A 72,089-nucleotide genomic window follows, 5' to 3' on the forward strand; every position below is an offset into this window, starting at 1 on the left:
TGCTCCTGGAACCCATTCCTGGTTTTGTACACAAATTCTAGAAACCGGATGTTGTCTAGTTTGCTAGATAAAGTTCCATCTTGGAAACCTGACTGGCTGAGAGCCCTGCATTGCATGGCCCACTTCTCTGACATTTGTAACTGCTCCCCTTCTTGGCCCTCTGAATTTCACGTGTCCCTCTGCTCCTATAAATTAGGATTGTTAGGTTAACTGACACCCAAATACATGGCATTGACAAATCAGAGGTTTATTCCCTCACATAAAAGAGAGCTTGGAGGTAAGCAGTCCAGGACTGCTGTGGTAGTTTCATGGAGTCATCAGGGACCCAGACTCCTTCTATCTTTCAGTCTGACTTGCTTTAGGGTAATGCTTATATCTTTAGCATTATAAAATGACTGCAAGAATCCAGCTATTATATCCATATTATAAGAAGTAAGGAGAAGACAAGTGACTATAGAAGACTTTCCCAGAAATCCTATTTGATGATTACTACTTACATCTCCTTTGTCCATAGCTAACTGCAAGAGTGTCTGGAAAGCAGACTCTCACCTGGGCACATTGCTGCACTGACTAGCATTAGTGTTCAGCTAAGGAGGAAAGGAGATCAGATGCTACTTAAGCAGCCAGCAGGTCCTGTGGCTTCTTACTATTCTTTCATTGAGATGAAGTTTGTTTTAGTTTGCTAAATGCTACTGGGAGCAATATACCAGATATGGGTTGGCTTTTACAATGTGAATTTTTTAGGTTAAAAATTTACAGTTCAGAGACTGAAAATGTCTAAATCAAGGCATCATCAGAGATGCTTCTCACCATAGGTTGGCTGCTGGCAAATGCTGAACTCCTGCCAAATGGCAAGGCACAATGGCGGCTCTGCCAGTCTCTGCCTTCTCCTCTAGGCTCACTTTCTTCCCAAGCTCAGCTGGGGGTGATCAGTCACAGGCAGAGCACAATGCTGGTCCTCTTGTTCTCCCTGTCTTCTGGACTGTTCTGTCTGTGGCTTTTCTGTTCTGGTGTTCTTCTCTGAGGTCTTGGATTCCTTCTCTCTACCTCTGTGACTTTGTCTGTGTCTGTCACTTTTATTCCTCTTTCTATAAGGACTCCAGTAAAAGGATTAAGAACCACCCTGGGTCATGCCTTACTGAAATGATGTAATCAAAAGGAAGTTCTCTTAGCTAAATCTAATCAAAAGGTCTCCTCTACAATAAGTTTACATGCACAGGAATGGATTAGTTCTAAGGACATGATCTTCTGGGGCCAACCCAGCCTCAAACTGTCACAATGCTGATGGTTACCTGGAGTGCTACCTGTGCTCTCCTGCTGCACCCCAGACCCTGTGCTGGCCTACCTTTTTTCTAGTTGTTTATGGGTCCCTTTGAGGCTGCCCCACAGCAATGAGATCTAGTTCCAGAGTCCAATCCTCTCCTAAATTATGCTCTTCAATAACAGTGCATTGGGCTAGCCCCAGGTGTGACCTGCAATAACTATTTGAGCAAGACAGAGCTTTTAGCATCTCTGGCCTTAATGACACCTGGTTCTGTGTGAATGGCAGCAGGAGGTTTTTTCCAGGTGTATTCATGGGAATGACATTGAACGCTGCACAGTATGGCCTAGAGACTCCATTTCACTAGGAATGACAAGTGCATTTTTCAATCTTTATGCTCCAGAAAAGAATTATATAAAAGGTTTTAAATGACAAAAACTCCTCACGTGGACTAAATTATAAAAGTAAAATCATTGAATGAAGCCATCTTTGCTGTTGAGGCTATCAGTGTTTACTGACACCTGCCACGTGGCCCAGTCTGATCTGGGTGCCAGAAAACATAAGAAAAGCATAAGGCACAACCCCTATTCCCACAGTCCCTATTCTTGATTTTAACCATCAAATATTAATAATATTTTAAGGTTCTTTTAGAGAAAATGATCATGTTTTCAATAAGCTGCTGATGCTTTGATTTTTCCTCTATGATCAAGACTCCTGATTGAGATTGTTTTCACAAACTTTCCAAAATGTATATTATATCATTGGACTGGGAAATGTGGACTTGCATCAAAGAAAACAAGTTAACTGTCTAACTACCTATGTAAAATTTTCTTTCTGGCTATCCAGAGTCCCAAACTTCCAGTTGTGTGGGGCCTCACTTCTGTTGGAGGAAAGTTCAGGTGCCTTTCTTCTCTCTCCCCATTTCCTAGGAATCAGATGCTCTCATCTGGAGCTCTGAATTTTGAGGAGGCAAATCGAAGACATATTGGGAGTTGAAACATGAGTTGTGGTGGCAGGAGTCCAGTGGTGTCTACTCACTGAGAGGCCAACAGTGGTGTGTTGAGTGTCGCCTGGGACTGGTGAAGGTGGTGACTTCAAAGGAGAAGATTCTGGGATGCACATGCTTCTTGCTCTCTAGCTCCCAGCCCATTTTTCAAGCCCTATTCTCTTGTTTTTCCCAGAGATTCTATGAACTACTTTGTTTTGGGCCATATCAAGTCCCTCACAAAGACACACTAAATTCCTCACCTCTTGTAGGTATGGACTCATTTGTAAATAGGATATTTGAAGATTGTTTAGGCTCAATCATGGTGGGCTTTAAGCCAATATGACTAGAGTCCTTGTAAGCAGAGGAAATTTGAAAACAGTGGCAATAGAAGACAAGAGACATGGCCATGTGATGAAGGTAGAGTTTGAGTTCTATATTGCTGACAAGCCACCAACATATTTCTACCGACTTGGGAGAAAGCATGGTTCTGTCAACACCTTGATTGTGGACTTCCACCCTCCAGAACCGTGAGACAGTAAATTCCTATTGTTTAAACCAACCCATATATGGTATTTGTTATAGCAGCCCTGGCAAACTAAGACATACCTGATGGCCTTATATTAAATTCCTTGACAACTTAAAAGTTAACAAGAAGGGGAGTCAGTTGCTTGCAACCAAGAGCAGTCATGGCCCTATTTCACATACCTGTGATCAGATATCACATTTTCCCTCAGCTGCTTTTCACCATGTGTTTTAGGCTGCCAAAATGCAATATGCCAGAAATGGGTTGGCTTTTACAATGGGGATTTATTAGCTTATAGGCTTTCAGTTCTGTAGCCATGAAAATGCCCCAATATGTTATGTCATGATGCTGAAGTGGGTTCTGATGTACTGACCACATAGAATGGTAGATTTCTTAACTGCTTGTGGATGGCTCATAGCTGAGAGGCAGAGTCAATATGATGGGTGGCATGTATAGGGGCCATGTTAGCCAGGAGAAGGAAGAGCTCTTTCATGGCTTTGAGTTTGACACCATGGAACTGGTCCCTAACAAGTTCTGAGATTCCTGCTACTCACAGTGTTTTTGGCTAGGCTGGACATCCAACCTGTCTGTCATGGATGCAAAGCTATTCCGGAAGAAGGATGGGTTTGACTTCAAAGGTCAATTTCATTTCTATAAGTCTGTGAGTCAATGAAATAAGAAGCCATCAAGATTTTTAAAAATTTAACCTAACACCATTTACGTATGATAAAAGTAACTTTGCGCAAAACAGCATATATATTTTGTAAGAATAGATATGCATTAGATGAAATAGAATGACTCTATATGGAATAGGGAACTAAAAGTTGAGTGTGGGAATAAAAGAGAATACATAAATTAATTAGTTGAGAGGGGGGAAAAAAGTGAAAAACAGATACAGATTTTTTGGTACACTTTTATATAGAACATGAATAGTTGCATGCCAGTTTCTGATTTGGTTGGTAGAATAAATGCTTTAGTCGTCAGCAGTGGGAAATTTATTTTTAAGCTCTCACTGTTTTGAGTAATACTAGACTTGGGTTGTAAATGTTTCCTTTATACTGTGACACTCATTTATTAAAGTAATCAATAGGAGCATTGCTTCTGTTACTGCCATGTCCCCACTGGATCTCTACCTGGGAACATCATAACAAATCACTATAGTCAAAGTTTGTATTAATTTTCTATTCATGATAATATTGGAGAGAAAATCCAGTTGATCTTAAATTTTTGTTTGAGTATATTTTTCTGGAACAATTTTCACAAGTGATTTTTCCTAATTACCCATATGTCATCATGGAAATGTAATAACCCCTAAAAGACTGTGCATTATTATACAATGTGTTTAATTTTAAAAAGGAGAGAAAATTTCTTTTTTGGAACAATATACCCTCTTTTCTGCCGCATAGGATAATCTGGGCTCCAAAGCTGCTTTAATGAGTCACATCAGCTAATTCAGTTCACTTAATTTAAAAGGAGATGTGAAATTGCTCTAGTGTCAAACTTGACATTCAGATTCCTTGCTAGTGTGTCCTTAAGAAAAGCAGTTACTTTCTTTGTTCTTTATTCTTTCTGGATCACTCTCCTTCCACTTAATGTGCATCTTTTAGAATTGTGCCTCTTGCAGTGTGGTCCATGGACTAGGTGCTAGTCTACAAACAGCTAGTTAGCAACTCCCTGCAAGGTAAATACAGAAAGTGAGAATCTAAACCTTTAACATCCATTTGACATCGTTGAACTATCCGAGTGCATGATCAGTGTACTTGACTTGTTGAACAGGATATGAACTAAAGGTACAGGTCCATGATAGATTGGAAGTTAAAACACTATATACAAGAACAAACACCTGATTCTTTACCGCAGAGAGTTGAGAAATAGTGCTTTAGAATTTCCTTTAGTGAAGGTCTGCTAGTAACAAGGTCTTAGTTCTTGTTTTAATCACATTCTTGGGAGATTTTTGCATCTATATTGGCAGGAATTTTCTTCAGGCCCTGCAAGATATTCTCCCATCATCTTCCACCTTTTAGCTTTACTTTTGAGAAGTCAGCTACTAGTCTGTGCTCTCTTTTCTTTCCTCCTACTGTTTTCCGGTTTTATCATATTTAATTTTCCGTGTCACTATGGTGTAGTTCATTAATTATGGCCCATTTAATAGAATTTGTGGACATATTTTATTTCAGTCTTAGAAAATATTTTAAACATACGTGAGGATTTCCATGCATATTTTCAAAAAACACCTTATTTTCTTTAGAAGAAACTGTGGAGGGTTACTCGAGTCTTATCTCCTAGACAGAGATTGTGGACTGGAATTGCAAGCTGCATGGCCAGTTCATTTGAAATTCCAGGACTGGCTCCCTGAGCAAACAAATCTGCCTCAAATGAGGGTGGTCAAATCTCTATATTACATAACCACTGGAACTCTACAGCAGTTCATCTCAAAGTTTAGTGCCTATATGAATCATGTGGTGAGTTTGTTAAAACGCAGATGCCAAATCCAGTAGGGGGCTGAGGTGGGGCCAGAGATTTTGCTTTTGTAACAAGCTCCCAGGTGATCCCCTGCTGCTGGTCCCCAAACCACACTTTGAGTAGCAAGGTTCTACAGCAGAGGAAAACATTTCACATTGAACCTGGCTCTGTTTTCTTTCCCACACCAGGCTTTCCCGCAGATGGAAAACCTTTTTGGATTTAATAAAAACTGGAATGTCAAGAGAGGAGTCATCTCAATTGGCAAGGTAATTAAGTGTTTACAGCTGCACCGCAGGTCCATCTCCCCACAACTGGGATTACCTCCTTGGGGCCCCAAAATGTGGGTGAAGCAGAATGCCTCCTGAGTGTTCCCTCCGTAAGCAGGAACCCAAACCAACGTCAGTCAGCAGTTTCGCCTTTCACTCTTCCATTGACCATACTCTGAACAGTTGTTTGACATTTTCTTTTCTTTTTCTTTTCGCAGATCAATCATTTTGTGTTTAATTTCATCAACTCCCTCCATCTTCATCCTTGCTTCTACTAAGGAAACACTTTATTTGAAAAGCTTCATCTTTTAGTTAGGTAAATGGTTCGAGGTGGGGAGGAGAATGAGGGGTGAGGTGGAAAAGGAGGTTCCTTCCTGTACAAAGTCAGATCCTTCTCAGGGCTAAACAAGCAGCTCTCTGCAAGTCAGTGATATCCAGGGAGCAGAGATGATACAGGAGATCTTCTGGAATAACAGAGGCCAGCAGTCTTAGGTGAGGACTATTCTAAATTGGGGACAGACACTTCCTACCTCAGAGCAGATCAGCTGGGTTGAGAAGTAAGGCAAGTCAGCAAGTTTGTACCAGTGAAGAAATTCCAAAAGTAAGATTTTAGTTCATCTAAGCTGCAAATCTGCTGCTGCTCAAAGACTCTCCATCCTCCAGCAGCATAAGATTTGAGCAACCCTGGATGGGTGGGGAGAAAAGACTTTGGAAGTGCTGCTGCTGGGCATGACGCAGCATCTTTCTGGGCATATCATGCAAGGTTGGAAGGCACTATGTATAGACTAAGGACTCCAGGAACCAGTGTACCTTTCTCCTCCAGGCACCTCGGTTTCATCACTCTGTTCTTTAGCACCACACCTGCCCCCTAACATGCTTGGGAACCACTTCTGAATGAGGGAGTGCTGACTTTGCAGATGCATGATCACTACCCAGGACCAAGAGCCAAAATGTGGTCCATGAACTGGCAACATCCACATCATGGGCGACTTACCTATATCCTTAGGAATGTAGGTTCTCAGCCTGCACCCCAGACTCCTGAAACAAAATCTGAATTTTAACAAGACCCCCAGGTATTTTCGTATGTATGTTAATTTTGGAGAGTTGCCAACCTAGAAAGCAGATAAGTTGCTCTAAGCAAAGGTGCCCTTCCTCCAACTTTGGTAACTGACCCTGTGGCCTGGCCAGGCAAGCAGCTGAGAAATGGAAAGAAGAACCCTTCCTTAAGACAGAAGGACCTTTCAAGGTAACCAAGGCTCTGGCTCAACAATGTTTATGTAGATTCATTTTCATATTCCAACTTGTGAATGTGGAATTGCCTGAGTGTTTGACTCTGCTATAATGAGATAAATATATGATCTTGGAATCTCTTCCTCTCTCTTCCAGAAACAGTCATCCACAAACCTTAGGGGTATTGAGATGAAAATTTTTGGAACATGAAGTTTTGATCCAAGTGGGATTTTTGCTGGTGTTACTAATTAAGATTCTCTTCCAAACGAGGCTAGTCCCATGTTATCCAGTTGGCAGTGTGTTTAGAATCCCTTTGTAAACACACAGTGGCTAGTGCAAATAGGGAGGCTTTATTTTCCCATCATAAACAGGGCCTGAAATAAATCCCAGACAACTCTAGATGTTTGTCTTTGCCATAAAAATAGTGGAATTCATTGAGAGCTGCCTCACTACATCCAGAGAAGATACAGGCTCAATGGCCGTGGGAACCAGCTAGTGGTGGGTTTCACTTCATTTGGATTGCAGAAGGAAGAACAATCTTAGCTTTGCTTTTCAGGATGTAGAAAGCTTTACATTTAGGTGGTTTTAGTAACCAGACAGAGTAAACCAGATGACCTACTTTTCATTTAATAGTCCTGTATAGCTCTTCTGTTAGTTGCTGTTCATGAAAATACTCCCCAATGCTTTATACATCTAGTATCACAGCACCCCTCTGTGCAATAGAATTCCTGATCTGCAACTCCTGACTTCTGTATGGTTGGTTGAGTGCAAGCAAGATGAGAGTTTCACACTTTTTTCTTTTACATTCACAGGAGTAGATGACCATGGGTGGTCCCAAAGGCTAGACAAAACCTAAGTCGCAAGATGGAGATGGGGTTGAAAGGGGGAAAAGTGAGTGACTTGAATCATCTCTGTGCAAATGACCATTTGTTGAGTGATGGGCAATCGATTAACCGTAAGGACAGGGTTTTTGTTTGTCGTGTTCACTTCTATGTACTCAGAGCCTAGACCAGTACTTGATGTTCATCAGGTTTCAATCAGTACTTGTTGAATGTATGACTGGATTGTACCATTCACCTTTGGGAGGTAATTGTTGAAGCTGACTTCATTTTGCATTGCTTAACTTTTTGCAAGTCTGCCCATTTTACACTACCTTAAAAACCCCAGTATTTCTACCTCCTCCTTACTTTATAGGGTCTTCTAAAACCTGATCTAAGTAGCATTCTTTGTGTTCAGAGTAATTGCTTGTCTATAAAATCAGAGCATAAGGATAAGGGCTAAAATCTAGCTGTATCCAGTTTACATTCTTCTTTTAAACAATAGCTATAGGGATTGTCATTTGAATACTAGCTAAGAGCTAATGTACGAATAAGTACCTCTCATAAACTGCAAGCAAGTTAACCTAGCAGTTCAGCACTGCTCAGGAGCTAGATAAAGATCATGTTTGCTGAGGCTTGCGAACGGCCGTCTGGTTGGATCGAGAAGCCTTTTGAGGTGAGATCCTTACCTTTTGCTTACTCTGAAACCCTGGCAGTGACTGAGGCCCATCGTGGGAGTCAGGGAGAAGGGATGGTACATCTAGTTTGGCCAAGAGCAGAGCTATCCAACATCCTCCCACCTCCTGTATGGGACCCGGTATACCTCTTCCCATGGAACATAGGCTAGGAGCCAGACAGGGCTCACGCTCCCACCCAGTTGTGTGGAGCTCGTAGCTATGCTGCTCTTCCCAGCCACATTCTTGACAGAGAAAGTGGATGATTTTTTTGTGATCTATGTATCTTCAAAAAAATACAGTAAAAAATTAAAATTAAAATTAAAAAAATAATAATAATAAAAAAGGAAGTGAATGATGCCATCAGCAGGGAAGGGCGGGGAAGGACTACAACCTTTTGTCTCCTTCCGGGGTTGGAACAGTGATGATGTGTCTTGACATTGAATTGCCTTCCCCCAATCTAGAGGTGTTCAGGTAGAGATTTTTCTCTGTCACTTGGGACACTGAAAATCCCTCCCTGTTTCTGCTCTTTTCCTTCCAGGTCTGTCCTATTAAGGTGATGAAGGTACTTGACCAACTGAGCAAAGAGGACCAGGAGGGAGATCTGGCCTCCATCCAGAATCAGGAAGTGAGAAGTTTCCAACAACACTTCCTGGCTAAGTGAACTTGGGTAAGACCCTTAGCCTCTCTGAGCCTCATGTGGATGGGTATCATTCAGGAGATAGTAGTAACTCCCTCGATATATGCCTCGCAGTGTTCCTGTGATGATTTGGGTCAGCAGAGTTAAAACACTTAGCATAGCTTTTGGCATATGACAATGACAATGGCTGCCCTTATGGAACAACTGCTGTTACTCTGACCTAAACTTTTAGAATTAACCATATAGATTACAAAGGGAGTCGTCCCTATGCATTAACCTGTGCACTATATCAATAGGAGCAGAGACAGCAGCAAAGGCTGCTTTACACTCACCCAACTTTCTTTTGAACCCCCCTCACTATGATACAATAGTAGACACACGTAACCACAGGCCAGCTCTGCGCTGTGACATCAATGCCTCTTTACTAGAGCCCACTTAGTCATCAATAGCTAAATTTGACTGATTCTGTGTATGTGTGTTTTAAAAAATTCCCTAGATAATTCTGTTTTGATGGTTAGCTTAAAATTCCTTTCCAGACAACCCCATTGCTGAGCTAATTTATGCAGAATCTTTGTAGAAATTATCCACCTTACTAAGTTCTTTATATTTTTATTTAAAAAAAATTGGAAACAATTCAAACTTAGAGAAAAGTTGCTAGTACAGTACTCCCCCCCCGCCCCCAGGACCTTGTGAGAGTAAGCTGTAGACCTAATGCCCCACCATTTCTAAGTACTTTAGTGTGTATTTCCTACAGACAAGGAAATCCTCTTATGTAACCAAAATACAACCATCAAAATTAGGATATTAACAATGATACAGTTATTCAGTCTAGTTCTCAGACCCCATTCAAGTTCCAGAAGTTCACCAATAATGGCCTTTATAGCAAAAGGGTCCAGGCGAAAATGACGGGTTGCATTTAGTTGTCACATCACTTTAATCTCTCAGTCTGAAATAGTTCATCAGGCTTTGCTTGACTCTCAGGACCTTTGCATTTTTTTAAGAGTACTGGTCAGTTATTATGTAGAATGTCCCTCAATTTGGATTTGTCAGATGTGTCCCAATCATTAGCTTTTGGTCAGATATCTTTGGTAGGAATATCCCAGATGTGATGCTATGTTCTTCTCAATGCCTTATATTTGGTGGTAAATTATTTTAATTTGTCATATTAATGGTAAGGTTTGCTTTGACATTTGATTATGATCTCTGCCAGGCTTCTCCACAGTAAATTTATTCTTTCACTTTGGTAATAAGTAAGCCTTTTGTGGGAAGTGACTTGAAATTATGTAAATATTCTGTTATTTTATGTGGTGGCTGGAGCTATGTGTACCCTAGAAAAACATGTTCTAAGTCTCGGTCCATTCCTGTAGGTGTGAATGCTTGTAAATGGGACCTTTCAATGAGGTTATTCCAGCTCGGTTTAGCCCAATCAGAAGTGACTTTATTCTATTACTGAAGGCCTCACTGGGAAAGTCACAGGGAAAGAGAAGTCCAGAGGGAACAGTCAGAAGGTGAAAGTCAGGGGAACCCAGAAGAGAAGGGAGAAGCCAGAAGATGCTGCCATGTGCATTGCCTTGTGACAGAGGAGCCAGTGACCAGGGATCACAGGCAGCCAGCCTCAAAGCACTGCAGTCTTCTGGGAAAAAACATTTCCTTGATGATGCCAGATTTTGGACTTCTCCTATCCTCAAAATCAAGAGCCAATAAGTGCCCATTGCTAAATAACTTTTTGTATGGTATTTGCTTCAGCAACGAGGAAGCAAAAACACCCTAAAAACTTCCAATTCATTCATTTGCTCATGTATTTATATCAGTAGGGACTCACAGTTTTCTTTGTTATTAATTAGGTTGTACTCCATTACCACCATTACTTACCTTATTTTCTCTGACTGTCCTAGATTTACCCATTTGGCACCCCTTCTAGCTGCCTTCTGTAACCCTTTTTACATGTACCCAATCATTATTTGGAAATTCCCCTGTTTGCTAACACCATCAGATGTTCTGGATTAATTATTACTTTTTCCTGCTTAGATTTCTCTAAGCAATCCTGTTCCTTTTAGTGGGGAATGGTATGTAGAAGCCAATGTCTGGGTGCTAGGTGTACTCATTTCTCTTGGAATGCTGCTGTTCTCAGCTACCCCAGTAGACAGACATAGGGTCTCTCTCTCTCTCTCTCTCTGTCTCTCTCTCTCTGTCTCTCTCTCTCTCTCTCTCTATATATATATATATCTATATCTATATCTATATATATATATATATATGACTGAGTTTCCTTTCACAAACTAGATGGCTTAAAACAACAGATGTTTATTATCTCACAGTTTTGGCAGCTAGAAGTCTGAAAAAAAGGCCATGCTGCCTCTGAAGTCTTTAGGCCAGAATCCTTCCTTGCCTCTTCCTAGCTCCTGGTAGTTTGCTAGAAATCCTTGGTGTTCCTTAACTTGTGGCAGCATAACAGCAATCTCTGTCTTCACATGCCCATCTTCTCTCTGTGTCTGTCTCTTCTTATAAGGGCACAAGTGATGGGATTGAGGGCCTACACTACTCCACTGTGGCCTCATCCTACTTTAACTAATTCCATCTGCAACAACCTATTTCCAAATAAGGTCACATTGTGAGGTATTGGGGGCTAGGACTTCAATTTTTTTTTTTTTTAGGACACAATTCAACCCATAAGGTGTGGGTAGGGAATTTGTGTATATACATACAAATGGACACACATTCAATTCCATATTTCTTTTTATCTATCTATCTATCTATCTATCTATCTATCTATCTATCTATCTATCTATCATCTATCTATCTATCTATCTATCTATCTATCTAATCAATCACCTATTTGTTTTGAAAATCCCCAAGTTCCTATGATACCTCCATTTCCAATCCAGTACCATGGAATTCATTCTGGTTTTCTCTCTTTCCATTTTTGCAACTCCCTTCTCTGACAGGGGGAAACCCCAGTCCTGCTATCCTTAGTATCCTTACTTCTTTGATCAATCCCTCTGCTTAGTCTCATCTAAGTCATTCCTGCATGGATGTTCCCATTGCTGTACTGAGACTCCTCCTTGGTCTGGACCATGGCTGTGGCCCTGTCTGTGTGGACATTCTCCTCACCCTATTGAACTCTGATGCCCCTTACATTTGGATCCTTCTATGCAGATGTCCCCCTCATCCTCTTTGACTTCCTCACCCTACTCAGGGCTACTGTGGCTACTATCTCTATCCATTGCTCTGCCCAAACTAAGAGCTCCAGGATTAACGAATTTAGGAAAAGGAAGGAAGAGGACAGGCCATATCATGTTTTCATGACTTTTAAAGATTGCTCCAGTTCATGTGAACCAGTGCCACACTTGAGCTGGCTTCAACATCATCCTTAGGATGAGATAGGAACACTAAACCCCATGCTGAGATACCTCTTATCACCCTGGTGGAAGAACAGCCAGTGAGGTTCCTGAGTTGAGTTCCAGGTGAGAGGCTTCCTTCCCCAATTAGGCATTGCTCATCAATTACAATTCTACTGCTATTGTTCCTCTTTTGTATTCCTTGCTTCTGCTGTCCAAATCCAACAAACAAGCAATCAATAGGGCCAGCAAGTTCCTTTAGAGATGGGTTAACTGTGGTAAGACATCAGGAAACACCCAAAGATGAAAAAAAGGTTGAGTGAAATAGTCATCTTTTAGGAATTCTTAGATTGAAAAAGAGTCTTTTTTTTTTTAAGATTTTTAAATTTTTAAAAATTTATTTCTCTCCCCTTCTTGCCCCCCCCCCAGTTGTCTGCTCTCTGTCCATTCACCGTGTGTTCTTCTGCGACCACTTCTATCTTATCAGCGCCACCAGGAATCTGTGTTTTCTTTTTGTTGCATCATCTTGTTTTGTCAGCTCTCTACGTGTGGGGCACCATTCTTGGGCAGGCTGCACTCTCTTTTGTGCTGGGCGGCTCTCCTTACAGGGCGCATTCCTTGTGCGTGGGGCTGGGGACACCCCTGCGTGGCATGGCACTCCTTGAGCGCATCAGCACTGTGCATGGGCCAGCTCCACATGGGTCAAGGAGGCCCGGGGTTTGAACCACGGACCTCCCATGTGGTAGGCGGATGCCCTATCCATTGGGCCAGGACCACTTCCTGAAAAGGAGTCTTTATATTTCCCCTCCCCTAAAACCACAGTTTTGCAAACCTTTTCCACTACGTCAACAGAATACATTGAAAGTGGTGGAAAGTTTTTCATTGTTTGTTTAAGGGTTTTATACCTCTTTTGGTTGGTGATTTAAGCATCCAGGCTTTCCCCAAGTGGCTTAAGATGCAGGAAAACCTATCACATAAGGTGAGGACGGCCTTTGACAGAAATGCTGTACCCATGTCACATTTATGTGTTGTTGCCCACCTGCATCTTGTTTTATGGACAGCACCCATCCATTTCAGAACAGGGCTCACACTTAAGAGTATTGTCATAGCTCCTTGTGTTCAGAAGTATGAAATCAAAGTAGATGTTTGGTTAAAGCTATTTGAAACAATAGGAACTTTTGACTGTAGTTTTCTCATAATGTCTTTCAAGAGCATTACTAGCCTATGGGTAAGTGTTGATGTGGGCAACGCCACTTTGAGTGGGAGGAGTGGTATTTACAAAACCCTCTTAGTTGTTGACGTTAGCTTCTGGGATATTTTTTCCCTCTCAACAAATCTTAATGGAACAAATGACAAGACAAAATACTCTGAAAGCATCTGAAACACGAGAGCCACCTACACATGCCTCCAGATTTCATCTCTACAAGTCAGAATGGTTGTTTGCCGTGGGTGTCGCCAAGGCTGACTCACGGCTCTGCGTTCTGAGCTCAGGGTCTCATTCCTCACTTTCTGCTCCTTCCTGGATGTAATCGGGCAAGGCAAAAACAAGTGCCCTCCTCTCAACTGTTCCAAACCCCTGGAACTTCTCTCAAATGAGTTTGACTTTTGACTGGTGCCTGGAGGGAAGAATTTCCCAGCACTGGATTTACATTATTTCCCTGCTGTGCTTTAGATATCATTTTTAAAATTCCATTCACACTATGAGAGGAAATAGTTTCAAGAAAATAAAGGGGTTGAAAACCTATCTCCTCTGCACAGCCTTAATTCCCACTCTGTCCCGCTGTCAACAAATCCAAGAATCAGGCCAGCACACATTAGCCAGAATAACCTTCCTTGGAGATGTCAGAAATGATTTTTATAAAGCCCAGTTGGAAGGGGAGGTGGATCCTTTCAATTGTTTCATTCTTTTTTGTATGCAGGCAAGAAAGTGGCTTTTCAGAGATGAGTGGAATGTGCTTAGAAAGTTGGGTGTGGGGTGCTAGGAAGCACTCTGGAATCCGTTGCTTGATGGAGAGAGAAATATGGGTGAAAAGGACATGGCCTGAGAGGAAGGTGCTGGTAATGCAGGGTTAGCCTGGAAAGGAGGGTCTGATTTACCCAAAGCCTCCCTCTAGCTGGGAGCATGTAGGACATCGAGAACATTAGCACACTGGGATCCTTAGGGATGCTAGATCCTTAAAGTCATAATTTTCGCAAAGCTTAACTGATAGAATCTGTAGATAGCAAAAGGCTTAAATTAAATCGAGCTCACTCAAGTGTGTTGGGAGCATCCCTTGAAAAGATGCTTAGAGAAGCGATCAATATGGTCTGATCATGATTCCCAACAGAGCTGAGTTTCAGACTGGAATGGAGAGCCAAGTACGATAGTTTTGAAATTGGAAAGCACCTGATAAAGTAGGGGTCTGTCCTTTTGTGTGTGTAGCTGCTCCCTCTGGTGGGACAGAGTCCGTGGGCCAAGCTGTCTTTGTGGGCTGATCCAGCTGCCAAGACTCATTGCTGACCATGAGGCCCGCCCATGTCATCAGAATCTAGGCTAGGAAATTGAAAGGTCTGGGGACATTTTCTCATCTCTATTGTCTACCTATCTGATGTGCCTCCTAGAGCTTTACTATTTCCATCTGTCATGAGAAATTGATGCAGTGTGAAGATTTGTGGAAAGTCAATTTCGTATTGCTGATTCTGTTGCTTAAGAATAAACACAGGAGCTCACAGGGTAGTTGATGGTTGGCAACCATCATTTTGGGTTCTTAAGTATTTCTCCCATAGGGTAGAAATATATACATGGCTCTCATTGTCCAACATTTGTACGATTAGGCAACACTTTTAGTGTTAAGTTAGTAAAGGTGTTAGAATGCAACCTGGGTCATGTAAATATCCTGTTTTATGGGCTAATTTATCATTTGAGCAGTCAAAGCAGATTGTGAAGGAACAGTACAGAGGGCAGGAAGTTTTTGGTCTGGGGGAAGGAAGGGAAGCCTACAAGTGGGTGAAAGGAAGCCAGTCCTCTAAGGCAGATATTTTGATTCATTGCCATCACCCAAACAATCAGCTTCCTGGTCACTCATTGTGGCATTGCAACATGAACCCTCTCCTAAGATCATACAGTGGCATAGGCAAGACCAACTCTTTTAAGTTTCCTAGGCTGTTTTGCAAATACCATGAAATGGCTTGGCTTAAACCATGGGGATTTATTAGCATACAGTTTGGAGACCAGGGAAGTGTGCAAATCAAGGTATCATCAAGGCAATGTTTACTTCAGCTGCCAGTGATCCTTGGCTCCTCTGCTATGTGGCAAGGTACATGGCGGGATCTGCTGGTCTCTCCCTTCTCTTCCGGGTTTTGTTGATTTCATCTTTTTGCTTCCATGGTCTCTCTCTCTCTCTGTCCCCCCACCCCCACTCCCCCGCCTCTGTTCATTCCATGTATAAGGGACTCCAATAATAGGATTAAGATCGATTCTGAATGAGATGAGTCACACCTTTACTGAAGTGGCCTCATCAAAAGGTCTTACTTACAACTGGTTACCATGCACAGTAATGGATTAACTTTAAGAACATGTTTTTCTGGGGTACATACCCTTCCAAACCACACCAGCTATGATGGAATTTCCCTTCCTCTCCTTGTCTTCTGCCCCATCCATCTCTCTGAGTGCTCTTGGCCTGCGGTATACAATGCGATATCAGGGATAGATTGAGTATATCGTAAGAGTGCTTAGAAATGTACATGAACTTGAGGTTTCTAATCCTGAGCAGGAAACGAGAGCTAAGCAGAGTGATGAAAGCTCTGTTGGAAGGAGAAAACGTTACCACAGCTGTCTTATACCTGCCAGTTCTCTGCTGTGTATGTCAGAGCTCCACAGTCATATGTGACTCTGTTCTTAAGCCCAATTCCCAGCAGAAAAGTCTGTTGTGGATCTAAGAGTAGGAATTTGGTAACATTTTGCCCTTGGGGGTTTGTGTGAAGGGAAAAATCAGGCAAAGTCTTTTTTAGCTTTGACTTCTGTGCTTCTATGGAAACAAGGCAGCAGAGCTGAGAATTCAGGGAAAGATAGAAAAGTTAACAGCGAAGCTTTGAGGTTGGCGGGAAGGGAGGGGTGCTGGGAGGAGGAAGAATGGAATTTATTGGGGACTATACTTGGCTATCTACTTTTGTGTCTGGGATGTGAAGTAGGAACTCTTTTCAATGGGCTGTTGATTTGGATCTGAGAAGGAGAGTTATTGGTCAGTGTTTAGAGAACAGCTTGGGAGGAGAGAGAGAAAGGGGGCTGGCTGCCCTATTGTCTGGGCATTTCCAACCTTGTCTGGCTAATAACGCCTTGGCCTTTTCCACCCCATTGAGAACAATGGAACAATAAGACAGGATTTCATTTGAATTGTGTGTTCTGTTTATTGTGATCATGTAATGGGAAAACCTCAAAGCCTCGGCCCTTCGGCTGTGGGATTGTCTGCCTGCTTGAGTCTAGGACTGGGGTGTGAATGCACGGGCTGGGCCTGGTGTCCATCTGCGAAGCAGACCGTGGAGCTGAGCCGTGTGCTGAATTGGTGGCAGATGGCCAGACGGCTCTTGGCCTTCCCAGTAAGGGTATGGCTATTTACACGTCCACAAACACGCCTGGAGCAGCTGTCTACCCTTGTGTTTCCCTGGGAGCTGGGGCCCTGAGGTCAGGAGTCTCAGCCCGTGGTCCCTGTTCCTCCTGCAGCGCCTCTGATGGCGAATGTCCAAGCAGAGGGTCCCCAAGGGCTACCTCTCAGCCTCCCCCTGCTCTAATCTTACTCTGAGGGTCCCAGGAGCCATTCTTCATGCTCTGGTGACGTTACATTCAGCAAGTGGGGAGACAGTGGAGATGAAGGGAACCAGTGAGAAAGCACGGCGGTGGATGGCAGCCAACCGGAGATGCCAACAGTGCTCAACCCAGCACCCAGTGTGAACCTCGGAAGACCCACAGAAGGGAGCCTCTCTCCCTTGCTCCCATCTGCCTGCTTCCATACTAGTTTAATTTGATGTTAACTTACCTGATTAAAAAATCATATGTGACAAGAAGCTATGGAGAAAAGGCGCCTTTATCTAGGATTGAATATAAATGAGACAAATTGACAAGGATTTTACTTATGAATTTAATGTAATCTAAGTAGATCCTGCCATGGGAAAGATGGTTAAGATGTTTAACAAGAACTTCCTCATCGCTATCATAAAAATGTGTTCCAGCTCCTGGGCGACGGCCACCTTCATCACTGAAAGAAGGAGGCCTGATGGCCAGAGCCTTTCTGGAAAATTCACCACAGGCAAAGCAATGACATTGATGCAGAGATGCATGTGATAATGAGGCCCTGAAATCTTTAACCAAGCAGTAAATATGAATGGAGATGGAAGGGCCTCTTTGGCCAGTGTGCCCATTATTGTCATTAATGTGATTAATACTTTTCTGTTTCTTCAAACATATGCCTAACTCCCCCCTAGCTTTGGTCTGGTCTCTACCCCTTGAGAAACTTCCATCCCCTTCAATATGTAGGAATCCTGGAGATCTGCTGAGTCCTAAGAGGTCAGCTCCCCTTCCAAATAGCAGCAGAGAAAGCACCAGAGAAGCTGGGCAGGTACCAGCTCAGTTGCTTCTATGCCACCAGGAGGTGGTTGTCACCCCTGAAGAATGGTCCTGACTGTCCCATGGGTGATTTTCCTGTGCAGTGAAGGTGGCCCCCAGGCTTAGAATCCTTGATGATGCCACTGTGGTACCCCATATTGGGCTCCAAGGTGATGCCCCTTTTGTTCACACTCCCCTTCTTGGGCATTTGTTCTAAAATGCTATGCTGTGCCAGCCATGTGGGTGGGAAGGGGCTTGAGCATCAGGCACAGGCTCTGCTGGGACCGGTCTCACAAGACCCTTGGGCTGGCTGAGTTCACCAGCAACGACTCTCCTTCCTCCCTCTTGAAAAGTTCCTTCTGACATTCTCTGTGTATTTCCTGCCCCAAACCATGTTCAGAGCCTGCTGGGCCACATCAGCAGGTTTCTCTGATTTTCAGGATTGGGAAGCAGGGGCCTCGGCTGCCAGAAACTGGTTCACCCTCTCTGCCGAGCTCCCCGCACCCACGGGCTTCAAGGGAAGCCTTCCTGCAACCACGCAAGCTCTCTTTTTGGATTTTCCTCACACCAACAGGCGCCTGCTGGCTCCACAGTTGTATATTTAGGAGAAGCAGCTCAAATGATTACTTTTACAACAGTGGAAATTGGCTCCACCTTGACTTGTTGGCTATACCTAAGCAGAGAGAAGAGGCTGAGCACTGGTTTAAACCCTCTGCCCTTCTCAGGACCCTGCTTTAACCATGAAGAATAAATAAAGCCAAAAGGTCCTGATGAGAAAAATGGCATTTGTATTTGGAATGTAGCGGAGGTAAGTATGTCCATGGCATCCCTCAATTCTATGCACAGCAGACTTCTTGTCTTTGCCCAAGCAAGCCCTAGACGTCCCTGCTCCTTTGTCACGTAACACACTCCTTGTCCTCCATCATCTGTCAAAATCCTCCCCATCCTCCAATGCTGACAGCTTCCTTTTTGGGCCACCCTTAAGCCTTTCGTCAGCCTACGAACAACTTGTGACACTTTGCTCTGCCCCCTGTCATGCTTCACTTATTCTACACCACATAAATGTTATTTCTGCACTTGTCTAGACATATGAAAATACCATTTCTTTGAGGCAGGAGGCATTGTTTGGCACATCCAAGTCCCCGCTGCCCCTGCCCCCACCTGGAATCATCCATGCAGCTTGCTGGTGCCCATACGGGCGACAGTGAGTGAGGGCCATCCGGCAGCAGCCACAGAATGGCCAGAAAAGGGGATCAAATGAACTGAAAGCGACGTGGACAGGAGCTCCAAGGTCCTGGGCATCCTGGTCGACCCTGGAAGCGTGTCCTGTTTGGTGTGCTAGGATCGGCATTGCGGAGGGGGTTGGGAGATTTGGTCCTCTGTTGGACCACGTTTTTGTTTCTTTGGCTGCTCAAGTAATACCCTGCCATGGGTCAGTTTAAATGGTGGGGGCTTATTGGCGCATGATTTTGAGGCCAAGAGAAAGCCGACATCAAGGCATCCCCAGGGCAATGCTTTCTGCCTGAAGATTGGAGTTCTGGGGCTGGCTGCTGGTGTCCTTGGTCCTCAGCCTGACACATGGCAAGACACATGGGGCACCTCCTGGCCTATCCCTTCTCTGCTGGGCTCTGTTGACGTTCAGCTTCTGGCTGCTCCCTCTGGCTCTTGCACTCTCTCTGTGTCTGCATTTCATTCTGCTTATAAAGCAGAAGGAGTAAGACCCATCCTCACTGAGGGGGGCCACACTTAAACAGAAGCAGCCTCCTCAAAACTTCCCACTTACAAGGGGTTCACAGCCACAAGAATGGATTAAGTTTAAGAACACATTTTTCTGGGGTACCTACAGCTTCAAACCACTAGAGTCAATAACACACCGTATGGACTTGCGATAGTTATTTACTGTTATTAGCAACAACAAGAATTGTAGTGGTTGCCATGTTAGGGACTCTACTTACGTCATCTTATTTCATCCCCACAGAAAGCTAGTCAGCAGGGAAGTGTTATTTTTTCTGATTTTCAGATGAAATAGAAATGCAGGATTTATTACTGGCAGCTTGTGGAGCTAGGATTCAAATGCCTGTGCCTGTTATGTTTCTGTTTCATCAAACTGCCCCCTACTGGACTCTTTGGGACCCTGTTTATAAAACAATCTCAAGTTTGCCCTCAGTTCCAATTTCCCATGGTGCTCTGAGTGGGGCTCAGACATGAGCTGGAGAAGGGAGCAGAGGCCCTGGTATAATAATGCCAGTCTCTAAGAAGATAGAGCGTTGAGTTCTGACCTCATCATGCCACCAGAATCTGACTTTATTGCTATAGTAGGTAGGGTTTACATCCTTGAGATCTCTCTCTACAGGCTGCGCCAATTCTTGAAAGAATTTGTTAATGCAGAAATTTGAGGTGATACAAAAATCAAGGGTTAGCGAGAAATGCGAAACCTACATTGTGAAATGAGAGCTGCAGTTTTCTACTCAGCTAACTTAAACATTAGCACATAAAATGAACCTTTGCCAGCTTAGTGTTTTATTTTCCTGTTATTGCTATAAAAATGACCACAAATTTAGTGGCTTACTTCAACACAAATTTGTTATCTTACCAGTTCTGGAGATCAGAAGTCTAAAATCCAGCTTCTCCAGGCTGCCAGCATTCCTCGACTTATGACTGCATCTTTCCCAAACTCTATTCCTTTGTCACATGACTTCTCTTAGATCTCCTTGCCTCCCTCTTATAAGGGGCCTTTTCGTTGCATGTTGGACCCATCTGGATAGTCCAGGATAATCTCCCCAGCTCAAGATCCTTAACTTAATCGTATCTTCCAAGTCCTTTTAGCCATGTGAAGTAATAGTCAGAGGTTCTGGAGAGTAGGACATGGACATCTTTGGGAGGCAATTAATCAGGTCTCTGCAAAATAGTTTTGGATTGTCATTTCTAATGTTCTCCCACTAAGGAATTGGCAAATGCCATGAGTCAGGTACTGCCACGAGTCGTTCCTCTTTTGGTCGGTTTTGCATCATCTTGGTTTTGTGTCCCATTCTTATTCTGGCTTCCCATCCTCTGGTGAGGGATTCCTGACTTCCCTCTCCCCTAACCCAAATCCTCCAAAGTTGCTCTACATCGAGGGTTGCTTTTTTTGTATTGGACACTGAATCAGAGTGCATTTATGATAACATGTATCATGGTATTGCCATGAGACTTTGCTTAGCTCCAATAATTGCTACTAAATTCTAGCTGCCTGCTTTTATTTAATGTTTCAGAATAGCTGCTGGGTACTGTATATCAATTTTCTCCCTGATTTTGCTGGATTTGGGCCAGTTGTTCTTGTGCTTTCTAGTGTGCTGCCATCGCTGGGAGGTGAGGGACCCCTGATGGTAGATGCAAATGCCAAGAGACTACCTGGAGCATTGTTGTCCCTGCTCTCTGGAGGCTCAGCACATTTCTATTCAGCCATCACATGTTAGGGATTGTGCAAACTAAACCAGAGCTAAGAATTGACTGGACAGCAATGGATGGAAGCAGAATAATTTCAGTAGTGAGTAGGTGCCTTAATTTCCTGGCTGGGATCCTAAATACTACCAAATGGGTAGGCTTCGAAGGTAGGCACTTATTGAATCAGTTTTGAGGCTAGACGTCCAAAATTGAGGTGTCAGCAAAGCTGCACTTTCTTCCCGAAGACATTGGTGTTCTGGGGCTGGCTGTCAGGTTGTCACTGGGTTACTGGCTCTTCTGTCACATTGCAATGCACATGGCGGTGTCTTCTCCTTTCTCGTCCAGATTCCGTTAACTTCCAGCGTCTTGCTCCTCCACGTGGCTGTCTCTTCATGAACCTCCAGTAATACGATCTAGACTCAACTTCTTTTAGTTAAGCCACACCTTAAGTAAAAATAACATTGTCAAAAGGTCCTATTTACAATGGGTTCACATCCACAGGAATGGATTGAGATTAAGAGCATGTTTTGTTTTTGTATTTGTTTTTTTCTTCTGGGGTACATAATGCAATCTACCACAGTTGGGGTAATGGTTAATGAAAGATGTTCTCCTGAGTGTTCTCCTGGCCCATCTAGGCCAGAGACACCAATGCCTTCTCTATACCTCCACCTAAAAATTAAATCAGCCCTGATATTGCCCTAGACAGTCTGCAGAATTATATTTCTCCAAGGCCTTAATATGACTATATGCTCAGTTTTTTGTGTGTTAGTTGGAAACTATAAGCATAGCCATGTACTGTGAGGTGGAAAATTTTATATGCTGGAATTTCTTGAAAGAAAATCAGTGAGAGTGAGAGCAGAAAAACATCACAGTTCAAGGAGGAGATGGAGCTGGGGAATCCAGTTGCTTGCTTCAGTGGCTTTCTCCAACTTTTTATTTTGAAGACCTTTAAATCTATAGAAAGTTGGAAGAACAATATAACGAATCCCCTAGATTTACCAGTCGCAATCATTTAGCACATTTGCTGTCCCTCGCACATATACATAGCCGTGTGTGCGTATATGTGTATATGTAGGTAATGTATGTATACACCTGAGCCACTGAAAGTCAGTGGAAGCTATCATGACACCTCAGCCCTAAGGGCTTCAGCATGCACCTGCCAAGAATAGGGACATTCTCACCTAGACAGTCACACTCCTATCACACCTGAGAGAATTAATAATCCTATAATATCACTTCATATACAGCCTGTAGTCACATTTCTCCAACTATTAAAAATCTTTCACATCTTTTGTTTTCCAATGCATATGAGGGAAAGATTTTTAATAGCTTTTTTCCCCCTTGAGAGTAGAAAAATTGGAGGAGTAGGAGCTACCTGAAGGGGATTGTTAGGAACCTTTGTTTTGGTTTGTTTCTGTAAATTACTCCGTAGAAGTCATGCCCTGCCATTTTCATGATATCAGTTGTAAAGATTTCTTCGTGGTTCCTGGCAATGGATTGTTTCTCTGAATGCAAGTCTATGTACAGATTAAGTCTTAAGGGACCCTGGATGTGTGTGGCGTGTGTATGTGAGTGTGTGTTTGTATCTAGTGATTATATTTGCTAGGATAATATGTTACTCTTACTATTTAATCGAGTGGTTTTCAGACTCAAGGTTCTTAAGAATCACTTACAGTGTTAAAAACATAATTCCTTTACCTCTGCCACCAGAGATTCTGATTCAGGAGGACTGGGGTAGTGCCCAGAAATCTGCAGTTTTAAAAAAATATCTCAGGCATTCTGGTACTTGAAGAAAGAATAGCTTATTCACTTAAATCTATTAAAGGTACTTTCATTTTAATTCCTTCAAAATCAAGAATAAATGTATGGGTGTATATATATATACATATATACATATGCATGTATATATGTGTGTATATATATACATGATTCCATATATATATATATATATATATATATATATAAAATTAAATCCAAGTGAGTGATTCACTTACGATCGGCTTTAAGGCAAAACTTGCTGGTCCACACACTCACCCACACATGCATACACACATACACACACATTGGCAGTTACTGACTTATGCATATATAACGTTTTGAAGTGGTTAAGGGCTTTCCTACATTTCACCATACCATGTGAAGAAATTCTCCACTTATACATAATTTCAAGAAGACCACTGTCAGGTGAAAGTCAAACCTACTGAAAAGCACCAAAGGATATAGAATTCTTGCATTCCAGTAAAGGAAAATGAAAGAAGCCCACATCAAGGGCATCTTTTCCAGATGTCTTCTGCCCACCAGAAAAAATGACTGGATTGGTTAACCAGGCAGAAGGATAAGGTTTCAAAAAATATATGTACTAGGTTTAGAGAAAGGTCAAAAATCTCCCATAGACTACTCCACTGGTTCCTGCCTACTCCTGGAAAAGTTCTTTCTGGATCTTGTGAGGATCTAAGGTTACAGCTGTCTAGAAATGAAGGAAGTGCCCCTGTTTTGCTGTGGAAGTGTCTTGAAATAATACAACTTTTGGGTCACCTGTGGTCTCCATACAGTCCACGCTCAGGATGATACTGTTCAAACATTTTGGACCATGCCATCGAGTAGGACAGAAGTTAAACCTTCTGGCACTTCTCCAGGGGGTGAAATATGAAATATGATGAGGGAGAATTATGGAAACCTGGAAACTTTCCCAAGAGGCTTGGCATGTGGAAGGTACCTAACTTCTCACAGGATGAGCTCACCTGGAAGAGCTCACCTGTTTCCTGTGGTGGGGCCTCCCAAGTTGGTAAGAGGCCAGGACAGAATTTGTAGAACCAAGATTAAAGCAGGAGAGATGTTTTTCAAGACTGAGCAATTTCCTGAAAGAAGAGATTAAAAAGCTTAAGGAGCCTGAAGAGACTATTTAAAAGAGATATGAATATATTAGATTGGATTAAGCTTTAGAGATGAGGGATGAAGAGAATTATCTCTGTTGCTTGAGTTTCTTTTTGAAAGCAAATAAGGTGATTTGTTAAAATATTTCCCTTGTATGATTGCTCAGAATTGGGATGTCGTTGGGAAGGAGCCAGCCAGCTGGTTGAAAGACAGGAATGATCACTCTGTAGCTTTATTTGTGCGAAAATATAATTGTATTAATCCAAATTCAGATGGATTCAGTAGTGTCTACTGGTCTACAAATGCCTATTCTCTGGTGATTTGGATAAATTTAAAAGCTGGTAGGAAAGTACTTGGTGAATTTCAAGAATTCTGTATTCTCATGTATGTAATAAATATAGTAATAAAACCCAATAATGTGAAAAGTGTCTCTTTGTCATAGGATACATTTTTGAAAGATTAAGCAGCCTTTTCTGAGTCTTTCTTTTTCCACTTTGCCCTTTCCCCCATTCAAGCTATTAGAGTATGCTGGAGTCATTGACTGTTGAAGGGCAAATGACTAGAAAGGAGGAAAGTAAAACTTTCTTTGGCTTTTTTTTCTTCTTACCATTTTTTTTAAGCAGGAAAGGCAAGGACTCAGCCCAGGCAAGAATTGTAAGAAAATCTCATAAGCTACAGCAAGGTTCCCACCTCTCCTCAACTCACCTTAGCCTCCCACAGTAGACCAGATGTCCCAGCCCTGGTAGACCAGATAGAGATATGCTGCCCAGCCTCATGGGAGTGAGCCGGAGCCAGACGCCTCCCATGGCTGCTCAAACACTGGGGGGCTTCACTGTGCCCCATCAATACTTTCTGGTCTGATTTACCCCAAGTGGAATACCTCCCTTAACATGTCCCTGAAAAAAAGGTACACTTAGTCTCTTATTGTTTGTTAAGAGATGAAATAATTCCCTCTGCCAGGGTAGGTATCTCTAAAACACAGACTGGATCATGTCATTTCCAGCATCGACTCTTTTGGGTGCTCTGATGCCTCCCGGATGTGCCCTTAGCACTGCGTGCAATGCTCTTTACAGTCAGGCTCTGGCGCGTCCTTCCAGGCACTCTCCTTATTAGGGCAGATGCTTCTCCCAAAGAGCTCACGCATCCTCACCCTTCCATGCCTTGGCTCATCACACTGCCCCCTCTCCCCTCAACACACACCTGATATCTAGGGAAACCCTGGCCCTCTTCCAAGCCCAGGGCAAACATTACTTTGATCTCTTTCTAGGTCAGAATCACCCCTACTTCAGTCTGCCAACCGCCACCTTCAGGAAGAATCAGTGCTGGTGTTACAGAATTGGGGTCTCAACACAGCTTCATGAGTAGTGAGCCCAACCATCTTGCAATAGAGTTGTGCTCCCTGAAGGCAAGAAGGCACACTGTGTCCTTCCCATTTGATCTTGCCGCTGGCATGGAGGATTGTGCGTAGTAGTCACTCAATTGGTGTTTGCTGCATCTCACTGAAATGACGGGAAAATAATTCTTGATGGTTCCTGGACTGTATGGAAATATACCACAGAGGACACCCCATTGTTTTCTTTCACATTTGAGAGTGATCTTTTTAGAAGGATCCCAGGGTGTGACCTCTGAGAGAAGGTAGCCCCCTAATGGTCTTTCACAGATGCTTGAAAATCCATCACAGTTGGTGCCTTTGTAGCAGATATTTCCATAAACATGTTTAGAGCACCTTCTACTTGCTAGATACTGCACACAGTTATCCTTGTTCTACTACTATGGTGCTAAAGGAAGATTTGGTTTTAACAAAGGAGGTGGAGAGGATATGGGGGAGCTTGGCTATTTTGAGTCCAGTTTTTATTTATTTTTTGCCATTCCTATCCAGTTCTTAGTACCCAAAAATATTCCAAGGTGAGAGGAAGTTTGGGACACTCTCCAGGGAAAGAGAGGGAACACCATGGTGCAGAAATCTGTGACTGTTGGCAACATGGCACCCAAAATGAGTGAGTGCCTTTGTGCTTCCGAAAGGAAGGTCATCCACAAGCAGAGAGAAGATTTATATAGTACAATGTAAGAAGTGGGCAGCAGGAGGGAAAAGTGAGCTTTCACATCCTGTGCTTGGCATGAGGCCTCTAGAAGTGACAGACGTTCCAGGTCTTTTGCTTGAGATCCGATTGAGTCATTTTTGGCCAGAGAGAAGCCCTGCGGCAGGGGGAATTTTGGCAAACGTTCATGCTCCTTTGCCATGGATGGAAGTCACATTTCCATACGTAGAGGACTGTTAGGATGGTGAACAAGGCTCAGAATCACAGACTGGAAGCCCTTGTGTCTGCCTTCAAACTCTCTACATTCAGATATGTGCTTGGCACCCCGCTTGACACTGAAGAAAGTCCCCATGACTGTGACCTGTTCCTTAAAACTAACAGAAAAACTAACAGAGAAAAAGGCTCATGTGCACCAGTGGTTCATCAGCTGCTACAGTGGAGAATGTGAGGGGCCACAATAAGTGGCTGTCCCTCCCCCATTCTATCACCAGCTTTGCTTGTGGAATATATGGGAATGCAGGCCTGGGCCTAAGGGGAGCAGAGTCTAAGGGAGGCCTCAGTTCCTTCTAGGCCAGATTGCCAGGGCCGCATCCTGGGCATAATTCTGCAGGAACATTCAGTCCATAGGAGCAAGTCTTGGGTGCATAGCAGGTGGTGGGGAGGGAAGAAGGAAAACTGCGTCTACAAAGGAAAGTCTTCATGTGGCTCAGCAGCCACCACTGCAAGATGGGGCTGAACCTCCCCATGGACTTTGCCTGTGGTTACAGCCAGGGATAACTACAGGAGGGACAAAAGGAAGAAACTACAAATTTCATGATTGTGAAATTCGGTTGATAACAGTTCTGCTGCTGATGTGGATGTATCACACTCCAGGTTCAACCATTTGTGTCTCTTTGATGCTCCAAGAGCAGGGCGATAAGGCAGATGGGGTCTTGCCACAAGTCTTATAGGATGCTGGCCTGTGTGTTCCTGGACATGCAAAAGACCAATGGGTGCTTTCACAATCAGTTTGTCCCTTTCTCCTGTCTACCTTGAGCTTGGCAATTCTGTATTAGTCAGCCAAAGGGGTGCTGATGCAAAATACCAGAAATTGGTTGGCTTTCATAAAGCGTATTTATTTGGGGTAGGAGCTTACAGATACCAGGCCATAAAGCATAAGTTAACTGCCCTCACCAAAGTCTATTTTCACTTGTTGGGGCAAGATGGCTGCCGATGTCTATGAGGGTTCAAGCTTCCTGGGTTCCTCTGGGCTCAGTCCCTCTCTTTTCTCTACAAGGTCAGCTGTAGACTATGAGGCTCTCTAGGCTTTGCCTCTCTCCACAAGGTCAGCTGTAGACTATCAGGTGAACGGCTCTGTCTCTCTCCGTGGGGCTCCAGCTTCAGCCTCAAACTCCAACATTAAGAACTCTCAACTCTGTCCTCTGCCATGCCTTTTATCTGTGAGTCCCCACCACTAAGGGGTGGGTCCTCAATACCCTACTGACACAAGATGACTTAACCAAGTAAACCTCTGAATCCAATATAATCTAATATGCCCAGAGGAAAAGATCGGTTTACAAACATAACCCAATATTGTTTTTTGGAATTCATCAATGATATCAAACTGCTACACCTTCTTTCATGAGATTGCTTACTTCTCCTTTGTTATTTCAGCCCTTCCTAACATCATGTTACATTCCCACCACTTTTCTAAAATGAAGAAAATATTTTTAGGACTTCATATTTCCTTACACTTAAGACTAGAGAAAAAAGGAGCAAAAACAATTCTTTTTGCCAAACTTACACAGTTCTCCAAGGAAAGGTGGAGATGCCACTCCAACGCATCTCTTTGTTTTAAACCCTAGGGCAGTGCTGAGGGGTTGGCTGTGAGGTGAGGGAGGGGCGGATTTTCCCAGTTCATGGACTAGGTGGTGTACTTGCAAGTCTAATAGAGATGTTTTCTCCCTTTGCCGCTTCTTCAGTTTTATGTGTCATCAGAGGCCAGCTCTGTTCCCAGGGCTGGAGCAGCTGCTGCTGGGTTTGGTGCCAGGGCTAGGAAGTTCCTTCCCAGCAGGGGAACTTGCGGTGGCACTCATACCTTGTCACCTCCCCCCTCTCCTGCTGACCAGCCCCTTGGCAGGGCAGGCATCTGCAAGTTTGTGTAATGAAGCCATCCTCCTGGGGGAAAGGGCACCAGATCACTTTGACTGACTCTTGTTGACCACAGAGGCCACCCTAGTGTTAGAATCGCGTTAATCCCTGCAACTCAGAAGCAAACATGAACTTCCTTTGTGGTAGTTCTCTTCAACTACAGGATGGACTCGGGATGTGGAAAGTAGAGATGATGTGTCAGCTTTCTGACAATGACACTGATAGGACAGAGTGTGGAGAACTCCTTGGAGAAAGCCACCAGGCCCCTCAACTTCGTGCAATCTTTACAGGCAGAGCTTTTTGCTTAGCGTGGATACTCAAGGAGTATTTGAAAACAATGAATACCAACCCTGTATTTAAATCATGTGCTTATTCATTCACTTATTCCATAAACATGCATTCCATAAACCTGAACGAGGCCATATGCTCTGGGTGGAACTGAGTATACTCAATTGGGGATTTGGCAACTCTGTCAGGTGGAGCAAAGACAGAAACCAGGACCAGATGGGTCGAGGAGAATAACTCAGCAGTGGAGGTTGATTCTTGAGACAGCTTGATGGTCCAAGAGTTAACGGCCAGGTGGAGGGAGAGCCCAGACATGGCAGCCCAGATCAGCTACAAGTTTTTGAATATTTGCTATATGCCATCAAATTCTCATAACAACCCTATGACATAAGCCTTATTGTCTTCATTTTGAAAGTGAAGATAATGAAGCTTAGAAAGGTTAGCTGTCCCCAGGTTATGTTACTTACAAGTGGTGGAACTGGGATTTGAATCCAGGGATTTAGAAACCGAAGCTTTTAATGGCAAGTCACACAATACCCCCAGATGTGGTTAAGGAAGGTGTTAGTCAAGGGCTGAGGGGCTGAGCATGGCCACAGAAGTCAAGGTGGCAGGCAGGGAAATGGCAATGGGGTATTTTTCATTCCTTGCAGGACCCACCAGTCCCAGCGAGGAAGGGAATTTGCAAGGACTTGACAGGGCGTAAGTTTGGGCTTGAAGACAGGGCTCCAGTTCCAATACGAATAGTTAACAACAGGCAGGAGACTGTTGGAAAACCATTTGAATGGTCTGGTCATTTGTGGGGAAATGTAGCTTAGTACCTGTAAGCAAGGGTGATTCAAGATACTTTATGACCCAACCAGAATGGACACTAGACTTAGTTTCGGAGCAAATCCTGAGCATTGATCACTGTTCCCACCTCAATGCCTATGTCACTGGGAGACACATAATCAGGTCTGTCATGTCTACACAAGATTCCACCACACAGCAAGAAGGAAACATCTGCTTTCTTCTTACACTCAGCATATAATAATATTGCAAAATTAGATTAACCACAGTAAGGATGCCCATTCAGAAAAGGGAAGAATGGGAAACACCCAACAGTCATTGATCCATAACGATGGGATTCTACCTGGCAGACATAGCAACAACTCATACCCTGGCTGTATTAGTCAGCTAAAGGGGTGCTGATGCAAAATACCAGAAAGTGGTTGGTTTTTATAAAGGGTATTTATTTGGGTTAGGAGCTTATAGTTATCAGGCCATAAAGCATAACTTACCTCCCTCACCAAAGTCTATTTTCACATGTTGGAGCAAGATGGCCACTGACATCTGTGAGGGTTCAGGCTTCCTGGGTTCCTTTGGGCTCAGCTCCTCTGTTTCCTCCACAAGGTCAGCTGTAGACGATGAGGCTCTCTAGGCTTTGCCTCTCTCCACAAGGTCAGCTGTAGACTATCAGGTGAACGGCTCTGTCTCTTTCCCCAGGGCTCCAGCTTAAGACTTCAGCATCAAACTCCAATATCAGAAACACCTTAACTCTGTCCTTTGCCATGCCTTTTATCTGTGAATCCCCACCCACCAAGCGACGGGGACTCAATGCCCTAATGATGTGGCCCAATTAAAGCCGGAATCATAACTCAATCAGGCCCAGGTACAGATCAGATTACAAACATAATCCAATATCTATTTTTGGAATTCATAACCATATCAAACTGCTACACTGGCCATGGAAAGATTTCCTTGATTAACATCTTGGATATCCCTGGTGACAAGGAGCCTGAGCCCCTGACAGATTCACAGAGCAGAGAGGTGAGCCAGCTTGAAATTTTACTTGAGAGTAATAAATTATTATCCCAGATCTTTTCCATAGCAGGGAAACCTATATCCTAAGAAATGCAGTGACTTTACAAGTTTTTTTCCTGCCAAAGAAACTGAGGCCCTAAGAGATTAATTCATAGTATTTTCATTTATTAGCACTGTTTTTTTTGGCTGTGAGAGAATCCCATCTGTACTAGTCAGCCAAAGGGGTGCTGATGCAAAGTACCAGAATTCTGTTGGTTTTTATAAACGGTATTTATTTGCAGTAGAAGCTTACAGTCACAAGGCCATAAAGCATAAGTTACTTCCCTCACCAAAGTCTGTTGCCACATGTTGGAGCAATATGGGTGCTGGTCTCTGCAAGGGTTCACCTTCCTCTTCCTCCTAAGGCTCCATGGTCCCAGCTCCTCCTGTTCTCAGCTGTAGGTTAGCATAAGGCTTGTCTCTCTCCCTGGGGCTCATTTCTTTCTGGACTTTCTCAGCTGTTCAGGGCTCTGGTCTCTTCAGACAAATGGCTTGGCTCCCTCCTCAGGCTCCAGTAGCTCCAGTGCCCAAAACTCTCTTTCCTCTGCCATGTCATTTTCTCTGTGAGTCCCTTGGGGGGCATCCTACTGACATGGCAGAATCGAAGCCTTAATCATAATTTAATCAAGTGAAAGTAAAACCTCTGAATTTATTACATTCTAATATGCCCAGAAGAGCAGACTAGTTTACAACCATAATCCAGTACCTATTTTTGGAATTCAATGTCAAACTGCTACACCATCTCGTAAGCTTAGGCAAAATGGGAAACGTACTGGCTCAAGGATCCAAACTAAGAGAAAGGCAAAGTTGGCCTAAGCCTCAGAATGACTGGAGTTGGAGTTGGACAATTGCCAAATGGTCTGTTTCTCCTGCCTCTGCTTCTCTTGGTATATTGCCATGCTACTTTCCTACCACACACCTGTCTCTTCTACGTGGTGGGAAACATGCCATGGTGGCTTCCAGGCTCCACTTCAGAGCACAACGACCAAAATCTTCTCTAAGTTCAAAGTCAAAAATTCCTAGGAGAGGGTTCTGATTGGCTGACTTGAGTTCTGGGCAGTGCGAGAGCCGTGACTGACAGCTCCACTAGAAGCACATGGGAAGAAAGCATTTCCCAGAAGAAACAGGGGAGACATGCAGGGCAAGCAAAGTATAGACCTGGGGGGTGGCCGTGAGGACTGAATTAAAGTCTTCCGCTTCCTGACCCAGTGTGCTTCCTACAGCCCCGCTTTTCTCCTTTTGTTTGGCCCAGTTGATTTTTATGTCCACGCCAGTGGCATCTAACAGTTAATTTAGGTAGAATTTGAGCTGCCTTATTTCCAAGTTCAGCAAAGATACAGAAGTGTCAGGTAATAATCCTTCTCAGTCTTGTGGACCAGTTAACACAGCTAACAGGCAGAGCCATTAACATGCTGATTTACTTTCCCAACATAATAATCTTCTGGCAGCCTGAGCTCCACTGATTGATATTCGACCTAATAAAGCTGATCTGGATAAGCTTCTCTTATCTCCAAGGACATTATTCTAACTGTGGGGATTTGTAAATTTTTTTAAAAAATTTAAAGTTAGGTTTACTATCTTAAGAGAAATATACTTTCCATCCATCTTGCTGGGGCCTGGCTAATAGAAGTATCTTCTATTTACAGACTGGGTGGAAATATTAATATAACTCAAAGCCTTGGAACCATCTAAGAGATCTGGAGACCTTCACGGCAAAGGGCTGCTGGCCCTGTCCACCAGAGTGCAAAGATTCCGTGGGTTCAGTCAAGCAGCCAGGAGGCCAACAAGGAAAGCAAGCAATAAAAATCCAGACAGAAGAAAGGAAACTAGCAAACAATAAAAAATGGCAGGAAGGTTCCCAACCCATCTGTAATCCATTATAACATTGTGAACCATTTTCCAGGATATTTTTCCGGTGGTGTTTTCAGCTTCTGTGCTTGTTAGGAAGAGTCCATTTGGGAACAAGGATGGTGCAATTGAGTAAACGAACTTTTTTTTTAGGTACAGCAGGTCCTGGGAATTTCTTTGAAGGGGCACGCTAGTGTTTGCAGTAAAATTGCAGATAACACCCAGCCAATAAGGTGTATGTGTCCTTAAATCAATTTCCATAAAACTGATTTTCTAAAGATGAAGTGTGTTTAAAATTTAAAACATACATTTTTATGAGCTAGCAAAGTATATTTTTTAAAAATGTGAAAGTCTCCAACTTCTTGTCTTGTTGATGGTCCAAATGTCCTGCATAGTCTACATTTCAGTTAATAGGAAAAAAAAGCCTTTTGAAAATTTCCCTTGTGCAGAGGGAACTTAACATTTTCCCTGGTAGATCTCACAATTCCTGGTCTAAAATCAGGGAACTAAAAATTCCAGCTGGGATATTTCTGCGAAACTTACCCATGTCCCTTAACAACCATAGAATTCAGCTAGAATATTTAAGGGGTATGGGATCAGGTTGGCATTTAATAACTAGAAGTTTAAATAATATTGTTTAAAATTAAAAAAAATGGACATAGAATTCTTTTGAAGTAAAACACTTGTTTTCCATTTTCTAAAAAAGTTAAATTATGGAGAATGATCATCAAATCAATTTTTCTAAAGAGGGATGGGAAGAAACTAATACTTGTTTTAAAAGTGTGTGTCCATTTCTTCTGGGAGAAAAAGGGATGAATGTGATCACTTTAAAAATAAAAAGATTTGGGAGTGACTTTGAAGCTGCACAATTTGATATAGGAATTGCGCACGTGTGTATATATATGTGTGTGTACATATGTGTATATATGTGTGTACATATATATATAATATAAAGTGTGTGTGTGTTCAACCTTTCCCAGTTAATTTTAATAGACAGAAAACACACGTAGTCCATTCCCCTTTCCTCTTACCCTTTGAATTTTGATGTTCTGATTAGCCTTAAGTAGAAGGAACACAGGCTTTGGCGTCTGCTTTTCTACTACAGCCTTCCTCCCACAGGAGTGCTGGGCTCCTGCTGACAATGGGCAAGTCACTCCGCATCTCCTCACTTGTAAAATGGGAAAACCTCAGGACTGATGGGAAGAGCGCACAAGGAAACAAATGTCAAGGGTTCAGCCATGAACAGTTTTCAAAGGGGTGATTTTATTATCATCAGTATTGTTGCTGAGTCCGAATTTCACCTGGAGCTGGGACCCTGCTGCATTCCGGGAGCTGGCCACAGACGTTTCTGTGTCAGTTCTCAATTGGGAAAACATTCTTCTCCCCTGCAAAGGCCCAGCTCAGCAGCCGCTTTCCACTGCATGTGGAGATTTTGAAGGAAAGGCCTGGAGTTTGTTTTTCATCTTAGCTATTTCCAGCCAGCTCGGTTTGATTGGGAACAGGCTATCCTCTTGCCACCTGTCTGGGGAATGCTCTAGCCAGAGAAGAGGGCCTGCTTCTTGCTCCCACATTCCCTAGCCCGTCAGCTGTTTCCCATTTTCTTCACCTGCAGGGCATTAGGCCAGATTCACCAAGGCTTGGCTCAAACCAAGGTGCAAGAGAATAAAAGCATCTGGCCTGGGGGCCATCAGTTGTCTTGGCATCAGGGTTGTGTTTCGCTCCCTGTGCCTTGGGTTTGGTTTCCAGCTCGCCTTGCCCTTGCTTTCCCTTGCTGGTCACTAGTTCTTTTTTGTTTTTAAGATTAAAAAAATTTTTTAAATTTCTCTCCCCTTCCCCACCTGCCACCCCCATTTGTCTGCTCTCTGTATCCACTAGCTGTGCATTCTTCTGTGTCCGCTTGTATTCTTGTCAGTGGCACCGAGAATCTGTGTCTCTTTTTGTTGCATCATCTTGCTGTGTCAGCTCTCCAGTGTGCGGTGCCACTCCTGGGCAGCCTGTACTTTTTTTGTGCAGGATGGCTCTCCTTACAGTGTGCACTCCTTGCATATGGGGCTCCCCTATAGGGGGAACACCCCTGCGTGGCATGGCACTCCTTGCGCGCATCAGCACTGCGCATGGGCCAGCTCACCACATGGGTCAGGAGGCCCAGGGTTTAAACCCTGGACCCCCCATGTGGTAGGTGAATGCTCTATCAGTTGAGCCAAATCCAATTCTTGGCCACTAGTTCTTGACCCTTTGTTTCTCCTGCCCTGCTGCTTCAATTTCTGATAATCTCAGTTGGGGCTCTGAATTTCTTGCCTTGATTTGAATTTTGTTATCTGCCATCTTGAATGTTACTTGCTTATTCAGTCTCTGAACCAATTGCTGCCCTGGTCTTTTTCCCCTTCTCCCATTCTCTTATCCAAGCCATTGTAAGTGGTAAAGAATTTCTTTCTCCATTCACAGGGTAAACCAGTGGGAAGGTGGTGAGTAGTGTGTAGCAAGACCACAGGCTCTGCAATCGCCAGCCTGAATTTGTGTCCTAACTCATCAGCTTATTTGCTCTGGGGGCAGGAGCTCTGTAATCTAGCCTCACTGAGCCCCAGTCCTCTCTCGTGAAATATCAGAGAAGTCCAAGCACCTTGTGGTGCTCGTAGACGCCCTTGGCATATGGAGAGGGGAACAGCACATGGCCATGCCTGATCATCAAAGGATGAGATCAGTAACTTGTAAAATGTTGCAACAGGTCTTGATCTGTGGACCCAGAGCCAAAAGACAACTGGGATGTTCAGCCCAAGTTAAATTAAGATTGGTGTAAGAGCCATTTGTCGTTTGAATGGGAAATGCCACCGTTTCCTAAGGGCCCCATTTGGAGGAGGATCGGCTTTCATTTCTAGAAAGCTAAAGTGTTTCAGTGTCTAGAAAGATTTCAATTATGACTTAGGAATTTGGGCGGAGTAGCATGGAGATGACAGTGTGGTTGATAGGCCAAATGCGGAACTGCTTTTCTTTTTTAAAATTTTTGGGGAGCTGCTTTTCAAGGAGCTGCTGTCAAGGAGCCGCAGAGCATGACGGAGGAGGGAAGCTGATGCAAAAACCTCAGGAAGTGAACAGACAATGCTTAGCATTTTCTTTTCTCTTTAGTTCTCTCTTTAAAATTGCATCCTGTTTCCTGTAATGTTGTTATAGATTGTAAGTGGCCAATCAATCTCCACTGAGCATTTAATTTAATCAGATTACTTACGTAAGAGAAGTTGAATTGTGGGCCACCAAATTGTCCATTACTTTAGAAGGCATTTGGAAAGAAGATCAAGATGCCCAGCTTCTGTAACAAGAATCTCCTGTCACCTCACAGCAGTTCTCCCAAATTCTGACCGAGCTTCGTTAGTGTTTCAGGAGTCTAGGTCACGCTGAGCTAATCCAACCCTCTTTGTGAACAGGAGATGGTGTGGCCCTTCTTTATACACTGTATGGATGATTGGGGACCCTCTATTTTTCCCCTGCCTGTGCATTCCTAGAAAGCAGATTTACACTCTATAATACATCTGATTAGATAGAGCCCCACTCAGTTAAGCATTTGGTATTGAGTTATTACCCAAGCCTGACAATTAGAAATAAGCATTGATTCTGTCCCTGAGCGAGGCACCAGAAGAGTGGCGTTTTCTGTTCAGCAAATAGCAGGCCTTTTTTTCCTAGCCCTTTGTGCCTTGGGTGGCCCTCACCCATCACTAAATGCCATGATCTGCTTCTAGAGAGCCTGCCTAGCACCCAGTCCTAAGGCAGGAAAGGTAACTTCTCTAACCTGCTTCTGGTGGACGATCTCTTTCAAAATTAGCACTGATGAAGGTCTCTAAAAGCTATGGAGGCAACTTTATGACAGAGATGGATGTAGCCAATACCCAGTTAAGTATATCCATTAATCACTATTTTTGGATTATTTTACAAGCAAAATTTTCCCTTTTCTTTTTCAGTGATAGTTTGCTTTTGAACAAAGCTATTCCATGAACTATTTAGGTGAAAGCGGATGCTAGTAACCCTTTCCCTCCCACGGATCTAGCGTAGAGAGCTAAAGGCATTTAGCGTATCTTAGACACAGGCTAGGAAAACTGCTGTCTCTGCAGTCATTGTATGATTCCTGGTATCTCACCAGAGTCATTAAGAGGCATTTAATAGGCAGCCACCTGCATATGGGGCTTTGTACAACACGGCCACATAGGAAGCAGGGAAGTATTTGCTCTCTGGGAATGTGTGCTTTGTTTTCCCACATTTGAAAATCTAGCAGAAGGTGAGGCTTATACTCCACCCGGGAGGTAGAGTTGCCAGATAGTGATATGCAAGACTATTCTGTTTCTATTTTTCCCCATTTGTGTTCTTGTCAAGCTATGTTGTTGAGCCAAACAAGGGAGTAAAACTGTGTGTACGCGTGCGTGCATGTGCATGTGCATGTGGTATCCCCAAGAACTATTGTGTTCACTAGTCATAATGTACTTACTACTCAGCTCTGGAAATGTGTAAAATCTTTGTCTCCCATTCTCCTAACTAAGCTTCTGTGACCTTAGGTAACACGTTGTATAACTGGAAAACCAGTGAAGAAGCATCTGAATGTGGGAGGTGGCTTCTGTTACAATGGGTCAGAATTGTCTTCGAACTCTCTCATCCTCTCCTTTTTCTAAAGACACATTCTCTTGCCATTCCCACCTTTAAATGTTGGGCTTTGGTTGCTATGGGTTTGGCTCTTGATCTAACAGGAAACAAGTAGAAAGTTCTTTGATGACTCAGAACCTTGTATCCATACAGCGATCAGCACGGTGCCCTCTCGGTGTTAGTGCCTCAGAATGATTTCAGATCCACCAGCCTATTGTCTAGGTGTATTGCCATTCCTTATGCTGGAGAAGTTCTGGTATTTCTGGCCACATATCTGGTTGGTTCATTCTCCAACTCTTTTGCTTGCCCTCTGGCTCAGCACTTCTCAGATGCAGGCCTGTCTGGTGAAAGTCTTTTGCTTGCTTTGCTGCCCCTTGGCCTCATTCTCTGTAATTACTGTCTGTTATCTAATTGTCATATTGTCATCCATCCCCTTACACAGATCATCTAGTGCCTGGATCCCATACTTCTCTACTCCCAGGCATGATAAAGGTAGAGCATAGCTCCTACAGGTGGGTTATTTGTTGACAAAATCTTAGAACCAAGCATCCAAAGTTTGCAGTTACATGCAGATTATTAACTAGATATATCCTGATTCTTTGTGATTTTTTTTTAGAAGACAAATATCCTTGGGCATTTTATAGGGTTTTCTTGGCAAGATTTAGCTTAAGTATAGGTTAAGAAGGTGATGCCATGAGGTATGGTATGAAAGCCAATGATAACTTACCCTATGCAAGAAACAAAAACTGTATAGCTCAGTATATCATGTTGTTCAAATTCACCACATCATATATTTCTTTGCTCTAAGACAGAAGTTTCTAAGTTTTTTATTTCATGGACCTCTTTGCTAGTCATGTGAAAACCATAGACCCCTTACTAAGTCAACACTATAATGTGAATTATTTAATGAATATATCATACCTACACCAACACGTCCCCAAAAGAATGTTTTTTGAATTTCAGTTCAAGCTCATGGACCCCTTGTTAAGAACCCCTGCTCTAACGATCAAAGTTCTCTGTTAAAATGCAAATATATTTCTCTAAGATATATTTTTAATACTTACACTTTTAAGCCTATAGCGTGGAGGAAAGTATACCAGATCAGGTATCAGCAAATTTGATTTCAGCCCTTCCTAGCTAAGTGACTTTCATATGGAGGCACAGATGATTAGACAGTATATGATGTTCCCCCAAAAGCTCCTCAAACATTTCCAGTGACAGAGTGAGTGAGCAACTTGATTCATTTCTATGTCGTTCCCTTCTAGAGTCCAAGTCTTCTTTTTGGAGTCTTCCCACAACTGAGAAAGGGTTCCATGTGATGGCCACCTCTTCTCTTTGCCAAGTGAGAGACCCTCATTTCCTTTGACCTTTTCCCGTGCTTTGCTGTCTACTTCGCAGGTGCATCTGTTTCTCTCTATTAAGTGGAAACAACCACAATGTTCCCAGGGCTCACCCCCTGGGGTGTGCCCGAAGAAGTGCAGAGCAGGAATATTGCTTCTCTTGATAGGTAAGGCAGCTCAAGCTTGCACCAACTTTTAGGAACCTATGTCTTATTTTCATGGCATTGCAGCTTAAAGTCAACTAAAGCCTCAGTCTTTTCCTAATGAATTGTTGTCTCTCTTCTCCCTTCCTGTATGGCAGCAGATTTTTATCCCAGGGGTAGAATTTTCAGTGTATCCTGATTACCTTTATCCTATTTGACATTAGATAAGTGAGGCATTTTTCAGAATTGATTTTCTCAATTCCAAAATGATAATGGTGCTACTCTTCTGTCTACCACCTGTTCCTGCTGTGAGAGTAAAAAGATGATACGTGTATGTAGCATGTACTGGGAAGCACTGCTTGGCTCTTCAGTATTGCCAGCTCCAAGCCATCAGTAATGGCTTCCTGAGGGTCATATTGAGATGATTTCTGAGAATCTGTTTGGACCTAGCTGGAAAGAGACCTGGGATTGGTTTGTGAGGTCTGCCGTGAATGTGTCTGTGTGTGAGTGAGCATGCACATGACATCAATGTTGACAAAGATTTGTCACACTTACACTATACCCATGCAGGAAATGTTATTATTACTAATACATTAACATTTGAAAACATATTAGTCATCCAACTTGATTCCATGGAAGGGTTCTTCCAGCTGAAGAACCATAGCTGCGCTCCTGGCTGCAAAGGACTCTATGTAAAGGGATGTGTGGGTTGGAGATAAGGGCGAAGGCTCTCACTGAAGGAAGGAAAGGAAGGCTACTTGGTCATTTACCATCAAACTTGACTCTAGGAACAGTCCTAGGTGAGAAAGAGACCATCGTAAATTTATAGGCTGCCCTTAAAGGACATTCAGCTAAGGGTTGGGAACTCCTTACCAGAGACCCAAAGGTAACATAAATGAAGAAGTGGGCCAAGTGTAAGTAGCTGTGTGGAGGGCTGGGGAGTGGGATGAACTGAGGCGTGCATGCCTTATCTCAAGAGAGTAGGTACTGTCTAGCTTGAGGCCATTATTACCATAAGTGAGTATGGGCTCTCTGTTGCAAAAAATCTCAACTTTTACAGGGGAACTGGCAGTCTGGCCATTTATGTAACATATTCTGTTTAAAGAAAAAATCCTTAAGACTATGGATTCAACAAAACACATCTGTGGGCCAGATTCAGCCTCCAGCTGCCAATTTGGGACTTCTCTTCTAGATTCCACTGGAGAAGGGAAAATTAACTCATTAAGAAATGTTTACACATGTGCAATGGAATTTCACTCTTTCAGGCCAACAGACAGTTATTGTCCACCAAAAACTGCAGTTTTATACTGTGTAGTGTAGCAGGCATGGATATGGCCTACTGGAAGCTTGGATTGCAATAAAGAGTGATAATTCCAGGACACAAATGTTTGTAATTAAGAATGAAATAGTTAAGTGCCACAAGAGAGAGGCAATACAAATGCTATGAAGATTTTTTTGGGGTAGGTGTTTTAGTGAGGAGTTGGTAGAATGCAGGGATAGCATTGGAGATGGGCTTTATAGAATGGAAAGGATTTCCAGAGGAGAAACATGATGGTTAGAAGCTGGGTGAGTAAGTGTGGGCTTAATTTGTTAAAGAGTGAGCAATCTTATTTGTTTGAGACTTAGAGAGCAGATAGAGAAATGGTGAGCTGGAAAAGTAGGATATCAAATGCCATGTAACAGAGGGTTCTAAAGGCACATTTGAGAAGTTTGTACTTAATTCAGTAGAATATGGAAGGCACTAAAGTATTTTAAGCATGGAAGAAACATGATTGTAATTGTACCTTACTGAAGTGTATAGCACTGTTCAACAGGCAGGATGTAGAAAGACTGATTAGAAGTCTCTTTGAGTCCTGATAAAGTGTAAGAAAAGCCTAAACTAGAATGGTGGATGTGGTTGGTAATGAAAGACTGAAGACAATGTGAGGAATGTAGGGGAGATAAGATGGATGTGTGTCTTCTCAACAGATTGAATACAGGGAACAAAAGCAAATGGAAAAATATACCCATGTTTTGAAATGAGGGAAAGGGGGGAAATCAGGAGAATTAGAGGGATTGGGAGAAGGGAAGTTGGAGACTGGAAGGGGAGGCCAGTCAGGAGCTTAGTTAGGATTATCTTGACTTTAAGATACTTTCCGCTGATGAAGTTACAGAAGCCAAGTATACAATTAATGGGATGGTTCTGGGATGAGATGCAGAGGTCACTGCCAGAGAGAGAGACAGAGAGACAGAAAGAGAGAATTGGGAGGCAGCTATAGGAACTAGGGTTTGGCTATGGAATGATTCAGGTGGGAGGCTGAGGTCCTTGGCAGTGGTGGGAGGAGGAGAATGAGAGAGGGGAGGAGCAGAGCAGTCTAAAGCTGGCCCTTGGAGGATGCTCAGGCTCAGGGGTGAGAGCAGGAGGAAAGGGTCCGGGGAATGAGTCAGGGATGTAAGAGGGAAGCCAGCGGGGACTGGGATGCAGAAGTCAATGAAGCAGCCATTTGCGGGTGAGACAGTGGATGGCTGTGCCCAGGACTGCTAGGAGGTGAGGAAAGTGAGTTCTACAGTTTGGCTTTTAATCATCATGCTACTAAATTGTTCTCAACAAGGTCTACAAAGACCTCTCTGCTCATAAATCCAATGGCTATATTTCAATCTTCATCTATCAATATCTCTTGGCCCCATCAATTTCTCCTTTCTAGGAACATTCTCTCCCTTTGTATTGGATGATACCATCCTCATCTAGTTTTCCTTCTACTTCTCCAGCTCTCCCCTTTCATTCTTCTTCCTGACTTCCTCTTCCTCTAACCATTGCTAAACATTATTGTTAATTAGTTGTTCCTGTTCTCTTCAGCTCTTAATTTCCTGTTTCCACCCTCCAATGGCTTCAATTGCCATTTATATGTTAATGGCATCCTCTCTCCAGGTGAGAGTTTTCTGTAGATCCATTTAGCCAATTACCAGCTGGACTTCTTCATTTGGATATTTCACAAGCATATCAAATGCAACACCACAAAAACCCAATTCATAATCTGTCCTCCCCCCATTCTTTCCTGACTACTCCCCACCATGACCACTGCCTCCTCTGTTCCAAATCTCAGTGAATGATCATTCTGCTCACCTGGCTACCTGAGCCAGAAACCCAGCATCCTCCTTGACTACTCCACCTCCCTGACCCTCATATTCAACCAATAACTGACTCCTGTAGATGCTTCCTCTTCAATGTGTCAGAAGCCTGATCATTCCTATGTCTATGTGTCCACAGTAACTGCCCTGGTCCAGGCCACCATCTTTTTATGCTTCTTGCAATCCTCATGCCAAGTCTCAACCGGCTTCCATTGATTCTCTATGTGACACCTTCATACAGGTTGATTACTTTACTCTTGTGTCTTCAATGGTTTTTCTTTTCACCCAGAAAATAAAGTCCAAACTCCTTATAATGACTCACAAGATCTGGGGATGATCTTACCACTGTCCATCTCTTTGGTTACTTTACTTATTTTCTTCTCCCTATTCCCTAACTTGCCCTCTAGGTCAGCCAGCTTAAAGTTGTTCCTTTAACAACACACTCTTTCTCACCTCCTCACCTTTGCATGACTAGTTCCTTCTCTCTAGAAAGTACTCCCCAGTAAAACTATCATTTTTTGCTGAATTCTTCTACTTCTTCAGATTTTAGTAAGGATAGTTCATCTTCCAGAATATTTCCCTGAGGCTAGGAGAGTATTCTGCTTTTTTCTATCTTGTGACCACTGAATTACAGTTGCCTGCTATTCTCTCCTGTACTTGTAATTTTTCTGTCTACTGTGTAGTCTACTGTCTGAAGCATCATAGCCTCTCAGTAAATATTTAATGAATTGACTATGAGATGGGTAGAGACTGGAAGGGGAGATTTAATAGAATGGCTTGGCATTTCCCGCCTTGCAAAATCTTAAAAAGGTTTTGGTCTTAAGGAAATGAAGCAGTGAGTGAACTTTGTCTTTGCCATGAACTGGATGGGATGAAATGAGTTTTAGTAATTCAAGATGCAGAATCACAGATTATATTTTAAAGAAATACACTTTCATTGCTTTCAAGTACCAAAGGGAAGAAAGTTAATGAAATTAAAAATAAGGATTTTATAATTTATCAATTAGAATCAAGTAGGTGTACCTGCAGTGCAAAAATAAATGCCTTTACTCAAAGATTTCCTGAATCTTGTCTATTGACTTGATCAGTTGACCAGTAAATACTTCTACAGATTGTGTGAAGATAAACTTTAGTCTAACATTTTATGGCAAATAAATGAATAATCTAGAATACTAAAGCTCAGATGGAGTTTAAACATCATCTAAATTAAGTCCCTCACTTTGTAGTTGAGTAGGGACGTTTTGCTTATTTAACAAAATACTTATAAAGATATGCATATATTTAATCAACAAATATTTCTTGATTACTTATTATCCAAGGTATTGTGTTGAGTGGTTAATCACTTATGCTATCTATGTAATGACCCTTGCGTCAGTTTACCATCTACTTGGGGAGTGTGACAAGTTTACATAAACAGACAACTAACTCTACAAGGCAGGGTAAGTACCAAATGGATGTTAGAGATAAGAGCTTGTGGGGAGGGAGGGAAGGGAGCAGTTACTTTGGGCTGGGCTTCTCAGGAAAAGGCTTTCTGGAGATATTTGGTCATGATTAGGAGTCTAGGGAAGAGATATATATTAATTGAGTGACTCTTGTGGTGATTTGAAACTGTATGTACCCCAGAGAAACATGTTCTTAAATCTAATTCATTCCTGTGAGTGAAAACCAGTTGAAAAACCAGTGTATAACCTTTTGTTGAGGTTACTTTAGTAAAGGTGTGTCCCACCTCAATCAGGGTGGTTATTAATCCTATTACTGGAGCCTTTCATGAAATTCAGATGGAGAAAAAAGCCACAGGAAGCAAGAATCTGAAAAGGAACCTGGAAGAGAAGGAAGAGACCAGGAGAAGCCACCATGTGCCTTGCCTTGTGACAAAGGAGCCGGGGATCATTGGCAGCCAGTCCAAAATGGCACAGTCCATCGGGAGAAAACATCACCTTGATGATGCCTTGATTTGGATATTTTCTCTGCTTCAAAACAGTGAGTGAATAAATTCCTATCATTTAAATTGAACCATTCCATGCTATTTGCTTTGAGCAACCTGGGAATCTTCCTTGGAAGAAAGAAGCTCGGTTTGAAAGGAAGTTACTTCTCTATTACTTGAAAATTATTTTAAGATTTCATTGAATAGGATGTCAGCACTAGAATCAACCCTCCTTCACCTTATCTGTTTTCCCTGAACACCAGGTAAATGATCACATTTTCCCAGGAGGGGCTGGAGTAATGCTGAGATAGAATTCAGGTGTGACATCATGTGACAGGGAAAGGACTTGATGGGCAAGAAGGTTCAGAAAGCACAAAATGAGGTTTCCCAGGATGAATTCTTTGTGGAAAGCTTCACTCTGTCAAGGTATGTAGCAGGCAGTCATTAAGATGCTAAGAGAGTAAATCGTTCTTCAGCTTATAACAGAACAGAAAAACTTTAATTACATTTCTCATTTTCCTTATTAACCCCGGGTCTTTTTTTCTTAAGTTGAGTGTTTGGATCCTCTGACATGCTAGCACTTTCTTTTTGGCTGTTGACCTTTACTCTCTCACTTTCTTCTCATCAGTTAGTTAGAGCTAGAAAAATATTCTCAAGGAAAACAATTTACAGAATGTCCATCAAATCATAGATTCAATTTAGAAGGATATGTGTCCAGACTTTTCTGCTGGTTTTGCTTCCCTGAAAGACTTGCTGCAGGTCTATACAATTTGGGGATTGTATTTCTCCCCAGGCTGCTTCTGACTATGATACAATTAAATGGCATAGGATTGAGAGAGAGAGAGAGAGAATGTTGTGAATGTTTCCAAGATCATAACCTTGATCATAAAAGCTATAATAAATACCAGAGAGTTTATCTGTAGATCTGAAGATAGCGGTAACCCTTTAGGGAAATCAAGATTTTAATTATTGACCTCTTCTTAGACATGCTTAGTGGATTTCTCAAGCTCGGCTATCATATCCCAATTTTGTGCCCTTATATCCACTGTTTCTCCTCTAAGATCTCCACCATCTTGTGAATCATCTCCTGCTGGTAAATGTTGGAGGAATGCTGGAGTTCAAAATGGAACTTGACTTATTTTAATGACTGATAAGCTATATTAATCAGCCAACTTATCCTTTTCCATCTTCTCATTTTTTAAAATTGAACTGAGAATTGTTTGGAATAGCCCCAGCCTGAGAGTGAGGCCAGATCTAAACATATTTACAGAAAAGGGTTGAAGTCTGCCCTGGTAGGTGATTCTTACCTGTCAGCTCTTTGATATTGCTGCGGCTGTCAAAATAATTTGTTTTCCAGGCTCTGACTCATCAAACTCCTCTCTAGAAGTGGTAGTTAATCTTTAATTAGTAGTGATGGGAAAACAAAAATGTGAAAAACATGATAAGTTATTATAAAATGTGGTGCTTATTCATATATATCTAATTGTGTTTTAAATGGCATTTGTGTTTTAGGCTTAGAATGCATCATGTCAAAGAAGAAATAGCCACATCCTGTAGAATTGGTTGTATTTGTCAGCCAAAGGGGTGCTGATGCAAAGTACCAGAATTCTGTTGGCTTTTATAAAGGGTATTTATTTGGAGTTGAAGCTTACAGTTACCAGGCCTTAAAGAGTCCAACTCAAGGTACCATGAGAGGTTCTTTCTCACCCAGAGTCTGTTGCCACGTGTTGACATAAGATGGCAGGCGATGCCTGTAAGGGTTTGACCTTCTTTCTTCCTCTTAAGGCTCCATGGTCCCAACTTCTTCTGATCTCAGCCGTAGGTGGGCATAAGGCTTGTCACTCTTCCTGGGGCTCATTTCTTTGGGGCTCAGCTGCTCTGCTCTCTCTGCAAGGTCAGCTGTAGACTATCAGTCTCATCTCTCTTCCTGGGGCCATGTCTATGAAGCACGCTCTCTTCCTGGGTATGTGCTTCTCCGTGTATTTACTCCTCTTTTCCCCTACTTTGATTGAGCATCTGTTTATATAGCCCAAAGCTGTAGGCTAGCTGTAGGTGGGGACTCAAACTAAGGTGTCCCAATGACATGGTCAAATAAAAGCCCTAATCTTTATTTAATAAAGTAAAAGTAAAACCTCTGTGTCTAATACAATCTAATATACCCAGAGGAACAGACCAGTTTACAAATAATTCATTATTTATTTTTGGAATTCATAAACAATACCAAACTGCCACATTGGTTTACATCGCAAGGTGGTAGTACAGTCTGAGTGGATGGGGAATAATGACATTATGGTTTTGGAGCTGGGGCGAGGTCCCATTTGGGTGAGATTTTAAGGAATGTTGTTGGGAACATTTGCAAGAGACTCACCTGTCTTTGGAACACTCCTTGTGCTGTCAAATTGACCTTTTCTGATTGTTCTTATTCTCTCCCCATTGGGATCATTTGTGAATGTCCTATTAGATTGTGATTGTTGAGAACTCTCTCATTCTTCAAAGCAAGCAAGCTTCTGGCCCAGATTTCCCACCATCTTTTTCTCTAATCTCTTTGACAATCTAATCTAAAAAATCAGATCACTTTTTTGACCTTTTGTATTCTTTGATGATGAGATTCTTTCATTGCATAGTGTCTTCCCTCCCGGGGCCATTCTTGTTGGGCTTAATTAGGCATAAAGAAATTGTCACTTGATCTGCTTTTCCAGAAATGCTGATGGGTTTTGGTGAGTTCTTGATGCCCATTTGACCAGAAACATTTGCTCCTGAAGCCTTCAGGGCTATGGGACTCCATGTCTCTCTCCAAAGACAATGCGCCCATCTGGGGTTTGACCCTGCAACCCTGACATCATTAACATTGTTTATGAAACGACTCAGCTAACAGAGTCACAGCGTTGGTGATGTCGTTATGCTAGTTCAACTGCCCCAGAGAGGAAATAATTTCCGCTCAATTGCTTGTGATTCTCTGTCCAGCAAAAAGGATTATGGTGCCTATCGGGGTCATTGCCCTGCCTAGTAGGTCATCTGTGACATTATAACTTTTTAGCTGGTTTCACACCTGGTCTACAGGCACTGGATGAATAAGATCAGGAAGTTTTCTGAACAGTATAACTTCATCTGCATTTGGATTGGTTAATACATTCATTATTAGGACTGAATTCCTTTTACTTTTTATGGATCAAGAATATGCCTTTTAATTGTATTAACTCTTAAATGTTTTATTTGGGTCTTACATCAAAGATGAGAATGTGCATATCTTGTTATATTTGGTGCAATTTAATTTCTTTGTATAACAGCCTTCCTTAACCAGACCATTCATAGAATTTTGTTTAAAAATTTTATTTTTAGTGCTGTTAGAAATGTGAAACAGTGGCATGTGCTTGTTTGAGAGGGTGAGCTGCATGTCTCCCTCTTATCCCGGGGAGGGCTTTCTACCCAAGGCCCAAATGAACCTCTTCAGAATGGACACCCATGATGTAAGAGCAGAAACAGTCTCTGTTTCAATGTCATGGTAGAAGAGCACAGAGTGATCCTTAAGAGCCTGATGCAGGTACTTCAGCACAATTAAAATGCTTGAGCTCTGGCACCTATAAAATATGGCTTTAGGAGAGGACAGTTTCCTACAGGGCCTCCCTCACTTTTCAAGGACAACGAGTGGCATCCACTTGGCTCCAGCTGGAAGCCACTTCTGCAAGAAACTTTGGGTCTTCCGACCTGGGTTCCTTGCTTCCCCTCATCTTTGGAAGGGTCCGTGTGCTCAGTGATAAATTGTCCCCTAACTTCTTAAACATAATCCAGACACTTCACCAAGCCGGGTTGATTTTTTTCGGCTGGCCACATTCTCTTTATCTCACCCACTGATCAGAGTGGAAGCAATGTTCCCGTTTATCATATACTGTTCTGGACTGTCATTTAGAAATACTCATACACAGCTCGCCCAGTGAATATTGATAAGATACCTCTGGAACAGAGATAAAATGTGGTAAAGGAAGCATATCTTTCAAATGTGATAAAGAGCTTTAGAATAGGTGATAAAATGTGATAACAGCACAGTGCCAGGCTATTATTGAGAAGAATGGACTGTGATGTACCTGACCCCAGGGTTGGGGCAGGGAGGGTGGATATTTATTGTTTGGATCTGCTCTTTCAAAGGTTTTGGGTTTTTAGTCAGAGTTTCTGAGGAAAAAGCTCTTTGAAGGTCATGTTTGAATTAGAAGCTGTATTTATTATCTGTTTTTCCATGTTATCTATATTACAATTGCATATCGAATGTGGAAGCCCAGCATCTCCTGAAGGTAGTAATTTTCTAATTCCACTTTCATCCTACCCTCTGGTGTAGTATTTGTCAGCTCATGTTTGCATGTGCTGCTGCTGATAAGGTAGAACCCGCTACCTGACTAACATTATTATGGTTCTCCTTCTTCTCTCGGCTAGTTTGAAATGATTATCGCCTCTGGACTCCAGTCATCTGCGAAGAGATAGCCCTGGCTTTGGTCTGTATTCAGCCCCCGCCTCACTTTGAAGTCATGGGGGCTGCAGCAATTACCAACCCTGGGACATCCCAGTCACTGTGTGAGCGGGAAAGAGAAAGGGTCTCAGGGAGAGCGGCGAGCGTGGGGTTAAAATAAAGAGGGTATGCACTGTTTTCACAACCTCAAGCTGCAGCTTGCTCACTTTTCAGATTTCAGAGCAGACGATTAATCTCTCTCATTTGAAAGCGATGCTAATGGAGCCCTTCTACCCGGGACTTCTGCTCTCCGAGGTAGAGGAGGAGGAGGCAGGAGGCCCAGAGAAGCAGCCCGGATCCGACCTCACTATGAAAACATTTTCCATATACTTAATATCTAACTTTTGGAATTTTGGACACAAGCAATAATATTGCTGAACGTAGAGAATTTTTATTGAAAGCCCACTGTTTGCCAAGCATCAGTTTACATTTATTCTTCAAAACAACCAATGAAGTAGATCCTGTTAAAAATCATCCTTTGACAGATGCTGAAACAGAGGCTTGCTTAAAAAAGACTAAGGAACTTGCCAGGGTCCCATGAATATATTAGAGGCGGGATTTGGCTGCATGCATTTGTTATGTGTTTCTCTGTGCTCTTCCTCTTACGGAACGTCCTGTGTCTAGAAGAGGCCATTTCACTTCTAAACACAGCCTTCCATAGGCATTGGAGGAAACTGAAGGACGAGTCAAAGACTTTTGAGAATCTGGGGTAAATTCATAATGAGGTCAAGCAAGTCTTCTAACCTGTATTCTATCCTTATGTCCCCTCTTCCTTGACATTGTGGTGAAGTGGTTGTCAGTTCCCTTTCGAGCTGTGGGATATTAATTCCTCATTAAAAAATCAAAACATGGTGTGAACTAAAAATTGCTTTTGAAACATGCTTGCTTTGTTACTAATATGCCCCTTTGCCCTCCTCCATTTTTCTTACTGACCACTGGCTAGATTTAATAATTAATATAGAACAGTTTCTGAGCGCTTACTGTGTGCCAGAGCACATTATCTAATTTAATTCCCATTTTACAGATGAGAAAACTGAGGCCATGAGAGGTTAAGTGACTTGCCCTAACCTGGATGTGAGAAGTCTGACTTGTAGATCTAAAACGGAGCCTGACATAAAGCCTCTGCTCTCTGATGCTGGGCTGTGGAAGCAAACAGAGACCATTCCTCTACTTTGTCAGGGTGATTTGTGGATATGCAATATATGGTCATAATGCTCAAAATCAGCATATGCCTTTTCTTCTGAGAACTGTTTTCTCTAATATATTTTCCTTTCCCTTACAATTGTATATACCCAGAAGAATAGTAAAATTTTCAAAATCTGAAAGATTTTGAGATTAAAAAAATTCCTGTTTCTTTGAATTAAGCTGTAACTAAAATACTTCTAGAATTTCTAGTTTGTAGAAGAAAACAGAGCCACGGTTCTAGTAATGAAGGTATGTCTTGGCATTCGTGGGGGGGGATAAGCCAACTCTACACAAAGACTGAAGTTGTGTGGCGCTACCATTTGGCACAACCAATGAGTTCTGTAGTTTCCAGATCTGTCCATGTTCAGATGTGCTTGGCATAACTTTTAGCTACCTCAGGAGGTTTCCAGAGTATGCTTAGGTGGACAGGAGGGATATTAGTTCCTGCCTTCCCATTCTTTCTTAGAAGCATCATAGCAGGGGTAAAAAATGAAGCAAAGCAAGAAAGGATTGTATTCCTTCCAAAATACACAAATATTACCATCTTTGGTCCCAACATACCAACCCTATCTTGCTCAATGATCCAAGAGAGCTCATGGAATATAGAAAGCCCACTGAGAGAAAAATATCTTCAAAGAAAACCCAGTTCTCAGGAGAATGTTAAAGGGTGAAGAGTGAGGCAGAAAAAAATCCTTGAATTTTTATTTTCCTTTTGGATTCTATTTCTCTTCCCTAAAGGTTAAATGGAATGCTATCTTCTTTTGTGTTTCTTCTCATGTATTGTAGTTATTTATTTTTCATTTGCTTTTGATTTGCAGGGTTTCCAAATATTAGAGATTTTAGAAATGCAAAGAATTTGTCATTAATGGTTATCATTTGTTTTTTTTAATTTTCAAAGATATCCATATCATTACGATTTACATGTTTTCTTCTATTCACTCATTTCTACATTAATGACAATTTAATTTCATAATTTGAATTTTCTCTGATCCTCACTACTGAATGGGTTACTTTAATATAAAATGGAATTAATTATTTCTTCTCCACACGAAAACATTCTTTTTTCCCCTTGGAGCTATCACTTTTACTTAAAAAGATAAGATTATTGGAAACTGATTGAAATTCTATAAACCTGCCTGTAATAAGAAATACTGAAATGTAGTGAAGAGTAGAAACTTCTATTTGTGATTGAAATCAAAACACTGATCATGTATTTTCCTATCTTTGAAAATAATTTTTTTAAAAAGGCAAAACAAAAAATAAAAAACTGGCCCCTCTTTGTCTCTTCTCCTCACTGGAAGCTATTTAGTCACTTAGGCTCATAACACTTACAGAGCTGAAAAAAAATAGAAAATACTAACAGAATATAGCTATTAAAAAATTTTACAGAGATCTGCAGAATCTGTTAACCTAAATTAACATAGGTTTTCATGATACTGAAACAGAAACTTTTCTAGATTTTGATTTGAATATTTTTAAATACCTTCACAATTTTCAGCTGTGGAGAAAAGTCATTTCGTTTTTTGTAGTTTCTATAATGATCTGTTACAGACTTAGGAAATGTGTTAGAGTGTATTAATGGTCAAATGAGTCAATTCAAACAGGTTTTGGGTGAAATTCTGCTCAAATTACTGTAAGGCAAGGTGGAATGGAAAACAGGTTCCGTGATTAAATGTTTACATCAAGAGCTAAATCCAACCATTTAAAAGATCGGATTGATGAGTACAGCAAATGACAATCATTTTAAAGAGAAAACTAAAGGCCCCTGCATACTTCAGTGTTGCACTGGGAGAGAGTCCAGATGACTTCTTGATCTTTTAAGATTTTACAATTTAATTTGGCATGTCCTTAATTATAATTATAGTCCTTAATTATGCAAATTTATTTCCTTTGGCCTTCTCGGTTGTCACTACCCATCCTTCATTCCCTCCTATTGTAATTCCCATTATTCCACCTTTTTGCGACATAGTGTTGGTTAAAGGAGGAAAAATTGAGAGACTCCCAGCTAGTCTTAGTTGTTAGGTGATTTTCAGGTCTTTCCTTCCAGCCATCCTTGGCAACCCCTCTCCCTGGTCTGCGTATAATCAGTAGACTTTGTAACATGGGAGAGATTTTGTTCCCAGAAAGAATTTTTTTGACTAGAAATATTATAGAGGTAATTTCTTTTTAACACTCGGCTGATTTTCTGTTCCACTAAGATCAGAAGATGACCTGGAGAATTTTTGAGAGTCTATTTGTAGTCACTATTAATTGTAAAATCGGTAATATTCCTTTACTTAGTAATATATACTAAGTACTCCATTTGAAAGCACTCCATTTTCCTTTGGATAATGGGAAAAGAGAAAACAACCTCCATTTTGACATGTACACCTGGATGAAAGTATTCTAAACCACATCTCATCTCCTCTTTAGCCTAATATTTCCTACCTCTTCCTTACTCTAACCATGAAGCTTTTGCAAATGATTTTTTTCAAGTTCATATCTTTTCACAGAGAAAGTGGTGAATAGAGAAGATGAATAACTGGTAAAAGTGATAGTAAAAATAGGAAAAGTAATGGAATAGTCAGTTATGGTAATAAAAATTATTAATGATTTTAATATTTTCATTAGATGTTTAGTAATTTCATTCAACAACCATTTATAAAGCACTTAGCATTTCTAATGGGGTGCTGAGTGGCAAATACAAAGAAAAAGTGAAATGTGGTCTCTGCCTTTGGAGCTTGTAGAAATAACAGTATAGAAGGTAGAATCTGATCCAAAGGTATCAGACAAAGAGACAGAAATGTAATGGGAGCTGAGAGGAGAGGGAAATTATTTTCAGTAGAGAAAAATTGAATCATTCATTAAAGGAATGAAGTTTGAGCTGAAATTTGACAGATTGTCTGGTGGGCATTTATTGTATTCTTTCCCAGTAACCATTTTCTGGGGGATCTAGCCTTTGCCCACTTGTGTTCCTTGCAGTCTGGGTGGCCTTCCACCTCCTGTTCCAGGGACAGATCATGTAACCCAAGCCTGAGCCACGCAGTGCTCTGCATCCTCTTGACTGTAATTGGTTACAGGGTAACACTTCATTTAGAATGATCCCATCAGAGTGAATACAGGAGTTTTCTGGGAGTTATAGCAAAATCTCTACCTTCCCACTGGGTAGGGGATTGTGAAGATACGAGGCTGAAGCTGTTGCTGCATTTAAAGTTGGAAGGAAAGAAACTGGATCTGAGGACACTGAGCAAGCTCCTGCATCAAACTTCATCCAAAGGCGGAACTATATCTGGACTTTTTAATTATATGAGCCAATAAATTCCCTTTTTCTTTTGAAAGTGTGAGATGAATTTTTTGTCTTCTACAACCGAAAAATCCTCACTAGTCCATTCTGGTAGGATTTGGACAGAAAGTAATGGCGTAAGAACCAATGAATCTAAGCAAACTAAAAGCAAAAGTGCTAACTGTAGAAAATGCAGAGCTTGTTGAAGAAAAGGTGGATAGTGCAATTTAGTGGGATTGTATTGAACATTAAGGAGGAAAAAAGTCTAGAAATTTGGTTTGGATTCAGTCATGGAAGGTTTTGAATGTAGGTAAGAATTTTCATTTGGGAGAAAAGTGGAATAGTCTGAGTGGAGTTAAAATAGCTGACTTCACGGAGAATATTGAATGGATTTAATAAGGCAACACTTGGAGTGGGCAGTGTAGTTAGGCATTTGTAATAAGACATGGAAAGCTAATAAGGTAAATATTGTGACCATTCTGCAGAACCAGGATGGGTTCCCACCCCAAATTTGGTTTAGATATTCAGACTGATGATGCCACACACACATCAGGAGTAGATGAAGTTTATTAGTCACATCATGAGACTTTCTGGGGACATCAGAGTGGCTCCCAAGGAGATCCAAAAATGTCTTGCGAGAGCAGAGGAAGGAGACTGGTTTGGGATTTTTATGGAGGCTAAGGGGTCATACCAGGGAAAGGCTTCTTGTTGTGGTTTGAGCTTCCCACTGGTACCAAAGGAGAAGCACCTGAGCTTTCTTTTCAGCTTTCCCAGATGTGGAGCAGAAGGGGAAGAAGGAGTAAGGCTTAAAAGATGTCAATGATTTATACACATGAAAGATGTTAGAGTGGGAAATTTTGTGTTGTACATATATTACCATAATAAGGATAAGAAAAAGATTGTCAAGCAAAGCAGAGCACCAAAGAAGGAGTGATATAGGCATTTTCTTTTCTTTTTTTTTAAGATTTATTCATTTATTTTCCCCCCTTCCATCCTGTTGTTTTTGCTGTCTGTGTTGTCTTCTCTTCTCATTTTCTCTCCTCTAGGATTCATTGGGATTTGATCCTAGAGACGTCTGATAGAGAGAGAGGTTCCCTGTCAATTGTACCACCTGAGTTCCTGGTTTCTGCTGCACTTCTCCTTGACTCTTCCCTTGTCTCTCTCTTGATGCGTCTTCATCTTGCTGTTTGACTCACCTGCACGGGACGCCGGCTCACCACTTGAGCACTTGCATGGACACTCATGCGGGCACTGGCTCACCATGTGGGCACTCACGTGGGCACTGGCTTGCAGCATGGGCACACTTTCTTTCCTTATTTTTCACCAGGAGGCCCCAGGGATCGAACCCAGGTCTTCCCATATGGTAGGTAGATGCTCTATCACTTGAGCCACATCTGCTTCCCTGCATTTTCAATGAATTACATAGCGGATTCCTCTGTTGTCTTCAAATATCCATCAACAGTTAAGAATGAGCAAGGTTATGGGGTCTATCTAGGGTTAAGAATTCCCAACATGAGTAGTTAGAAAGACAAGTGAGCAAGGGAGTTAATGATTCTGTAAAGGAATTAATTGAAATGATGGGGTTGGAAAAAAGAGGGAGTAAGAGAAGTTAGAAGGGGCAGATGGTCTGGAAGAGAAGGGAGGAAACTAAATACCAGTGTTCATGAGTAAAGAGCAGGTTTGGTGTGACTATAGGAAGGAGGTGGTTGGAAGAACAGTGATAGGAATTTCATAATTCGAGACCTATAGAAGTTGAACTGGCTCAGAGCATTGCTGAGGTTCTAGTCTGTAGAATTAGAAGTAGAGTATGAACGATATTGTTAGGATTGAGAATGTGGAAGAGCTGTGAGAAGTTGCCACTGGCAGTGTTGGCAGGAAGAGAAGGGAGGATTGGGAGGAGGATGTGCAAATGTGTAAGAGGGTCCTGGTACCCCAGCCCATGTGGATGGAGGGAGCCTGCAGAGGATGAAAGCTGAGCAGGATTAGGGGTCAAGCACAAAAGGATCAAAGAAGGGTTAGGGTTAGGGTTAAGTTTAAATCTAAGAGGTGGGTGATTATGGATTATAGAAATGAGGCCAGCTGAGAAGTGTTAATGTTATGGGCTCAGTAGGCTGAATCTGGTTGGTGGAGGAGTATGTACAGTTAGCAAACATCAAAGATCCAAATGGAAGAGAAAGGAGTTCTTGGTTTGGGCTTCCACATTCTAGATGATTGAAGCTGAAGTGTTGGGCTTAGGGATGTGCATGGGAGGGATATCAGAGGCAGACTGGAGGACTTGTTTCCAAGCTTTGTTCCATCAATACTTATTGAGTATCTACTTACTATAGTAGTAAGAATAATGATGATAATAATAATCATGGTAGTAATAATAGTAATTATAATATGACTGCTACCATTTATTACATTGCTTTCCATAACCCAGACTTAATGCTATACATTGCATCGTTTAATCCTTTCAATCCTTGTAGTAAGAACTATTATACTTTTATTAGCCTATTTTATAGGAAAGAGAACTATGATTAGGTAAACTAAGCAATGTGCTTGAGGCTACACCGTCAGAATTGAATAAGTTCTGTAGGACTCCAGGCCCATGCTTTTAATCATCAGAATATTTTGCTTTGTACTTTTATGTAGTAAGGAAACAACGATGAATAAGATAATTTCTGTTTTAAAGAAATTCATAATCTGTTGGATAAGGGTTGGCTTCCTTCACATTAATCACTGATTTCAGAACATTTAGGAATATTTTGAGCAATATTTGCTTTGATATGATTAGCCCTTCTTAATTTTATTCTTAAAGGCATTCTAAAATATCCTTTGGTCTCTGGTGTTTGAAAATCCAATTCACTCTGTAGAATGACTATAAATGCAAATAAGAACATTGATTTCCTCTTATCATCACCTCTCGAGAACAATTCATAAAGTACGGAAGTTCTAACTAGTCAGTCAATAGTCACTATTTAAATCAGAGACTCAGAGTAGTCTATTATTGAAAAGTGTTCAGCTGAAGATGATGTTAAAGGAAAAAAAGGATGTGATCCATCCCATGATCCATATTCAGCTCCAGGAAACAGTCTGGAGGAAAGACTTCTGTTAACCATATTTAGCGTTTTTCCTGTTTTTGGTTCCTGCCCAAAGAGTAGTGGAGAGAATGCAATTTCTGAAAAGCCACTTAACTGTCATTAAGCAATTCAAGGAAAGCAGTCTGGGCAGTGGTATTGACAGGGCTTTCCCCCATTATGACTGTACAAAGCTAAATTGGTGTTCAGTTGTCTGTCTTATTTTGGCCTATCTTTGACGATAGAATAAATAAATATAGATCTGTATGAAATGTCTGCTACATAGGCCAAGACAACCAGACTCATTAATTATTGGAAATGCTATTATCTTACCCATCCCGTAATCCTATTTCTGGACTTAGTTACGTAATTTCATCTGACACAGAAAAGGAAACTTTGACCTGAGTTACTTTAAAAATGGGTCTTTCACTAAATCAGGAAGAAAGACTTTTTTCCCCTTTCTTAATGAATCATAATTGGACGGCTCTGATAAGTGCAAGTGTGAATATAGACATGGAAGAGAAGATAAGAACGTCATTCATTATTTCAAGTAATTCAAATATTTACAGTCCTTTTTTTTGCTCTAAGGTGGAGTCTCAATTGGACCGTTATTCGTTTGTGTTCATACATTCAAAGTGTGTTTAGGGCTGGCAGGGAATTTTGCAATCCAGTTCTCAATCTCGGTTATATTCCAAGATCAGGAAGATGTGATTTGTTCAAGGGCTCATCGTGGCAGACCCATGGCTTGAACTTCACATTTTAGTTTTAGGCCAAAAAACACTCCATTCTATGATATTCTTTCTCCAGGAATGATTCTGAAAAATGGAGAGTTGTTCTGGCAAATGAGTCCATGAAAATTCTATTCTCTGTCCTCACCAGTAAGACATCTGGAGATAAGGTAGCTAAGGAGAACCCCGGGTCTGCCTATAGCCTACACAGTGTGCTCTCTTCCTTAGTTTATTGAAATTCCCTTCAGATAAATGAAGAACAAAATTGTGTCTTGCTCTCTACATTTCGAAAATGCACAGAGAACACATTCTCCGTGTTCATAGTCAGATTGTATGACATTTTTCACATATTTCATATTGTTTATTTGCAAGACAATTTAGTATATACTTATAAGTAATGGTTATATTTATGCTTAAATTTTAGCATTTCACAACTATGTGATTATACCAAATACCATTGATTGTACACTTTCGATGAATTGTATGCTTTATTAAAACATGTGAATAAAACTGATTTGTTTAAATAAAATAAAATTAAATTAAATTTAGTGCTTCACTGTCTATGAGTCAACATCCTCCTTGACAGAGCAGGCAGAAACCCCCGTGGACTGAGATAAAAGATGCTGCAAAGAGGTTTTCTGACCCAGCTCTCCTTCTCTGGCCAGTCATTAGGACCTGGGACTCAAAATCATTTCTTTCTGGAATCTTAAGAATTCCCTATGAACATGCAAATATCCCTAGAAAGAGGTAACACTGGACATTTTGCTGCATTAGCTATAAACACCCTAGTACATTTGGGTCTAGTTTTCTGTACCAGGGGAAATTTCAAGTAAGTATGGGGGCACCAAAGAGAAGTTTTGCCTACTTAACAATCTTGCCTAGAGCTGAACCTGAGAATTACTATGAATAATAAGTGAAAATAGCTTAAATTCCATTAGTAACATGATTCTAGCCAAAAGAGTCTAGACCAGGAGGGGATGCTATTATAAATCATTATTATTTTATGTTCAGAAAATGAATACACCGATGTTTACAGCAAGGGAAAGTGCAAGCCAGCTTTTGCTTTTCCTCCTGAGGAAAGTGATGAACTGGTATGCATTTAGAAAATGCTGAATGTCTTCTGAGTCTAACCACCTCAGTTCCCTCCTAAAATGTCCATATGTGAATTAGGCACATGGCTTTTTTTTTTTTAACTCAGCATTTACTGATCTGGAAAAAAACTGCTAGTGTAAAAATATGCCTTACCTTTGAAAGAAACCTGTTATAAGGAAAGGTGGGAATAAAATGTTATGTTTGTCTGACATACAGGAAGTATCTTCTTGGCCTATCCAGTTCAAGGTGTGTCTTTTCTTTCTTTTTGTCTTAATTGCTTTTTCCTTCAGGTACAATGCAATTTAGTAGGTAGGTGGCCAAATACCACCCCTTCACCCCATCCTGGTGCCCACTTTCTATGACTTCTTTTTCTGAACACTTCCTATCCTCTTAGGACCCAATTTTCAGCTAAATAGTCATGGGAAAAGGGAAACGTTAGGACTCATTTGTAGTACGGGAACAATAAAACTGGGACTTCCCCCACCCCTTTTATTTCCACTTCTTGGTACCTAGTAGGCCCTTAATATTTATGAAATGAATGATTAATCTGATAATCAGTTCCCCAAAATCTAATATACGATGAATTTCCATTGGTTGTTTTTTGTGTGTTTGTGGATCTATTAAAGTCAAGAAGGCAAAAAAGTTAGCAGTACTTTGCTATGCAGTGCATGTTTATGAAACAAGTCAATCTGGACTGAGGAAAGGGTGGGCCCCCATGAGGTCCCAAGAAGAAAAAAAAATATCATTCTAAGAATGACTCTCAGACTTTGAAATCTAATGGAATAAGCCCTGCTGGGGTTTTCGGAACTGCTGGGGTCCCTTGACACATTTCCGTCCCAAATTCTCCTTACGGTAATGCAAATGTTTATCCTATATCTGTGCCTCATTTGTATATTGGAAGCAGATAACTTGACTTGTAAGTTTCACAGGTCTACAGCCTCCGCGGACTTTGCCCCAGGACAAACTGCTTGCCTGTAACTGATACTGATGTGATTTTGTACTTAGTATTGCTACTGAAATGATTTCAGTTTTTTTGGGGGGGATATTATAATGTCTTTTGGGGATTCCGAGGTTGGAGTATGGCAGTTTAAGATTATATTATGAATCCCAAAAAGAGAAAGATTATGTTTGTAAACTAATCTATTTCTCTGGGTGTGATATCCTTTGGTTGCATTAAATTCAGCTGAAGGGGTTTTGATTAGATTACTTGTTAAGATCGCTGTAGGGATTTTTATTGGACTACCTTGGTAAAGAATGATTCTCGTTGAATCCCCACTCCTTGCTGAGTCTGATATAAATGTACTCACATGGCCAGAGAGATGCAGGAAGAGAGAGAACTCTGCCAATTTTGATCCTGCCATGTGAGGAGGCTCAAACAGCTGAAGCCACGGAAAGAGATGATCCATTTGCCTGATAGTTTACCCCTGAACTTGGGAAGAGCGCTGAACAGGCAAGAATGATAGGAAGCCCTAAGAGAGGAACCCTATGGCAGCTTGCGGGTGAAATCTGGAAGAAAGCAGAGCAGCTAGACCTGATAAAGGGAACCTGGAGATGAAGGAGAGACAAGAAGAGAGCAGCCACCATCTTGCTTCACTCCATAGCAATTGACTTTGGTAAGAAAGCATCTCTTATGGTGCCATGGGTAGGACTTTTCACGACTTTAGAACTGTAAGCTTTGCTTTTACCCCAAATAAATCCCCATTATAAAAGCCAACAGATTACTAGTACTTTGCATTGGCAGCCCTTTGGCAAACTGAGCCAGATATAGAAAACTTATTAGAGATCTGTGAAATGGCATAAATAAGCTTTTTTCTATGACCCTTTTTCCAAAGTAAGCAAATATTCAAAATCACAAAATATTTCATTCTCTCTAGGTTTGCATAACCATGGAGGGGGGGGGGAGGAAAATGATGAGCTGATTTGTCCTTTGTGCACATAGTATGTCAACTTTAACTGGTAAAATTAGGACCAAAATCAGGATACAAAGGAACACTTGTGAAGTATATTTTAAATCCTAAGTATTTAGATACCATATCACTTTTTTCTTCTAAATAGCACCAAAATTTTTTCTTTGTATCATTTTGACCCTTCCTAGTTGTGTGCAATAGATGAGTAACGTAGGTTGTTATGTCCCAGTGATCCATATAGCTAAACTCAGGTAAACCTTCTCTGCAGAGTTGAAATTTTAATAGTCTCTACATAGGGAGAAGATGTTCTCTACAGGTGTTTTAGAGGGCAATTTAACAAATAAACCATTGGGTGGGTTGCCTTAAAGTAGCAAGAATTAGGGGAGCTCACCTTGTTTCATCTGCTGTGTTGAAGGCAGGATGGTGACATGTGAATATTAATGCTGAGAATGCTTGTAAATCATCAGTCTGGATAACTTGACTGAGGAAGCATGGCCAACTGGGAGAGATGTCAGCTTTAGATGCTAATAGCTGATAAAATCAATAAATTTTGTATTTGGTACTTGTATCCAGGGGCCAGCTTCTGTTCTTATAAATCACTCTTATAATGCATCAGATACCAGAACATTTCCTACATAAGAGGCTCAAAACTATGGGTAGATATTGGTAATATCCTTGTGTTAACATTTTTCTCTTATGGCAGTATAAGTGGAGCCAAGAACAGATCTGTGTTGGTTAAAAGGGATTACATTCTAAAGTGAAGAACTCATGGTGTGGGATGGGAAGGCAAAAGCTTCTTAGAGAACTATTTATTCAGCTGACTTAAGCTGAGATTGTCTAAAACTACCCACCATACCATAGCCAGTTTGTAGGAAATGGTCATGCTTGTTCCCCCACCAAAGCCCACACTAAAGTAAAGACAAGTGAAACTGATAAAAATTTGTGCATATTATCTAATTCAGCAATTTTCATTTTTTCAGTGTTTCTGATAGTCTTTGGCTTTGTAGTAACTTTCACCTACTGTTCCTAAAGGTGCTTTGTGAAATCTATACGTTTGTATTTTTATGTGTATATATATACATATAAGTGCATACACACACACACTTATATAAACATATGCATACACACAGACACACATATGCATGAATGAATTAAAATTAACTTGGTCCTGAGATATTTGAGATCATTACAAAATCAAAGTAGAGCCAATGATATCTTTGTTTAATTTCTACTTCATCAAGAAGTATCTGCAGTTTTTGTTTGATTTTGAAGAACATTTTCTACCACAAAGTCAATATCAAGACATAGGTTTTCTCCCTCTTATGAGGATTTTAATACCAAACCAACTTTGTTTCCTTTCAATTCAAATACTTGATTTCTGTCGAGAATGAATTTTTAATTTGTGGCATCTTCCTGGCATACATGAATTTTGCTGACAATGTGTTGTTTGAAAGGATTTGGCAATGGATTATTTAGTGGCTGGGACAGAGATGGGCAAAATTTGCCTTATACCTTGATGGATGGCCTGTATTGTTTGCTTGGACACAGGATACAGTATACTGAGGCCTGGATGGAGAAATAAAACTACATCAGTTTTTAAATTAAAGTACTATCTTCCAGTGAGGAGGAAGAAGTGGGATAATTTTTCAGAGCTGAATTAAATTGAATGGTTGAGGAGAGTCTTTTTGGATTAAAAATATAAAGAGACATTTACTTAAAGTCACAAGTTTCATTCCCTTCGTTGAGTTCATTTCTGGTTCTACTGGTTATCAGAAGGGTGCACTCTGCAGAGTTATAGTGAAACAAGCTCTGTTTCTTGTCACTTCAGGGGTGAAGATAGACCAGATAATAAATTGTGAATTAACACAGTGCTAAACACTGCTTATTTAAGGTTGGTTATTTCACTGTTCTTAATCAAATTTCAGGAACCAGGAATAAACAATGAACATAAAAATAAAGTTTCCAGGAAAAAAAAATCACCAATTAAATTCAGTGAGATAAAAATTGTCATTTTTTAAAAAGCCATCCTCACACATCACATTTCCCAGAAGGCACTAGTATTATCATTCCCATTTACCACAGGCCTCCAAAGACTGCTTTGGGCCGATAGTAATTGTTGGTTCTTTCCCCCATGCTTCAACTACCTTCTGTAACTGGCTAAGCTAACACATGTTGATTTGTTCTGGTTTCCACTGCATTTCTAGAAACAGTCTCCAAACCCTGCTTCCCCTTTGTAGTCCATACATTTCCCAGTTGTTCTCAAGCACATTCTGCTGGCCAATGCTCTTTTCCAAAGTGTCTTTAGAACATTTCCTCTTTGTTCAGCAGACGATCTAAGTCTATTGTCTTTAGCTGTCTGTAACTGTCACCATGGCAGGTGACAGGGTGCATTGAGGAAGGAGCAGGAGGTTGGGGATGGTGGGAGAAGGTTCTAGAATCATCAGCAACATTGATGCTTTTCCTGGATTTGGAGGGAGGAAGAAGGAGATACATTATGGAGAGAAAATGATGGTTTAGGACACGTTTAATTAGGCATTTCCTGTTTTAAGAAACAGACTCAGGATATCAAAATGGAGATGGGTCAGGGGTCTAATTATTCCCTCTGCCTTCTCAAGATCTGCGTAGCATCTTTGTCATGACATGTCTCCTATTCCTTCTTTTCTACTACCTATACCAAGGGACCACTCTGCATTTGTAGGCATAATCCTGGAAAGCCAGTCTGACTGGCTATTTACCATTAACTGCCTTGGCCAGTGCCATTCTTGACAAAAAGCTAGGCCCTGGATGGATGGCCTCTGCCTCCGTTAGCCTTTCAATGGTCATCCCTGGACCAAGAACAGCCCAATACTATGCTATGTGCTGAGCAGTAGCTGGGGGCAAGGCATCTACCTGAGACTGGAGTATGGCAGTGATTGGCTACGTCAGCTCCTCGGCACTGCCCAGTTTAGTGCAGATATATGATGTATTGAGCAAAACAAAGAACTGAGAGAATGTAGATGTTCTGGCACTTTGGTCAAAGGAGCCAATGTTGGCGATTTAGGCAATGAAAGCAAAGGTGAGGAATTTTATAAAGGAGCATGGGAAAAGTGAGGAGAGTTCTTCAAGGATGTTCCTTTCAACCATTTTCCTTTGTGTTGGGGTCAAGTCATTCCTGCTCCTTCAACTGTTGGTTGAACTCTAGGTTGAGATCGGACTTCATACTTACTCCCCTCGGTTGCTCCTAAATGCAGAAGTTCCTTTTTCGTAGTGACCAAGTGCTCGAGCCCTGGCCAACCTGTTTAGGCAATTAGAGGCATTGGCACACATAGTCATTTTATTCATATATAATCCTAACATCTTCTTATGAGTGCAGCTTCTATTGGGAAGAAATGGATTTGAATCTGAATAGTATATGCCCTTTTGTTTCAAGAATATTCTGGGAGTGATATTTTGGTAGAGGAAAGTAAAATATTTCATTAAAAATTTACTCTACATATGAAAACTGAATTCCATGTGAACAAAATATGATCTTTGCACAGTAGATTATTTGTAGGCGGTGGCATTTCAGTCTCTTCAGAAACAGGTGAGCTCATTCACTCTGCACAGCCATCTGTGTAGGTGGATGCTTAATAGATGTTCTTTGGTGAGGAGCTCTTGCTAAACAGGTGAGTGCAAGGCATTATTTTCCCTATACTAAAATGCAAAGTTGTGATATAGATAATTTTGCTCCCTCTCAAACCAAAGGATAAGTTATTTAACATGATCACAAGTATAATAATTATCTGAGTACCTTGAAATGGCAGGATGCAGTCTGGATTGAGTCATATACATGAAGATGTATGATAGAATTGGCACCCTGGCATAAATGTGCTCGCATTGGTTTATTTTTCTATTTTGCATTTTAAAAATTTGGTACCACTGTTATAAGTCCTATTTTTGTCTTATATGAAGCCAATTAAATTTTAAGCAGGACTGCTTTAATAGAAATGAATTTGGAAAATATAATCAACACAGGGAAAGGAAGCTAAGTGTGCATGCAGTGAAAAAAATGCACATTTTTCTTGCTCTGCTGAGAGAGGCTATTGGGGTGGGATATTCTCGGCATTTGTTCATTTAAAGATAACGATGACTCTCTTCACACAGCCCTGCAAGCAGCCTGCAATGAGAATTTCTTCAAAGGCTGGGTAATTCTGTAAACATGTTCTTGGGAGTTATAGAAATTTGTACCCATCCTCACATAATTTTGCATGCAACCTCTATGGAAGAGTCTCCTAATTTGTGTTGTGTGAATGATGTCTTTTTCTAATTAGGCAGATGCTTCTGTTTTAACCCAGGACCAGAAGACAATGTCTAATTGAGATTTTTGGGGGGTTTGTTTTTGGACGGTGCTAGAATTAGCCTTGGAATTTAGTCTCATGATTGACTCATGTCCTAATTAAAACCCAATTTGATTGATTCTGCTTGTGCCTTTCCATAGGAAACACAGGACAACTTCCCAGATTCGCAACATGTTGAGTTTCTGACTCCGTCTGATGCCCCTGATGTGTTCTGACATTCGCAAACAGTACCCAGAAACCCAGTCTGCAGTGTGTGTGCTTTTTAGCTTCAACACTGACACATTACCCCACCTACCATTTTATTTCTTTGTTGTAATATGTATTCAAGTACAATTATAAAACAGAATCTTTGGGAAAAATACAATGATATTGATCATTTTCTATTTTTTTACGTTTGTTTTGAAATTTTTTATTATTTTTTAAAAGAGACATAGATCACACAAAATGTTACATTAAAAAATATAAGAGGCTCCCATATACCCCACTTCCCACACCCCCCCCCCACTCCTCTCACGTTGACAACTTCTTTAATTAGTGTGGTACATTCATTGCATTTGATGAGTACATTTTGGAGCACTGCTGCACAGCATGGATTATCGTTTATGTTGTAGTTTACACTCTCTCCCAGTCCATTCAGTGGGTTATGGCAGGATATATAATGTCCTGCATCCTTCCCTGCAATATCATTGAGGACAACTCCTAGTCCCGAAAATGCCACAATATCACACCTCTTCTTCCCTCTCCGTGCCCTCAGCAACTCCCATGTCCATTGTCTCCACATAAATGATACAATTTCTTCCATTGCTAGAGTCACAACAATTCTACAGTAGAATACCAGTAAATGCACTCTAATCCATATTTCATTCCTCCACTCTCAGGACCCTGGGATGGCAATGTCCACTCCCCCTCTATATCAAGAGGGGGCTTAGCTCCCACATGGCTGATGGATGGGATTCTCCTGTTTGCAACTGTAGACTCTCGGTTCCCAGGTGTGGTGGTTGATTATTGATCGTTTTCTTCACCTTAAGAATTTACATAAGAGAGAAAAATCAATTCCAGAATCCAAGCAAGTCTAACATGGCTTTTTAAAAATTTCCTTTGCTTTTAGCTTGGAAGGCTTGGAAAGTCCTATTTGAAAAATTTAATTGGCTTAGCCTAATGCCTGCAGATGGAAATGGCTGTCATTTTAATCCCCAAAGAAAGGAATTGTCAGCTCACCTGCTGCATATAACTTAGATTGGGAAGCGAGCTTTATGCAGAGGGTAGGGAAGTCTGTCTGCTGCACAAATGGCATCTGCATAAAATAAGATCTCTTATTTTTTGGAAGACAGAGTTTTTAGTGTAACGTACCCCCTAGGTTATTCCAATTATACTATCAATTTTAGAAAAAACAATAGATTGCTGTCTCCCTTAGAGATACCTGTATTTGAAAGTTTTCCTGTTTGAATAAGGAAGGTATGATGTTTGTAGAGTCACCTGGTCAGATCCTCTCTCCAAATTTTGCACTGAAAATCCATCCTCCGTCCCAAGATAAAGTTAACCACTCTCCTGAGGGCCCATCCCATTTCTTTTACAGCACATCCAACACTTTGTTCTACTTCAAGTTCATCTCTCTGCTGAAGTGTAAAGTTCTTACTTTGCCTTCCTAATGTTTGTTAAATGTATGTTGAATAAATGTATGAGGTTCTATGAATAGATGAAACATTTCATCACCGTCCTCAAATAATATATATGCTACACTTTCATTTAACATGTGTACAGTGGAAGCCTTCAGACTGGGCCTGACTTCTTATTAGAGAGGTCTAATAAACTCAGAACTTGAAAAATAGTCCATGATTGTGCCTTTTCCATTAGATGATGCAAATGAGGTGAACGGAGAAATGATCACACATCAGCTTACGGAGGGGCGAGATGCTCATTTAGCAAGCACCTCCACCCGGCAGATTGCTGAACATTCTCCGAATTTATTTTACAGTTTGCGTAGGCCCACTTTGCTGGAGAAAGGCAACTGAGACAAGCTTTGCCAGAAATCTGTAATAAGGCTTAGCTTGCTGCTATAGATGGAAACTTTCTCTCAGGGCATCATGTAGATCTGATTTGGCTAGTTTTCAAGCTTGTACTCATTGCTGGGTCAATAAGAGAAAAAAACCCTGTTATTAATTACTGTAATTTGAAAGGAAGCTAAAATTGACCTTCAGCAGTCTGGTTTGGCAGCGTAAAGAATTTAACCACTAAAATTTGGGGAACTTCCTTAGCATAGACATTATCTGTGAATCATAGGGGGAGGATTTTAGTAGAGATATAACCAGTTCTATACTATGTTCCAGGAAAGGTGATGTAAATGATTTTTATTTTTGGTAAATGGAATCCCATTTTAAAGTGCTTAAGAAATGTTGCTCTGACACGGAGTCATTCCTAAGGTATAGTAACTATTCACCCTCGAGTAAACTTGGATTTCCAAAAATCAATTTTACCTAAAATGACGTATTCCTATACTTGAAGATAAATAACTGGTCGGTTACAGATAGCAGCATTAAGCAATTTCAGGAAATGTATTACCATATTGACCTTGCGTAGACCTGGGAGGACAGCTTGCCGAGATGGGGCCTTTGCCAAGTTCCTGTCGCATTTATATCGTTTAGACTCCACCTCTTCTTCTGATTTATGATGGACTTGCTTCGATAAAGCAGATTGTTTGAGTTATTTCTAATTGAATGTTCATTCTTTTGCTTTAAGTGTGGGTGACTTCAAGAATCCAGAGAGCCACTGGAGGGTGGGGTCTAAGGGTGGCTAGACCTCGAGTGTCACCACATGTTCAGGGACTGAAAAACTAGTCATAGTGCACCAAGGGCGAAGAGGGAAGAGGTGGCCTTCAGGTCCCTCCCTGCCCGGCGGGGCCAACCCGGTGCCTTTCGGCAGAGAAGGGAGACAGATCCCACAACTCCACCTTGTGCTGCTCATCCATGGGAGGCGGTGTTCACCGATCACTCCAGGAATCACCATCAGCCCAAAAGGGTGGGCGGGAGGTGGACACGCTTGGAGGGCAGGCAGGTACTCAGATCTGTTCCCAAGGCTGTCACAACCTCAGTTACCACACAGGCGTGAGCAGAGTGCTGCACTGAGCTCTTCTCTAAGATGAAATGCTTCTCTTCATCTTGCCTGCCCTTGACCTCTCTCGGTGTTTGGTTTGAGCCTCCATTTCAGCATTTATCACCGCCCGCTTTGGATTGGAGCTAGTCTACCCACGTCTGTCTACCACGGTCTCTCAACCAGTGTCTGCACTTCCACAGGGTAGAAACCAGGTATCACTCATTTCTTTATTTGTCACAGATTCTAGAATCTAGAGCAATCAGTGCTTCACCTGTAGTCGGTATCCTATGAACCTCTTTACAATTCCAGCTTAACTGACATTTCCATAATTCTTCTTCAGCTTGCTTAAAAATGGTTTGATTTTTTTTTTTCAGTGCATTGCATAGTTGCTGGCAATAAGATAAAGTGAAAAATTCAAGATGTCTTATGTGCCAGGCATTGTGCTAAGCTCTAGACTTTATATGTGAAAATAAGACATAGGCCTTGCCCCAAGGGAATTCAGAGTCCAGGAGATGATGAAAAGGGCCCAATATTGCAGATTCATTTAGAGCTTTTGTAAAATGCTTTAAGTGAAAGTTGCTTTCACTTACATGGTTTCATTTGATATCACAATCCAATAAGATTGTAGAAAAATAGGTTACTTGTCATGTTTGTCAAAAGATCTAGCTCCTTTCCTTCTTTTCCTGAATACAGATATTTTCCCATTATTTCCACGTATATTTATTTTTTTCTCATTTTTTTAAATTAGAGAAGTTGTAGGTTCACAGAAAAATACAGAGTTCCCATATATCAACCTAATATTAACACCTTGCATAGGTGTGGTACTTTTGTTACAATTAATGAAAACATATTTTTATACCCATATATCTTTATTATAGTAAACAAGAGAAATAGAAAAATGAAAGATTTATACAAACACATACATACATATGTACATATTCTATATTTTATTTTCAGGCCTTTGTTGTGATGGCATTTTTTTATTTTCATAAACATTCATTATACTCTCAGACTCCCAGAATTTGTCAGAGGCTTTGGGGAATACAAAGTTAAATAAGAAAATTTCTGTCTCAAACTTACTAGCTAGGAGGGAGTCAAAAATTCAAGCAATAATTGCAATAGAGATTTGAGATCCAATGACATTAGAAAAGGAAAAAAAAACACTTAAGGAAACTAAAAGAATTTTAGTTTCATCCTAAAGATAGGATGAAAACGGGGTCAAACTAGTCCCCAAGCCCAAGAAAAGAGAGTTTCAAGTATCAAGAATATTAAAGTGGATTCCTACCTCACACCATGTATAAATTTAACTCGAAATGGACAAGACCCTTAGATGTAGGAGCTAAAACAATTTAAAAAAACTTAGAATAAAGCATACAGCTTAATCTTCAAAACCTTGGGCTAGACAATGGTTTCTTAGGTATGACACCAAAAGCACAAGTGACAAAAGAAAAATAGAAAAATTGGACTTGATCAAAAACTTTTGTTTTTCGATGAACAGCATCAAGAAAGTGAAAAGAAAACCCACAAAATGCTAGAACACATTTGCAAATCATGTACTGAATATGTGACTTGTCTCTAGACTACATAGAGAACTCTTCTAGCTCAGTAATAAAATGATACACAAATGGCTAAGAAGCAAATGAAAACATGTTCAATGTCCTTAGCCATCAGGGAAATCAAAACCACTATGAGATGCCACTTCTCACACGCTACGATGGCTCGAGTCAAAAGACAGATAATAACAAATGACGGCAAGGATTTGGAGAGATTGGAACACTTATACATTACTGGTGGGAATGCAGTGTGATGTAGCCACTTTAGAAAACAGTCTGGTAGTTTCTCAAAAGGTTGAACATAGGGAAGCCTGATGGCCCAGCAATTCAGCTACTAATTATCTACCAGAGAGAAATGAAACATATATCCACCCCAAAATTTGTACCTATATGCTCATAGTAGCATTAAGCAAAATGGCTGAAGAGTAGAAACAGCACAAATGGACATCAACTGATAAATGGCAAACAAAATATATATTCGTAGACAGAATGTTATTTAGCAATAAAAAAGAATGAAGTGCTGCCACATGCTGCCACATGGATGAACCTTGTAAATGTTATGCTATGTGAAAGAAGCCAGTCTCAAAAAACCACACATTATGTATTTGTTTTCCCATTCATATGAAATGTCCAGAATAGGCAAATGCATAGAGACAGACATTGGTGGTTTCCTAGAACTAGGGCAAAGAGAGAAATGGGAGGGTGACTGCTAATCAGTCCAAGATTTATTTGGGGGTGATGGTTACACAAATGAAAATACTGAAAGATTAAAAGAATTGCACACTTTAAATGTGGGATTGTATGGTAGGTAAATTGTATCTCAATAAAGCTATTGTAAAAAAACGCAAGGTCTACAGACACATCACATCAACAAAATGAAGTTTAAAAATTTCCCCTTGCATTTAGCAACAAGGTAGTCCCTTGGTAATCTCGGAAGGAATAGTTTGGGGGGAAAAAGCCAGATTCAAGAAGTAGATAAGTGAAAAAGAGGTAAACACTGGGAGAGGGTGTTCTTTCAGGTAAAGTTTGGCTCTGAAAGGGAAAGTAGAGAATGGCAGCTGGAATGGACATTAGGGAAAAAAAACGTGGCTTTTTAAATAGGAGAGACCTGAGTCGTTTTGATGCTGTGAAAAAAAAGCGCGTGACGATATGGTATTTGGTGGAGCAGCATTTCTGCAGAAGTGGCACAAGTTAGGCTCTGAAGGACAGGTGGAGGGAGTAACTGGTGACAGGGTGATGGACCCTTTTCCAGCCAGTCAGTGTCAAGATTTAAGGCAGTTTTTGCCGGCAGGAATTGGGAGTAGGAGAACCTTGGAATGAGCAGATTGTTTTAAAGGCTCCGCTCAGGTTCAAGGTCACAGGTCGGCACAAGCTCCTGCGTATCGCTCCGTAGATTTCAGAGAAATTGGATGTTTGGGTTCATCCAAGTTTGGAATTTCACAGGACAGGGGAGAAGGTGGACCAGAGGTCAGAAAATTGAACGAGTGCTGGAAAGTGAAGCGCGTACTTCCTGGATGGGGAAGAGAGGGCAGAAGGGAATTACAAACAAGATCTAATGGCTTATTAAGGGGCTGGAGACAGAAAAAAATATATCGAATAGGTGTGAGGGAAGGAAGAATGCGGAAGGGCCCTAACGAGGGGAGATTGTCGACTGCGAGTGGAATACCAGATTTTAAGATTCAGAAGAGAGAAAAATTCTCTTTCATAAGATCCAGCGTGATGATGGAAGTAGGCTTCTAACGTAGGATGGAGGGTGATGGGAATTGAGAAAATCAAGGCACTGACCGAGCCAGATTAATGGAGGTTTGTTTTACCATTTCAACCCCACCATCCAGGCAGATTGGAGAGAATGAGGGTGAAGAGAAATTTTGGGATCTTGGTGCCAAAATGCTCAATGAATGAGTGTAGATAACTAAAAAATCAGTAGCTAACAGTAATCAGGAAGGTCAGAGTGATCCCATTATCATACCATTTATATATTTTTATTTTCTCCTAAGAAAATAAACATAATTTTTATAACTGTTAATAATTTGTTCTGTGCTTATAACATAAATTATGGATCCCCTGGTGCATTGAAATTGTTTCCAATTTTTCCCTTATTAAAAATAATGTCATGGTAAATGTCCCTTTTCTAATTGCATATACATTTGCAAATTTGAAGTCAATTTTTAATGCAAACAATTGTTTTTCTTTTTTTAACAAATCATTTCGTGACTGGTTAACTTGATTTAATTACAAACATTCAAAACTAGGCCCTATCTTTTAAAATTTCAGATTCCCAGTTCATAATGAAAATGTGGAAGATAAGTCATTAGTAAATGGGAGGGGAGAATTAGATATTTTTCTAAATTGAGAGAAAAATTTTCTGACAGGAGTCCAAGGATTCTGCCAGATCTGGTCTATGAAGTAATCCAAATTGTAAATCAGAACTTCAGGCACACATATGCCTGAGTTTGTGATAGCTATTTGGAGCAATATATGATTAATGATTCTGACTTGATGATAAATATTGTAAGTGTCTTTTTGAGTTAATTATCGGAAAAATTGGTTCTGGTGTCCCTAACAGAGACACGTGAGTCAGAAATCCTAGTAAATCAATATGAGCCCAGGCTTCAAGGTAGGAAGCAGAAAGTAGCAGAAAGGGAGAAATTTGTGTCACTAGATAAACTGCTGAGATTACCAAGAAGAAAGCCTCGATCACGTATCAGAGGAAAGGTCCTTTTGTGGCTTGGTATGGGGAGGGCAAAGGGAACTAGGAGAAAGTCAGTAGAATCTTAGCATGATCTGGTGATAAAAACTAGTGGCAATATGTGTAAAATGAAGGACGCAACCTTTACTGAGAGCTATGTGCCAGGTATGTTAATAAATTATTTTATTCTCACAATGACTATGTAATAGCGGTGTTTCATCAATTAGAATTAGGTTTGGCTGTCTATAAGAGAAATCTCAAAACAATGTTGGCTTAAACACGTAAGGTTTATTTTATCAGTTAAAACAAGTGAATCTCCATGGCAGATGTGGCAGTGTGTGGTTTCATTTTCAAGATCCTAAGATGACTGCTGGTGTTCCAGCCATTGCCTCTGAGGCCCAAGTAGCAGGAATGAGGAAAGGAGGAAATTCAAAAGTTTACTTTCAACTATCCCTGCTTCTAGGGAGTCTTCCCAGAGTCCTAAAGCCATTTTCTTCTACATCTTATGACTCAGTTCTAATCTTTAGGGCCACATCTAGCTGCAAGGGAGACAGGCTTTATCATAAATTTACTAGGTACAATGCCTCCCCAAGTAAAAAGCAGACTTCTGATACTAAGAAAGAGGGGTCATCAACTAACAGTCTGACACTGTAGTCTTATCTTCATTTTGCATTTGTAGAAAGTAGCATTCCGGGCATGAGCCAAGGCCACACGGCTAAAGAAAGGAGGTATGGGGATTAGAACACAGGCCTGTCTGTCTTTACAGCCAGGTCTCCTTTCAGTACATGGCACTGACTCTCAAAAGAAGACAGGCTTCTCATAGACAGCAAAGAGGTGAGCCAAGGAAAGTCAGGGTTCAGGAGGCTGTGCTCGGAGACTACGGGATTCGTACCTTGTCCTCATCTCCTTGAATGGACAAAGTTAAAATCTGGCCTATCATCTGTCATCTTCCAAAATTGTCTTGCTTTTTATTCTTTGAGCAATTCCACTTCTAGGAATATGGCGTATGGAAATAATGAAAATGGGGACAAAGATTTATGGACTGTGATGTTTGCTGAAGCCTTATTTATAATAGTAGGAAATTGACAACAACCAAAATATCCAACAAAGGAAATTGGTTAAGTTACGGAATACTGGAACATCCATATGGTGGAACACATTGCAACCATTAGAAATCATGTTCTTCAAGAATATTTAAGGACATGCTTGATAAACTCATAATTTATGCTAAGAAGATTAAAAATAGTAATCATTATGATCCGGGTTTCATAATATATGTATGTAGAAGTTTTTCAAGAAAGCTGGAAGAACAAGCATTCAAATGCTAACAATGGTCCTTTTGAGGATGGTGGGAT

General features: G+C 41.3%; 2 long non-coding RNA genes across 3 annotated transcripts; both read left to right on the forward strand.

Moving 5' to 3' along the window:
- Positions 1 to 7,560: 7,560 nt before the first annotated feature.
- On the forward strand, positions 7,561 to 32,082 carry LOC111759890 (uncharacterized). The gene is made up of 3 exons (XR_002793737.2): positions 7,561 to 7,622; positions 8,765 to 8,893; positions 32,016 to 32,082. It is a non-coding gene; the product is annotated as an uncharacterized lncRNA (long non-coding RNA).
- A 10,887-nt stretch (positions 32,083 to 42,969) lies between these two features.
- LOC131278565 (uncharacterized) lies at positions 42,970 to 49,213 on the forward strand. 2 transcript variants are annotated; one of them, XR_009185934.2, is made up of 4 exons: positions 42,970 to 43,411; positions 43,619 to 43,781; positions 47,781 to 48,562; positions 48,878 to 49,213. It is a non-coding gene; the product is annotated as an uncharacterized lncRNA (long non-coding RNA). The 2 variants fall into 2 exon arrangements; XR_009185933.2 differs by lacking the exon at positions 48,878 to 49,213 and having other exon boundaries at positions 47,781 to 48,866.
- The last annotated feature ends 22,876 nt before the right edge of the window (positions 49,214 to 72,089 follow it).

Source organism: Dasypus novemcinctus, chromosome 5 (genome assembly GCF_030445035.2).
Source record: "Dasypus novemcinctus isolate mDasNov1 chromosome 5, mDasNov1.1.hap2, whole genome shotgun sequence".
In the NCBI taxonomy this organism is placed as follows: Eukaryota; Metazoa; Chordata; class Mammalia; order Cingulata; family Dasypodidae; genus Dasypus; species Dasypus novemcinctus.